Below are 72,089 nucleotides of genomic sequence, written 5' to 3'. Positions count from 1 at the left end.
GGGGTTGCACAGAGTCGGACACGACTGAAGCGACTTAGCATGCATGCATGCGTGCATGTCCCACGGCTTCTTGTGTCTTTTGGCGTTTGACAAATGACCTCTGGTTGAGATGCAAAGCAAAAGCCTCATAAAAGTGAGCTCCAGGGAGCCTCACTGTCTACAAATATCCTTTCTCATGGATAAAAGTCAGGGACATCCTTTTAATTAACTACTTCTGCTGCTGCTGCTAAGTCGCTTCAGTCGTGTCCGACTCTGTGCGACCCCATACACGGCAGTCCACCAGGCTCCCCGTCCCTGGGATTCTCCAGGCAAGAGGACTGGAGTGGGTTACCATTTCCTTCTCCAATGCATGAAAGTGAAAAGTGAAAGTGAAGTCGCTCAGTCATGTCCAACTCCTAGCGACCCCATGGACTGCAGCCCACCAGGCTCCGCCGTCCATGGGATTGTCCAGGCAAGAGTACTGGAGTGGGGTGTCATACCTACTTCTGGGGCCACCTTAAATCATGATCTGTTGAAGATGTGATTTGAGAAACAAGTTGCTTCTTGTAGTGCCAGAGAGTAGAAAAGTGCTTAAAGCCAAACAGAACCAAGCCCCGCATCAACTGGGGGTGTGTCAGAGGGAGCCTGGAGCCCACTGAAAGAGCTTCCATGACAAAAACTGAAAGTGTTTGAGTGACAAAATAAAGTAGTGTTGGATTATAATCCGAAGTATAAAATTAGTATCCAACAGTCCAGACTGATATAAATAAAGGATTGGGTAGATAAACAAATGGAGGGAAAGACACAAGTGTCCTATGCAGAATAATTCCAAATAATCTATGTAGGTTCCTCAACCTCAAGGATGTGGCTTTGGCTCCTCCCTTCTTAACTCTGGGCTGTGTGCAGTGACTGCTTTCCAAAGAGCACAGGGTGGGAAGGGGTCAGAGACAGTAACTTCATAGTGGAAAATCTGACATACCACCTCTGCCAGATGATCAAGGTCAACATCAACAGTGTAAATCACGTGGTTTGTACACACTCTTGGAATCATGGTCTTTCTCCCAAACCTGCATAATCCTGATAGAAGAGCATTCTACAAAATAACTTCCCAGAACTCCTTGAAACTGTGGAAGTCCTCAAAAACAAAGAAAGTCTGAAAAACCGTCAAAGCCAAGAGGAGCCTAAGGAGACCCCACATTAAATGTGATGGTGGGCTGCCGTCTATGGGGTTGCACATGTGGGGTCCTGGGTGGAATCCTGCAACAGAAAAAGGACGTTTGGTTAAAACTAAGGAACTCAGAATAAAAATATGGACTTTAGTTAAAAATGACATATCAATACTGGTTCTTAAATTGTTATGAATGTACCGTGTTAGTGTAAGATGTTAATAATAGGGAAAACCTATTATAGGGTATATAACTCTATAACTCCATAACTCTATAACTCTTTTACTTTTCTATAAATCTGAAACTGTTCTCAAAAGTAAAGTAAAGTCTATTTTAAAACCAGGTGATTACATTCTGTTATCAAGATATTTTGAGTAAGAATTTACAGTGCCTCATGTGGACAGGAAATATTGTCTCTGTGATGTTGTTTATTGCATCTCCAGTCCTGTTCCTGACCTTGAGTGCAAGCCAAGGTTTGGTGAAGGGAGCTGCGTCCTAGGAAGTAAGTGGGCCCAGGAAACTAAGCCTCATTCCTTCTTCTTCTTTTTTAAAAATTATTTATTTGTTTTTGGCTATGCTGGGTTTTTGTTGCTGCGTGCAGCCTTTCTCTAGTTGTGGAGAGCCGGGCTATTGTCTAGCTATAGGACACGGGCTTCTCACTGCAGTGGCTTCTCTTGTTGCAGGGCACGGGCTCTAGGCGCACAGGCTCAGTAGTTGTGTCTGTCAGGCTTAGTTGCTCCATGGCATGTGGGATCTTCCTGGACCAGGGATTCAACGTGTGTCCCCTTCATTGGCAGGTGGATTCTTTACCACTGGACCACCAGGGAAGTCCCCTCATTCCTTCTTTATCTCTAAGACTCTTGCAGCTGAGTAGCATGTGCTGTCTCTAGAGGAGATCAGGTTGAGGTCTTGAAGCTGCATTGTCTGGGGGTAGGGCTGGGCTGGACAGGATAGTGAGAGCAGCCTCAGAAGCCAGGCGGGTTTCCTGCCTTTCTCCCCACCACACTCATGGGCTCACTTTTATGCCTGCATGGCCCCTTCCCAGAAGGCCCTTGTGCAATTGTGTAAACCCTAAACCTATCTTCTGTTCTTCCTTCTATTTATTTAAACACGTCTTCATTGCGCACTAATGATGTGCCTTGCATTGTGCTAGGTGTGGGTCTAGAACACCTTATATCTGTAAGAAAGACGGATGATTAAGGCAAATGGATGATTACAGGTTATAAGCCCCTTGAAGGAAACAGAGCACTTAAATAGACCATAAGGGAAGGGGTTCCAATTGAGATGGGATAGTTGGCAGAGGCCTTACTGAAAGGAGGACACTTCAGCTGGGCCCTGAAGGATGTCAGAGAGAAGTCACGCACAGCTCTTACAGAGGGAACCGCATGTGAGAGGCCTCAGAGGCAAGAAGGGATTTTGTGTGTTGGAGGAACTGAAAGATTTCCAGAGAGGATGAATGTGGGGAGGGAAGGCGAGGGGCACGGAGGGGGCTGTAGAAATGAATCCAGCCATTACTTGATGGCCAAACAGACACCTCACACGTAACCCACCTACACAGACCTGCTAGTTCTTTCCCCCAGACATGGCCCATCTTGCTAAGTGGCACTGCCCTCCACAAATCAAGGGGTTATCTTTGCTTCTGCACTTTCTCTGGTCTCCACATCTGCTCCTGTGGTCGTTCCTGTCAGCTCCACTCCAGAGTGCGTCTTTCTCGCTATGTCCACTGCCGCAGTCATCCATGGCCCAAGCTGCCATCTTAGAGGGCCTTCTCTCCTGCCTGCTCCTGTTGGCTCCAAGTCTCCTCTGGCCTCAAAGGTGCTCAGCTGGTTTCCGTGTCAGGCGTTTGCAGTTCTTCTTCCCCTGATGGTTCCACAGCTGACTCCCTCATCACTCAGGTCTCACCTCAGTTCTCGCTTCTTCTGAGAGATTTCTTCCTCTCAGCTCCAATCCCAGTTATTAATATTTTCTGCTGCATTAGCTTATTTACCCCTTAGAGTGCTTGTCAGAAATGGATATCATCTGACTTCTTTACCAGTTTATTTTCTGTCTTTCACATGACATTTGCTTGAGGGCAGACACTGGTTTGGCCCCCATGGGTGCCGTCACGTCTCTCTCAGATCCTAACAAACACCCAGCCCGGGTGGGCAGCAGCTCCGAGGAGAGCCAGCTCCTACCAGTTAGTGACAGGCCTGAGGCTGAAGACCCGATGACCATGACGGTCTCTGTAAAACGATGAGTTTGAACTTGATGACTTCCAAGTGCAACGATTCTATGATTGATTATCACATGTGAACATCAGCTCCAAAAAAGATTTGATAGAGGAGTTTTTTAAACTACTAAAGAAACCTCACCTGAATTGGGTTGCTTTTTGTTTGTTTATGCCTGTGGCTGGTGTGAGAGAAAAAGTATCGAAGAGTATTTACTTCTCTAGGCTAAATAAAGGCTTTCCCATTGAGTCCATCCCTCTGGGAAACTCCAAGACTGGAAGGCTCTGAATTGAATTCTTGCTCAGTTAAAGACCTGCCTATAGATTATATGCAAGTCTTCTAAAATCAGGTTTATCTTAAATTTAGAAATTTTAAGGAATTTAGCCTCTGAATAAATGCACAGGCTTGACAACTGTTTTTTCCTCACTTAGTCTGATTGAGTGGCTTGCTGGCTTTTTCTTGGGGGCCCCCCAAATGTAGGATTAGAGAATAAATTTTCACATTTTATATTTGCCCCCAACATTTCCAGTTGTCTTAATGGTAAATGATATTAATACTTATATTCTATTCTACCAGTGCCCAGATTAATGGAAATATAAACTATAGTTTATATTTTACTGCTAAGTCACCTCAGTCATGTCCAACTCTATGCGACCCCATATATGGCAGCCCACCAGGCTCCCCCATCCCTGGGATTCTCCAGGCAAGAACACCAGCACCTCAAATTGGAATCTCACTGTCTTTGGCTCTTTAACCCCTCCAGGAGAGAAAAAAATGGTGTATATGTTCATATGGTATTTGTCTTTCTCTTTATGACTTACCTCACTTGATATGATAATCTCTGGGCCCCTCTGTGTGGCTATAAATGGCACTGTTTCATTCTTTTTTGTGCCTGGGTAGTATCCTATTCTACCTATGTACCACGGCTTCTTTATCCATTCATCTCCATTGGTTTGTTCTGTTCCCTGTTTCTGCTGGAGGCTGCACATCCCTGGAGGCTCTCTGGTGATCCCTGGTTTTCCATTTATAGTTGAAGGTGAGGCACTAACAAGCCGATCAGAACCTCTGAGTAAATGCACATGCTCGACAGCCGTTTTTTCCCCTTTTTCTCACTGTAGAGTCACTGGGTGGCTTAGCTGGTTTATTTTGTTGGGGGACCCCCAAATGTAGGATTACTCTTTGAAGCTGTTCACTTTCTCTAAAAAGGAGTCCTTCAGTCTTTTGGTGGATTGGGGTTGGATGGAGGATGGTGGAAATATGTGGCTGGCCACCAGCGTCTGGAAGCAGGACAGGGGCATGAGCCAGGGGTCTCCCCATTCAGCAGGCAGAAACTCATGGAATTCCCATTTCTGGTTCTAGAGCTTGCTCCACCCTCCTTCATGCCTCTCTGCCTTCCTTTTCCCAGGGAGTACACAGGTTTGATCTGGAGAATGGTAGGTGATTGCTGCATGGGGTCAGCGGGGAGTCTGGGGATCTACCCTACTGTGCTGCAGCCTTCCGCTCAGTTCCGTGTCCCCCGCTCATGTCTCACCCACACCACCCCAGGCCCTGGGGCTCAGCCTCTGTGTCTTCCTGGGGCTTTGCGGGAGCATCAGTTTGCTTCTCTTCGTCTGTCATCCCTCTCTGAAGGAACTCTGCTGAGTCAGGTAAAATTCCTCCATCCACTTTCTATCTCCTGAATCTTGTTGACATTTTTTGGATACATTACTATCTCCTTGCTCATACTCCTTGTCCTCATGAGTTTTTGTTTATTTCATTTCTTTTAGAAGGGAAATGAGATAAATACATGTGTTCAAGCTGATTATCTCTTGAGGATCCCTAAGCATTAGCTCCAAGAATCTCTTTTATTTCTCATAGCGATATTACTAGGTAGACCCCATTTCAGGAGGGGTATCTAAGGAGGAAGAGGAACAAGTCTAAGGTCTGACATCTAGGAGGGAACTAGGGTCTAGGCAGGGTTTTCTGACTCCAAAGCCCAGGTCCTTGAATTTTGTGCTGGATCGCCTTCTATTAAAATGGAGTCCAGTTTGCTTTCGGCTTAGCTGGATATCTTATGTTCTTACATAGAAAACAGTATTCTTCTTTTCCCAGGCAGATTAATGGTGATGAACTTTGTTGGTGACTGGGGACAGAAAGAGAGTCAACCTCAAAAGTTATTTTCTGTAGGACACACAAAGCTGTTTATTTTATTTTTTTTTCTATTTGAACCACACTATTAATATGGAAACCTATGTAAAAATACATTTGCCATTGAAGAACTTTTCTGGATAGAGTCAGCACAGAACTGTTTTCCTTTTTCCCAAGAGGGTATTTACTGCCCAGGTGATGCTTTTCCTTGGTCCAGAGTCAGCAGTCAATGTTGGTTGATTTGTTGTTTTGCTTTGTGTGAACCTGAATCTCATAGCTCTCATGCTAAGTTTTATAGCTAGACCTTTGGTTGGTTCAGGGAAGGCTTATTCAACTCTCATCGAAATCTGCATTTCTTCTGATGTGTCAGTATTTCATTAGGGTATTGGTCTCAAGCACATCACTGTTAATACAGAGTAGCAGGCAATGTTTTCTAAATGTTTCTGTTGCACTAGAGCATTTTGGAAATGTGAAGTGACTTAAAGTCATCCATTAAACAGTTTTAGGACTGGTATTTCTTACATAAAAACAATCACTTTATGTGCTAAACAAGTCACACCGTATTTTATGTTTTACTTCTTGTGGTCCTTTTCTTTATACCTCATTCCAGAAATAAGAATGTGTAGCTTTGGCATAATTGTCATTCTTTGTAAAGGATTGCTGTTTTTTGTTTTTTTTTCTTGACCACACCACATAGCTTACAGGATCTAGTTCCCCAGACTAGAGATTGATCCCAGGCCCACAGCAATGAAAGAGCTGAGTCCTAACTACTGAACTGCCAGGGAACTCCCTGTAAGACATTATTTTTGATCTTGGCTAAATAAGTGGAAGACTAATGGCTGACTTCTATGCCTGGTTTGGGTGCAGCAAAACGTGTTTCTTTTCTCTTTTTTCCTTTCTGTTGTTTGGGATCTTCCTCATTCGGTGGGAGCAGAGACTTCACAATGAGCACTGCTGCCAGGCTGGGAGAGGTGATTGATACAGCAAGACGATTTGTCTGGTTGCTCCCTCCACTCTGACAGTCATGACTGTTCAGGCCTGCATCCGCTGAGGACTGCAGGATAGCCAGGTGGGGTTCTAACCATAACCTTCAAGGTCTGAAACTGGGTTGCTCCATCCAATCTTCCCAGCTTTTCCTTAGCCTACAGATTCCCTGGGGTGTCACCAGGGAGGTTGGCCATGTGACGTAGGCCGATGGGTCTGCACAAAGCCTTGAGCACCAAGTCCTCCTGATGAAGGATCAGAAGGTGGTGGGTTGTCTGCTGATCAGGTACATGTTCTCCATGCGTTGAAGGAGAACTTGCTGGCAGGGGCGCTGGATGCCAGCGAGGAGGCTCTTGCCCTGCCCGGAGGTGGTCAGCATGACCTGCTCTCTGCAGGCTCCCTTCATGCATAGCCCTTCCAGGGTCGGCGTCTAGAGTCCCAGACCATCCCCTCATTTTTACCAGGCCCCAGTTCTGACCTCCTCTTAGTCTTGAGGAGACCCAGAGGTTCTTCTTTCCTTCACATCTCCTTCACAGGATAGAGGTGGAGAGAGGATGGAGGCTAATCAGAGGGTGACACTGTGTTGAAAACAAATTGACTTGGTGGCGGAAGCAGAGTGTAGACCCTGCCTGGGCTCCCGGGTGCTTGCAGTCAGCCAGAAGTGCTCCATGACTGTCTCCTCTCTGACTCTAAGCTTTATCTGCAGACCCTTCAGGGCCTTGTAGATGTCACCTAGGGGTTAGACCATGAGCCCAAGAACACAAGCCCTCCTCCTAGCCACCCCATGTCCACCTCAGCAGCCTCAGTGGCCGCCACATGTTTCATTCTTTTATCTGATGAGCCCTTGGGATTTGGTCCACTTGTCTCTCATTTCTAAATTCTTGCTCCCCTGGACCTGTCTTCACAGAAAGCTGCATCTTTTCCATCAGCCCTCTTTCCTTGCTCTCATTGAAATACAAGCACAATATCTTTCATTTTTAAGGGCTTTTTTACTGTTAGTCTCTCCAGGGAGCTGATACAAGTAACACATATTTGGATAGAAATGTAGGTTGTGAAGTAGCAGTCATGTATTGTTCTGGGTTTTACCCCGAGTTGTAAATGGTCTAGGCTTCTTCCTGTCCCCTTCTCTGCACCCTCCTGGGCGTCATTGTGATAATCCTCTGGGTATTGTCTGTAGTGACTCTTCTGTCCAGCCTTCTCTGGGTTGGATGCTGAGCTGAACTTCTTAGAGTTTAGGTGCTTTTAGGTTGGTGTCATTTCCAGGATCAAGAGCCACATTTCCTGGAAAGCCTTTCTTTTTATTTTATTTTACTTCTTTTTAATTTTTTGGCTGTATTGCATGGCATGTGGTATCTTAGTTCCCCAGCCAGGGACCAAACCTGCATACCTGCATCCTTGCATTGGAAGTGTGGAATCTCATACACTGGACCACCAGGGAAGCCCTAGAGGCCCTTCTTAACCTGGATCTTGGCTCTCTTCAGGCATTCTTATTTGGGGCCCCGCTGGTGTCTCTCAGTGAGCCCTGTGGCCCAGCTGCTGGACATTGTCCCCCGGGTCCCTGTCCTCTCCTCTCTTCCCAGTTTGGTTTGGGTCTAACTGAGCCATGCAGAAGTTTTCCTGCTTGTTCTAGCCTTAAGTGGATAGAGCCTGTTCCTTCAGCTATTGTTTATAACATTTGGCGGGGTCGGGGACAGAGGATATTATGAATAATCATTGTTGTAACATGACCCCAAAGTGGAAGTAAGAGAGCCTAATGGTTAAAGCAGCAGGCTCTGGAGTCTGATGACCTGGCTTGTAGCCGGGCTCCACCACGGAGTATTTGTGTGATCTTTAGACATTGACTTGGCCCTCAAAGTGGGGAGGGTATATCGACAGATAGTTATTGAATATACAGATGGTTGTTGGGAAGATTACATATCAAGCTCTCAGGATAGGACCTGGCTGGTGGAAGGTGCTAGATCACCTTCTTTAGAGGTGGGGGAACTGAGACATGGAGAAGCGGGGTTACTTCCTCAAGGTCACCCAGCTGGAAATGGAGGAATCGAGGCCCAAGCCCAACCTAGGCTGGCTCCAGAGTCTCCCCTCTTAGCCACCAAGTGGTATCAGCTCACCTCCCAGGCCTGACCTACTTCAGCCCTCTGTAACAGCTCCTACATGGCTGTCTAGCTTTTGGGCACGTCCCCTGGCTCTGTTACTGGTGTGCTGACCAGGTTTTAGGGAGGCTGAGTGGCTGTGCCCACTGAACCCACCAGTTTCTACTGGCCCATCACTCCCTCCACATGCTTGCTTTGTTCTCTGGGCTCCATCACCCAGATGCATCTCTTGTCCTCAGGGGAGCACTCTGTAATCATCCCCAAAGCCTAAAACACTCAGCACCACAACTGACATTATTTCCACCCAAGGAAGAAAGGGGTCCCTTGCACAAGTCTGGACAAACCAGCTCAGGTACAAAAGAACATCATGTTGGGCTTTCGTCCAGAACTCAAAACACACAAGCACACAATTATTTTTCAGGTTTAAAATTGTTCAGGAAACAATGTTCCAGTTTTCCAAGGCCTTGATTGTTCAGGTTTTGTCCAGGTTCATAAGGAGCTGTTTTGAAACACCACAAGAAAGTCTGAGGCTGGGGGAGAGAGAGCTTTTCTTCAGATCGGGAAGACTGGAAGAGCCTGGACCCTAGCCGGGCTTTGCCATGATTCTGGCCCCACTGCGAAGCCGGAGGCGGTTTGGCCAAACATCAGAACGAGGTGGGTGTTGCTTTGAATCGAGCTTTGTTGCAAAGGGAACATACAGGAGGAACTCCAGCTTGATAAATTGCAAAAGTGTGCTTTTTTCCTTTTCTTTTTGGTTTGAAAGTTTTAGCATTTTGCTAGACAGGGAATGTGGAAACAAGTCGGAGCAGTGACTGTGGAGGCAGGAAGCCTGGGTTCCTGTGCGGGCAAGTCTCTGGGACTCCCCAGACCTGGGGATATTTCCCCGGGTGGGATGGCCGGGTCATGTACCCCATAAGCCCGCACAGCAGCCACATCCAAAGTAGCAGCTTCTTATCTCTTTCCAGGGACACACACCGATGTCAGCAACCAGAGTCAGGTATAATTTCATTACTTGGAATCCCTTACTGATGCTTCATGAGACGTCCATTCAGAATGGAAACCGACACTCCTCGCTTCAGGCACAGTTTTAGTTACATGAATTTGATGAGTGAGCCCAGTCACTACCTTGATCTTTTAAATGGGGACCCATTATTCTAGTGCACATCAGGACTAAAATATTTGTTGCTTTATGAAAAGCTTTTTAATGCAATATCTTATCATATTTACAAAATAGAAATTAGGAGAAAGCTTTAAAAAGGATACCTACATAATGCAATATTATTTTTTTCACTTCTAAAAATTTCCAATTATGGAAATTGTACACATATACACAAAAGTAGATAGAATAGTAAAATGAACTCCTGCTGTGGACTAATTATTGTTTGTGTCTCCTTCTAAATTCATAAGCTGAAAGTGTAATCCCCAGTGATGGCATTTGGAGGTGGGGCCTTTGGAAGGTGACTAGGTCACAAGGGTGGAGCCTCACAGGGGATTAGTGCCCTTAGAGAAAGAGCAGGAGAGAATTTGCTTCCTCTTTGAGAAGACAGAGTGTACAAACCGGAGGGAGGATGGCTCTCCCCAGACACTGAATCTGTCAGCCCCTCAGTTTTGGACTTCCCATCCTGTGGAACTGTTGGGGAGTAAAGGTTTGTTGTTTAAGCTACCCTGTGTGTGTGTTAGTCGCTCTCAGTCATGTCCGACTTGCTGTGAACCCATGGACTGTAGCCCAGCAGGCTATACTGTCCATGCAATTCTCCTGGCAAGAAAACTGGAGAGGGTTGCCATTCCCTTTCCCAGGGTATCTTCCCGACCCAGGGATTGACCCTGGGTCTCCTGCACTGCAGGCGGATTCTTCACCATCTGAGCCACCAGGGAAGCCCTTAAGCCACCTTGTCTGTGGGATTTTGTTGCAGCAGCTTGAACTGAGACCACTCCATGTACCCACTATTGTTCAGTTGCTAAGTCACGTCCGACTCTTTGCGACTCTATGGACTGTAGCGCACCAGGCTTCCCTGTCCTCCACTATTTCCTGGAGTTTGCCCAAACTCATGTCCCTTGAGTTGGTGATGCCATCCAACCATCTCATTCCTCTATTGCCCCCACTACCAGTTTCAACAGTTAGGATCTCTTGGCCTATCTTATTTCCTCTATGCTCTCTCACCCTGGTTCCTCCACATCGTTTTGAAGCAAATCAGACATTATATGACTTTATCCATAAGTGTTTAATACGTTTGTCTAAAAGATAAGCACTGTTTCACTCTGACATTTTGTTAGGAAAAATTTCAAGCATACAACACAATTAAAACTGTATGCACAACCATCTTGATTCTACTGTTCACATTTCACAGTTTCCCATTCAGGCACATTCCTGTCCACCTAACTATGCCTGTATCCATCCATCAAGCCATCTTGTTTTGTTTTTGATTTATTGTAAAATAATTTGCAGTCATCTGTACATTTCCACTTAAATGCTTCAACATGCATATCATTAGAGTTCAGTATTTGTTTACATTTTTTTTTACCATTGTATATAACATTTACATCAATGAAATACACAAATCTGAAATACACATTTGTTGCATTTGACAAATGTAACTCAGCCTCCCAACAAAATATAAAAAGAAGTAATACCCAGAATGTTCCCTCATGCTTCTTTCCTAGTCAATCCCAACCCAATCTGATGTTTTCCCATTTAGAGTAGTCAAAATAATATTTTAGAAAATTTTTCTTATCTGTTGTAACAGAAAATTAACATAATATAAACTTCTTCTGGAAAGATTGATTTTCCCTCTAAATGTCTGGGATTTTTAAAACGTGTTTCCCAGGTTTTGGTTGTGGGGGCATGGAAGGGGCGCATTGGTTTCCAGCCTCATTGCCTTGCACTGTGTGTGTAAAACTTTGAGGAAAATGATTTATTGCTAGCGGAAATTTAAAAAATAATGCTCTAGTCCTTTCAGCTCCGAGTTTATGTACATTTGTAAACATTTTTGGCCACAAGGGTTCCTGGGAAGTTGTATACTTAATAGTGTCCAGAGTTACTTGGTCATGAGAGCCATCTGCCTAATCTTTCCTTGCAAAGAAGTCCAAGGGCTTTCAAGATTTCTTGAAGTGTAGCCAGGAGGTATTCTGTTCAAATTATCTTCTCATCCCCATCTCCAATCAATAAAACTCCAAACTGAAAACCTCCCCCAAGTTAACAATGAGACACGGGTTTTAGACCCTATCTTTCCTCGAGTACCAGATTGTTTTGTAATTCCTTGTCCCCTGAAATTCAAATGAAGTTAGAGTGAATGCCATCCTGAGAACAGGCAGTGCCTCTGCCTCCAAGGAGCTCTCTGGGCACCCTGGGGCGTGACTTGTTTTCCTTGTCACTCTGGCCTGGCTCCAACATCTGCTGAACTCTTCAGTGTCTGGGTCACCTCACTCTCCTCTGTGAGCTTTCTTCTGAGCCCTTGTAAAGGTTTAGGAATTTAGAGGTTTACATCAAAGAAATGAAAAACTTTAACAATTTTAATCCCAGAGATTCCCATTTCTAAAGAACCTCTTATCTGCTTAGTCATATTGTTCAGCTGTGCAGTCTCCCCTCTCCTCTTCCTGAAACTCCTATTTTTTTCCCATGTAGAATTTTTTTTTTCCTTTCTTTTTCCTTGCCTTTTTTCCCAAGATGCCCTCACCCTGCAGGCGTCTTGAGACTATTTTTCTTGTTACCACTATAAGAGAAAGTGGAGTACCAACATGAAGATTATATATATATGTATAAAATCTTGGCTTTAAGTTTAGAGAAACCCACTTAACTGCCTGACTCTATATTCTCATTTGTAAAATGGAAATGGAGGCAATGCCAGCCTTCGTGAAGATCAGTTGTGACAACATATTTGAAAGCATTTTGTAAACTGAAAAGTGTTTGTGCAAACAACCTAAAAGTCCATCAGTGGATGAATGGAAAAGAAATGTGGTGTATATGTGTGTGTGTGTGTATATATATATATATATAATGGAGTATTATTCAGCCATAAGAAAGAAAAGGGTTTTGCCAATATCTTAAAATATGCCTGGTAGTTGCCAGATGCCCAAGGGTTGTCTTCTGAATCATCTTCGCTTAATAGACTGATCGACAAGCATGTATTGACTTATAAATCCATCCATTAGATTTCTAGTTCAGGTTCAACTGATATTCTCTATATAGCTGAGCAAGTTAAATTAGGAAGTTATAGGAAATAACCTTGTTATTAATATGAGTTCTAAGCAAAAATCTGTGGTGATGACAGTAATAATAGCAATGACCACTTCTTGAATGTTTGCCAGCTGCCTGGTATTGCGCCCTTGTGGGTAACCTGCGATGCTGAGCACAGCCACAGTGAAAGTACAGGGAGGGTGAGAAGGGAGGTCGGGGAACTGCTGCCACAGGTGTGGCCCAGACCAGGTCTCACAGGAGATGCAGTGGGCCCCTACTTCGCTCAACCGGAAGACTCTAGCTGAAACAAAGGAGAGTCTACTAGTAAAGGATAGGCACAGAGGGGTGGGGTCTTGTAGCAAGTGCTCAGTCCGTTAGGTATATTCTCTTGCCTCCTTCCAGGTTTTCCTTTGATTCCTGCCTGTCAGGATAGAGCTGGGGGCCCGAGGAGTACAAGGGGAAATAAAGCACGCAGACATAGATGAGCTGCTAGGGGAGGAGCAAGGACGAACTAGGGCGGGGGCCCCTCCCTTCTCTATCTCCTCTCTCTCACTGTCCCTCCCATTTCCTTCGGTCCCCCTCTTCTTGAAAATCGAATACCTAAATATGTGCCCAGCTTAGACGATGGAGATACACTGCTGGGTAAGACAGATAAGATCTACGGTCTTCAATTTCTAAAGGGAAAGACAAATGGTAAGTAAGTAAACAAAGAAAAGTCAAAGTGAAGTCACTCAGTCGTACCGACTCTTAGCGACCCGATGGACTGCAGCCTACCAGGCTTCTCCGTCCATGGGATTTTCCAGGCAAGAGTACTGGAGTGGGTTTCTTCTCTAAACAAAGAAATACACATAAAGAAATTTGAAAAAAAAAAAAAAAAGAAGAAGGTGATGTGACAGAGACGGACTAAACCAGGCTTGTGATTGCCACACCCCTGCATAGCTTTCTCTGAGGTTGACCACACGGGGCACTGCCAGTGGTTTAATGCTCTACATTAAAGTCACCATCTTGCAATTCTTAATGTTTCTAACAAGGGGCCTTGTATTTTCCTTTCGCCTTGTCCTGGGCCCAGCCTGAGGGCAGAGGGAGTAGTGAGGCAGAGCAACGTGGGCACGTCTTGTTGAAGCAGGAATCGTCTGTGCACAGAATCATTTTCTCATACAGCCGTTGGAGGAGGCTGTAGAATCCCCTTTCTCTGAAGAGTCTTAAAAACGGCACAAAGCCTCACGCTCCTGCCACGTGTAAACGTGTGCGGCTCTGCTTAATGGCAGGCAACATGGGCATTATTCTGGAGGAACCTGCCTCCCTGTCTACAAATGCTTTGTGAGAACAGAGAACTTCAAGGAGGGTCAGGGCATCCACGTGGCATTGAGTTTTTCTTTTCTAGTTGTTACATAAAAGTTTTGTGAAGAAACCATTTCCCCCTTTTTAAAGGCTGCATTGAACTTCACAAAAACTTGAGTGAGAGAGCCTGAAACGATCCAGGAGATGCAAGGGAGTGTTCCCACCCGGCACACTGTGCCAGTTTGTTCAGGGCATGTGAAATGCTGGCCAGGGCTGCTGTAAACCGTTGTCTGGGAAAAGCTGAGAGCATTTTGATGACAGGCCCCACTGCATATTTAAAAAGGAAGTTATAATGACTGCCCTTTGACATGTGTCCCGGTAAATACAGAAAACCATCTAGTTTTCCAAAAATATTTGAAATAATTTTTTTTTTTTGTTTTCCACAATAAGGGGAGAGATAATATGTTCCTTCTAGAAACAGGGCTTCCCTTGTGGCTCAGCTGGTAAAAAATCTGCCTGCAATGCAGGAGACCTGGGTTTGATCCCTGGGTTGGGAAGATCCCCTGGAGAAGGGAAAGGCCACCCACTCCAGTATTCTGGCCTGGAGAATTCCATGGACTGTATAGTCGATGGGGTCGCAAAGAGTCAGACATGACTGAGCGACTTTCACTTTCACTTTCTAGAAACTGAAGGCCTAGTTGTTTCTGCAGATTGCATTTGAAGCAATCAGTTCTGGGAATCATGGGTGTGGGTTGTCTGATGCTAACTTTAATCCAGAGGTGGATTTGAATTATTGGCATTATTTTAGAAACTTTCCTCTCCCTGTTGAAAAGGATAGGAGGACAACAGCCGAGCAAAGAGACTTTTGTCGAGCGTGTGCTCATGCTCTGTGTGTTAGCTGCTCAGTCGTGTCTGACTCCTTGTGACCCATGGACTGTAGCCCGCCAGGCTCCTCTGTCCATGGGATTTTCCAGGCAAGAATACTGGTGTGGGTAGCCACTCCCTTCTCCTGAGGATCTTCCTGACCTGGAGATGGAACTCAGGTCTCCTGCATTGCAGCCAGATTCTTTATCGTCTGAGCCACCAGGGAAGCCTGTGCTCATACTATGCTAGGTATTTTGATGGCCAATGAGAGAAGTGTTGATTGAATTTCTTAACCTTTAGTGATACTCTCTTCCATATATCCTGTTGCTTGGTATGTATTATGTGTGTGCAGGTACTTCGTATCTTTTTATTAGTTGCTTTTTTTTCCTGAGGGAAGATGGTCAATGTTTTTATTTCCCCTCATCTAGGTAGATTTGAAGTACATATCATGATGGGAGAAAAATTACTAGACAGAGATTTAAGGGAAGTAGCTGCAGGCAATTATAGAAATCATGTTAGGAAAGAAATATGCCTTCAAGAAACTCCACCTCTTATCTGGGTGGAGAAACAATTAGCGAACAATACGAGACAGTATATAATCAAGTGCTAAATTGTGTGGTAGGGATAATGAGTGCTATAGGAATTCAGAGAAAAGGAGCAGAAGACTATGGAACAATTCACAGCATTTTGTGCCGACAATCCCACTTCCAGGGAGCGATGTCTGCATTTTCTCTGAGAGTTGATTGTGAGGCTCACCTGGCCCGCTTTGTGAATCTATCATTAATGGGCAAGATTGGGTCTTTTGTATGTTCTATTGCATATCAGTTCTGACGGAGCCACGATAAATGGGATGTAGAAACCAGTAACTTAGAGCGAGTCCTCCGTCCGGGTGAGTATGCTGACAAGACCGTCTCTGCATGACAAGCGCCAGTTTCAGTCTCCCTGACAACAATTTCTGAAGAGTTGAAAGCCATTAAGGGGTGGATCTCTACAGTGATAGCCTACATTTTCCAAGGGATAAATCTTTTCTGCTACAGAGGTTGGCAGCTGAATTTCGGTTCCCCTTGCCCGTGCCCTTACCCCCCACCCCCAACACACACACACACTCTTCACAGAGCAGCTCAAAGGCTAGCAGCAGCTGATGGGGATGGTAAATATTTTTTGCAGAGTTCGAGATGGTAGGGGGAAAATCTCTCCTGATTTATAACGAGACATCACCTTCTCAGTGTGAAGGGTTAAAGTCAGTCAGGCTGTGAATGTTTGTAGCTTTCAGCTCTTCCCCAGGAAGTGCAATACTTAGAGATTTTGAAAGATCCTGACATACCTGAAGTTTTGACACACTTATGTCCTAAAAGAGAAATTCTCCACCAGGTATATGTGGTCCATTTTCTCTGACAGATGTGAGAACAAAAAGCTTCAAGAGAGCTGAACCAGCTTGAGCAATCAGTTTGAATCTATATTCAAGTCAAGCTCCAATCAAAGAATGCTGATTAATTAAGACCCATTTAGCCTGCCTATAGCAGGATGGTTAACTATACCCCATTGCTTGTCGGAGACACCAGTTTGGTTGAACTAATTTGTCTGTCATGGTTTGTAGTGGACACAAACCCAGAAGAGGCCCCTTCCCACCCCATTTTATTGCTTTGGTTTTGTTTTGTTTTTTTTCTGTACTACAGAAATGGTATGGACCTAACAGAAGCAGGAGATATTAAGAAGAAGTGGCAAGAATATACAGAAAAACTATTCAAAAAAAGATCTTCATGACCAGGATAACCATGAGAGTGAGATCACTCTCCTAGAGCCAGACATCCTAGAATGTGAAGTCAAGTAAGCCTTAGCAAGCATCACTATGAACAAAGCTAGTAGAGGTGATGGAGTTCCAGTTGAGCTGTTTCAAATCCTAAAAGATGATGCTGTGAAAGTGCTGTACTCAATATGCCAGCAAATTTGGAAAACTCAGCAGTGGCCACAGGCCTGGAAAAGGTCAGTTTTCATTCCAATCCCAAAGAAAGGCAATGCCAAAGAATGTTCAAACTACTGCACAATTGCACTCATCTCACATGCTAGCAAAGTAATGCTGAAAATTCTCCAAGCCGGGCTTCAACAGTACATGAACCAAGAACTTCCAGATGTTCAGGCTGGATTTAGAAAAGGCAGAGGAACCAGAGATCAAATTGCCAACATCTATTGGATCATCAAAAAAGCAAAAGAGTTCCAGAAAACATCTACCTCTGCTTTATTGACTCTGTCAAAGCCTTTGACTGTGTGGATCACAACAAACTGTGGAAAATTCTTCAAGAGATGGGAATACCACCTGCCCTGCCTCCTGAGAAATCTGTATGCAGGTCAGGATGCAACAGTTAGAACTGGACATGGAACAACAGACTGGTTCCAAATAGGAAAAGGAGTACATCAAGGCTGTATATTGTCACCCTGCTTATTTAACTTATATGCAGAGTACATCATGAGAGACGCTGGGCTGGATGAAGCACAAGCTGGAATCAAATTTACCAGGAGAAATATCAATAACCTCAGATATGCAGATGATACCACCCTTATGACAGAAAACAAAGAACTAAAGAGCCTCTTGATGAAAGTGAAAGAGGAGAGTGAAAAAGTTGGCTTAAAACTCAACATTCAGAAAACTAAGATCATGGCATCCAGGCCCATCACTTCATGGCAAATAGATGGGGAAACAGTGACAGACTTTATTTTTTTAAGCTCCAAAATCACTGTAGACAGTGACTGCAGCCATGAAATTAAAAGACACTTGCTTCTTGGAAGAAAAGCTATGACAAACGTAGGCAGCTTGTTAACAAGCAGAGACATTACTTTACCAACAAAGGTCCGTCTAGTCAAGGCTATGGTTTTTCCAGTAGTCATGTATGGATGTGAGAGTTGGACTGTGAAGAAAGCTGAGCGCCGAAGTATTGATGCTTTTGAACTGTGGTGTTGGAGAAGACTCTTGAGAATCTCTTGGACTGCAAGGACATCCAATCAGTCCATCCTAAAGGAAATCAGTCCTGAATATTCATTGGAAGGACTGACTGATGCTGAAGCTGAAACTCCAGTACTTTGGCCACCTGATGCAAAGAACTGAGTCATTGGAAAAGACCCTGATGCTGGGAAAGATTGAAGGCAGGAGGAGAAGAGAATGATAGAGGATGAGATGCTTGGATGGCATCACTGACTTGATGGACATGAGTTTTAGCAAGTTCTGGGAGTTGGTGATGGACAGGGAGGCCTGGCATGCTGCAGTCCATGGGGTCGCAAAGAGTCAGACATGACTGAGCGACTGAACTGAACTGAACTGAAGTATGGGAATAGGAGCAAGCCCATGGATGCTCAGCAGGTATTACTATGTTTAGATTTTAATATGCTTTTAAAAATTAAGTTATTTTTGCAAGGTATTATTTTCTGTCTCAGTGGGTAAAAAAATTGTGATTGCAAAAAAGAATATTTCATGTTTTTTGTCTACAGAACATTGCTGTTTTTATATCAAGGCCTGAATTCAGTCACTGAGTGGAACTAGACTATGAAAGAGCATCTTTTTAAAATAAATTTATTTATTTGTTTTATTTGGCTGCAGTGGGTCTTAGTTGCAGTGTGGAATCTAGTTCCCTGAAAGTGAAGTCAGTCAGTCGTGCCTGACTCTTTGCGACCCCATCGATAGTAGCCTGCACCAAGCTCCTCTGTCCATGGGATTTTCAAGGCAAGGGTACTGGAGTGGGTTGCCATTTCCTTCTCCAGGGAACCTTCCCAACCCAGGGATCAAACCCAGGTCTCTCACATTGTAGACAGACGCTTTACCGTCTGAGCCACCACCAAGGGTTAAACCCAAGCCTCCAGCATTTCGAGCATGGAGTCTTAGCCACTGGACCGCTAGGGAAGTCCCTGTGAAAGAGCGTCTTGCAATCAGGACCTCCCTGCCCTACCCCTTTTGGCAACCATAGTAAAGAACATTATCTGGCAGTTGATAATAATAATAATGATAGAGGGGAGGAGAGGGCGAGATGTATGAAAAGAGTAACGTGGAAACTTACATTACCACATGTAAAATAGATACCAACGGGAATTTGCTGTATGGCTCAGGAAACTCAAACAGGGGCTCTGTATCAACCTAGAGCGGTGGGATAGGGAGGGAGATGGGAGGGAGGTTCAACAGGGAGTGGATATATGTACACCTATGGCTGATTGATGTTGAGGTTTGACAGAAAACAGTAAAATTATGTAAAGCAATTATCCTTCAATAAAAAATAATTTAAAAAAAAGCCACTATGGAGAACAGTGTGGAGATTCCTTAAAAAACTGGAAATAGAACTGCCTTATGATCCAGCAATCCCACTGCTGGGCATACACACTGAGGAAACCAGAAGGGAAAGAGACACATGTACCCCAATGTTCATCGCAGCACTATTTATAATAGCCAGGACATGGAAGCAACCTAGATGTCCATCAGCAGATGAATGAATAAGAAAGCTGTGGTACATATACACAATGGAGTATTACTCAGCCATTAAAAAGAATACATTTGAATCAGTTCTAATGAGGTGGATGAAACTGGAGCCTATTATACAGAGTGAAGTAAGCCAGGAGGAAAAACATAAATACAGTATACTAACGCATATATATGGAATTTAGAAAGATGGTAACAATAACCCGGTGTATGAGACAGCAAAAGAGACACTGATGTATAGAACAGTCTTATGGACTCTGTTGGAGAGGGAGAGGGTGGAAAGATTTGGGAGAATGACATTGAAACATGTAAAATATCATGTAAGAAACGAGATGCCAGTCCAGGTTCGATGCACGATACTGGATGCTTGGGGCTAGTGCACTGGGACGACCCAGAGGGATGGTATGGGGAGGGAGGAGGGAGGAGGGTTCAGGATGGGGAACACATGTATACCTGTGGCGGATTCGTTTTGATATTTGGCAAAACTAATACAATTATGTAAAGTTTAAAAAAAAAAAAAAAAAAAAGAAAACTAAAAAAATAAAATAATAATAATGATAGGTTATATTTCTTCAGCCCTTACCATGGGCAGATATATGGTTTCTTATCATCTTCATAACAATTATGTGGTTCATTGTACAGATGAGGAAGCATCTTAAAAGACAGTATCTTGCCCCAAGTTACAGTAGCTAGAGAGTAGTAGAACTGGGCTCCATCCCATACAGTTTCATGCCAAATCCATGCACTTGACTGTTATTCAATTGTGACCAACATGGTCTGGTTTGACAGGTTTTGATGCACTGTGGAAAAACCTCTTGTAAATCTGGATGCAATTGAGAGCAAGGACAACCAGGTCAAGAAATCCAAGGGCAATGGGAGAGCTGCTTTAGTGAGACTGAGATTGATGGAGCAATGCCTTCTTTTTCTTGAGATGGATGTATTAGGCAGTCTGCTTGCCTTGCTAGTAAAGAGTGCTTGTCTGAGTTCTCCATCCCTCAAGATTTTGAGCAGCTTCTAGCTAGCTTAGGTGACAGTCTCCTAAAGTTTTTTACTTCCCATTGAACAAAATTTGAGTCAAGAAACATCTCTATGAGTGAGAAAGGATGAAGTTGGAGTTTTTCCCAAAGGAATTGATTACACATAGGTGTAGGTTGGATATCACCCTGGTGGCTCAGACAGTAAAGAATCTGCTGCAATGCAGGAGACCTGAGGTTGATCCCTGGGTTGGGAAGATCCCTTGGAGGAGGAAATGGCACCCCACTCCAATATTCTTGCCTGGAGAATTCCATGAACAGAAGAGACTGGTGGGCTACAGTGCATGAAATTGCAAAAGAGTTGGACATGACTAGGCTGGATAACTACTTCTATCATTTATTCAGGGCCAGTGAAGTCACTTGATTGATCCTGTTTACACAGTCAAAGAAGGTTATTCCCAGATCAGCCAGTCAAGGCTCTCACGTGCTTAAACAATATGGCCATTATGGTAGAAGTTGGATTTGCCCAGTTATTATCTGACTTGCTAAATTTGCATCGGTCCTTCTCCCATGTGCTTGTAACACCTCATCATCCCTGTAAACAAATGCAGCAATTTTTCATGCCTTTCATTCTCACTAAGCAAAAACCATTAGGTATTGATTCTCTTTTAGTGAATGTACCATAGAGATTTCCCTTCAGTGAAAACAGCAGAAACATTATTCAATATATCATATTTCTGGAAAGATTACTACTGATTTTTATTAGATCAAAGGTTGAATTCCTTTAAGCCCATTTTTAGTCTTCTTACAGGATTGGATCTGTTTAGCTTTTGCTTTCATGGCCTTTACAGGACTTGTATGGCATGTCAAGAACAGAAGTGAAACTTACTTCTGAAGAACTTGTCTTAACAGTAGTGTGGTCAAGTCACACCCTAGAAAGATTTATGGTCTAGGAAGTCTGGTAATAGCTGGAGTTTAAAACTAGTTTAAAACAAAGCCCAAGCTCCCTTACAAATGAAGTGGCCAATTAACTGGGGCTGAAAAGGAAAAGTCTTTCTAAGTGCTTATTTCACTAACGTATCATTTTCAAGTTGTTATTGGGACAAGCAAGACTTACTCCAGTCTGACTTTGATGAATGGGAGTTGTCATTGCAATTACTTGTTTTTTTGTGGGTTGTCAAGAACGCTTGAGGGTTTGTATCAGTATCATTAGAACCAGCATCGGATGGTTCTAACTTCAAGATCAACTCTAAATCCATTCCTTTATTTGAGGCACCCCTTTCCTGAATGACAATGAGATAATTTTCCAAACTTGTTGGAACCATGCTGTTAATAAAAGTGTCACTAACAGAAAAGAAACCCTCATCAAGACTTCAGTGTTGCCTCACTTGCAAAGGGAGTTACTAAACACCCTGGAAAAGACACCTCTCAGCTACTGCTTTTGAGCTCTCCCTGGGGCATTTTCCAGCAACTGTCTTTTACCTCCATCATCCAAAACTTGCCAAGGAAGCTTACAGTTAGGGAATAACTCACTCTTGTCTGCCTTTGTTTCCTTGTCTCTAGGACTGAAGGGAGTAATCTTGGGGAAATTCCCAGTTAATACCAAAAAGCAATCAACCAACTCAAACTGTTGGTGAAGTACAGGGAATGAGGAAGAGTTTTCTTCCCTCATGTTTTGGATAAACTCCACTCTAATTTGCCTAACACAGAATCAGATTGTGTGCCCCCCAATCCATGTTCATTTTTGAAATCCTTCTCCTCCACTCAGTATCTCTTCCTGTTATTTTTTTCAGAGTCTAGAACTGAATCAAACCTGTGAACCACTCAATAAAAAATATTGGGTATTGATTAAATGAAGGGACTATGGAAGATTAAAAATGGCTGCAAATACCATTAAAAAGTGGGGTCTTTCCCCACTCCCCTTGACTCTGCACAGGCTTTGAGACTACTTTGACCAATAGAATATGGCAGAAGGGTTTCTGTGGCAGTTTCGGGGCCCAGCTCTCAAGAAAGATGCAACTTCCACTTCCTGTCTCTTGGAGCACTCTCTCTTGGAGCTCAGAACTTCCAACAGAACCCAGAAGTTCTGTTGCTCTGACGCTGCTATTCTGGAGAGACCACTCTCTGGTCCACAGTCTCAGCTAACTGCTGGTTGGAGACTGTGAGAATAGTCTCTAGAGCCTTCTAAATGAGACTGCCTGTCTCAGCCCATATTTCTAATCCACAAAATCATGAGATTTCATGATTACTGTTTTAAGTCATTCAATAACCTCAAATTAGGATAAATGTTTTGCTAAAATCTGAACTCTAATGCCGCTTTGAAAAACCGCAGTGGCAATGAGCTAATGTGAGTAAAGGGCTTATCACAGTGGCTAGAACCCAGTAAACACTCAGTGAAGGCTCGCTTTTGTAACTATTACTGTAATATTATCCCAACTGTTCTCCTTGTTCTTAGCTTTTGCCTCTAGGTTCCATGTTTAACATCACTGTCAGAATAAACTTCCCAAATCATAGTCATATGTTTAGTATAGCAATTGTCTCTCCATTAAGAAATCTTGTCTTTCTTCTCAGTAACAGAACCTTTGTATGCTGCTTAGGTATATGGAGGCCCAAACTAAAGATTACATTTCCCAGTCTCCCTTGTGGCTGGGCAGAGCCATACAACTAAATTTTGTCTAATGGTGAAAGTCGCTCAGTTGTGTCCAGCTCTTTGGGATCACAAAGACTGTAGTCTGCCAGGCTCCTCTGTCCATGGGATTTTCCAGGCAAGAATACTGAAGTAGGTTGCCATTCCCTTCTCCAGGAGATCTTCCCAACCCAGGGATTGAACCTGGGACTCCTGGATTGCAGGCAGATTCTTTGCAGCCTGAACCACCAGGGAATCTGAGTCAATGGTAGTTAAGCAAAAGTGGTTGTGCAACTTTCAGGAAGTGTCTGTCAAGGGAGAGACATGGCTTTCTCCTCCTCTGTGCTGCTTGGAGTTTAAGTATGTTACCTAGAGCCCATTTACCATCTTAGACAAGGTTAGCAAGGGTCTCATCCTTAGGGTGGCCTTCCCTGGTGGTTCAGTGGCAAAGAATCTGCCTGCCAAGCAGAAGATGTGGGTTTGATCCCTGGAGGAAGAAATGGCAACCCAGTCCAGTATTCTTGCCTGGAGAATCCCATTAACAAAGGAGCCTTGGACAGAGGAGCCTGGCGGGCTATAGTCCATGGGGTCCCAAGAGATGGACATGACTTAGGGACTAAGCAATAACAACATCCTTTGAGTGGTGGGGGATAAAACTGGAAGGACTGTGGGATCCTGACCCATTTGTGGAATTGCCTTAGTAGCTCTGGATTCTCATCTCTGGATTTTCACTTAAGAGAAAAAAATCTTGTGGATTTAAGCTTTTTTTGTGGGGGGGTGGTTACAGGGTGTCAAATAAAAGTAGCTCTATCTAATTTTAACTAAAAGACCTACTACTTATTAGATGTAGACTATGAAGGTGAATAAAAAAATGAGGCTTCTGCTCTTCTGGATGTCCATCTTCTTGGGAAGGTATAAATGAATAGAATAGTAAAGGGCTATAGAATAGATGAAACATTTAATTTCACATTTTATGTGTACCAAGGACAACTTTCCATTTATTCTCTCCCCTTGTCTTCACAATGGTCCTGTGAAATAACAGTTGTTAAATCTATTTTAGAGAGGAGGAAAAAGACTCAGAAAGTTTGGGTCGTTTGCTTAGGGTCATGTTTGTAAGAGGTAAACCCCGAATCTACATCCTTCTCTTCTGGCTCCAGTCTGTCACTATTTCTGTCATATCACATTGCAATAAGGAGGATATTATTGAATTCAATCAATGAGATAACTTTTACAAAAATAAGTACATATTTAGAAGACACAGATGGATGGGAAGGGGGTTCCAGAAGGGACAGAAAAGCTTAAGTGGTGCAGCACGGACAGGGCATGCTGGGAACATGGCAAGTCTGGGCTGCTGGAAAACTGAGGGCGGTCTGATTATGAAGGGCTCTGAGGCTGTGCTTTCTTTGCCTTCATACCATGCTTTTCTGCTTTCTTATAGTCTTAGGCAGGCTCTCCCCTCCGTGAGTCTAGCTTTCTCTCCCTTATAAAATGAAGTTAGTAGGGACTCCCCAGTGATCCAGTGGCTAATATTCCTCACTCCCAATGCAGGGAGCCTGGGTTCAATCCCTGGGCAGGGAACTAGATTCCACATGCCGTAACTAAGAGTTCACATGTCCTGTGTGTGAGCTAATGATTCCGCATACCATCACTAAGACCTGGTGCAGCTGAATAAATAAATAATAATTAAAAAATAAAATGTAGTAATAACTTTTATATCAATCAGGACACCTAATGCTGGTTGCTACAACAAGAAGTCGACAAATCCTGATTGCGTGTCACCATAAAGGTTTATTACCTGCTCCTTGTGGCTCAGATGGTAAAGCATCTGCCTACAATGTGGGAGACCCAGGTTCGATCCCTCGGTCGGGAAGATCTCCTGGAGAAGGAAATGGCACCCCACTCCAGTACTCTTGCTTGGAAAATCCCATGGACGGAGGAGCCCGGTAAGCTACAGTCCATGGGGTCTCAAGGAGTCAGACATGGCTGAGCGACTTCACTTACTTCACTTATAAATTCTAAGGCAGTTGTCAAGGGGAGCAAGGTTATGTGTATGTGTGTGTGTGGTAAGGAGTAGAATTCTAGAATAAACAATGACTCAGGTTTCCTTGAGGGCATTTTTTTGTAGTGCTGTCATATTCTGAGACTTCCTTGGAGTTCTTTGCTGAATTCTGTGCATTCAGCTGGCTGCTAAGTAGTAAGGAAGTGTGGAGTATTACATAGGTTTGATGATCAGGCTCGAAAGTGGCATCCTTCTTGTCTGTCCGTAGTTCATTGACCAGACTGAGTAACATGATTCCAACCTAACTGCAAGGGGGAAAATGTGATTAGGCACCGCTAGCAAGTATCAGCCACAAAACTCCAACTTCTTCATGGAGGCAAGCTAAGAGTTTAATGAAATCATATGTGTGCAAGTACTCTATAAAATTCCTGGAGTGTAATTTGCATCAGGTTTCATTTCTTCATGTTTGCATGTCCAAATCTTACCTATTTTTCCAGTGTCACCTTCCCTGTGGAGTCATCGTGAATCCCACTCTTTCTCTCTTTGAGCATCTCGATAGTTAAAGGTTATCTTTGTCTTTCAACACTTTATTGCACTATTTGAATCTTTATAATTTTCTTTATACATCTTTTGTCTGTTTATACATCTTTTTATCCTAAGGACATGTGACCGTGGTTGGCACAGTGTCTTGCATATATAGTGTGCAAGTTTTGATAAATGATTGATATTTTGCATTCCAAAAGATTCACTTTCTAGGGTAACCAGCATATTCACCTAAACATATTTGAGTCTCTCATCACTTTCTCCTACCAAGTTGCTGTGTAAAGAGGACATAATGTTGAATCAAGCATGAAAATGAAAACCAAGATTATATAAAATTGACCATAAACATTAGTTGGTTTAGTGCATATTTAACCAAGAGAGAAAGTAAGGACTATAAGGCAAAGAGACCCATGTTCAACAGTGGACAATCACCTCTCCCTTGACTTCATTGTTCTCATACCTGTCTCCTGGCTGCTGGGAAGGAGGGTCTGGGTTGCTTACAGCAAGACAGAGGGGCTTTGGACAGTCACAACTGAGACTCTCGCCCAGCTCTCACTAGAGGGAAGCTTTCCCTTGTCTGTCTACCACGCCATTGATATCTAATTATCATGGTTTATGAATGTTTACAGGATTCCCTGGTGGCTCAGATGGTAAAGCATCTGCCTGCAATGCAAGAGACCCGGGTTCGATCCTGGGTCAGGAAGATCCCCTGGAGAAGGAAATGGCAACCCACTCCAGTACTCTTGTCTAGAAAATTCCACGGATGGAGGAACCTGGTGGGCTACAGTCCATGGGGTTGCAAAGAGTAATAAAGGCCCTTCCCACTTATGCAGAGACTTAGTTGCACATTTTTCTGGTCTAAATAAAACCCACATAGGTTCTGGTATACCTGTAGTATTCTATTTCCATGTGAAAGCTACATTAAGTGGGTCATTTTCCTCCTTCCAAAAGAATTCTCTACAAAATGGAGGGAACACATGTGTACCTATGGCTGATTCATATTGATGTATGGCAGAAACCATGATAATATTGTAAAGTAATTATTCTCTAAAATAAATAATTAAAAAACAAAAGAATTCTCTACCAAATAACTTACTATGTACTCCCTTAAATAACAAGATTCTTTGTTATATTGAGAGCGTGATTCTCTTTACCAAAATGCAATTACATACAGCATTTTGAGAACTCATGTAGCATGAACTCTTGTACTTACTTGGTGGGGTATTGGCTGGGCTTTGGATAGTAGCGAGTCTGTCTTCTGGTCTATCTCTAATTTTTCCTAGTTTTAAATGAAATCTTTGGCCTCATTTACTTTTTTTTTCAATTTTATTTTCCCATTAGGGAAGCACATGGCTCTCAGATGAATGTGCTGAAGGAAATGCACCAGGAAATCCCAAGCAGGGTGCAATCAGTCACTATTAATGCTCACAAGTATCAAAGCTGCTTAAAGAAATACGACTGCTTATGAGATGGGTGATAAAATTAAATTCATGAAGCAGTTCCTTCTCCATGGGTGATTTCTTGGTGCTGAAGAACTAGAATTTCATGCACACTGTGAGTACCAGAACTCCACACTGCAGTTAGCACACTTTAAAGAACAGGTATTGAATTTTAGCTGAGTCTAGCATCATCTTTTTCAATTCCAAGGACAGCTGTTAAATTATGAAATATTTTGAGATTATAAAGCTCTTGCCTCTGAGAGATCTTCTCTTTTTTCTTTAAGATCAGCATCTATGAAATTTTATGTGAAGGAGTTGACAACTTTGAAAATCAGCAGATATTTAGCGACTATCTTTAAGTTGGTATTAAACCTTTTAAAAATCAATGACAAAGTTATAAAAATGGGTTTGATGTTTCAGGCACATCTGCTTAACCATGTAACCTGAAGATAGAGTAATTTGAATCTGGTTGATTGTGAAAGGAAATTAAAATAACACATATCATTTGATGAAACCATCTTCATAGAATTCTAATTTAACTCAAATAATAAGTATTTCAATGGTTCTCCTATGTGCTTATTTTTAGTCTCGTATTCTGTAAGTTACAAGAGAGTTGCATTCATGCATGTGAAATGTAATTCTCTTCTTGTAAAAACTTGACACAATGCTTATCCGTTTGATTTGATTGCATTTGTGTGTTCATTAATATAATTGAAACATGTAGCTTCCCCCAAGTTTTCACAGGTTCATTCCTAACTAGCTGTTGGCATTTCTCACATTACATGTTAGTATAACAGAGTTAGGCCAATTTATTCATGAAATAGGAAAAAGTTGATCAGAGGAAGGGAGGGGTGGGTTCAGACCACTCAGTACTGATTAGGGGGCTGTGGGCAGCCCTTGAAATCTCTACTGTTTTAACTTCTGAATTAAAGCTTCCAGGGAGACCTACATGGGCTCATGTGATATGGACTCAGGAAAGGACTATCTTCGGGAGAAAATCTTCACCAACTGGGCCCCAAACTGAAAGTCAATTTCCTAAGTATGTTCTATGTATTGGGCCTCCCAGAGGTAAAGAACCTACCTGCCAATGCAGGAGACGTAAGAGACATTGGTTTGATCCCTCAGTGGGGAAGATCCCCTGGAGGAGGGCATGACAACCCACTCTAGTATTCTTGCCTGGAAAATCCCACGGACAGAGGAACCTGGCGGGCTACAGTGCATGGGATCACATGGAGTTGGACACGACTGAAGCAATATATCAGGCATGCATGTTCTATGTATTTTCAGAGTAGTTTGAAGATAGATCGTGATAGTGGTGATGTAGAACTAGGATCTATGAGTTTGGAAGGAGAAAATGGAGGTTCTAATTCTTGCTTGGATACTTTTGAGCTCTGTGACATTACATGAGTGAGCTAATCTGAGTGTATTTCATCACAGGGCTATAATAGGGGTTTAAATATAATAATTATGCAATCAGTATATGCTCTTCTAAACACCTGGCTTTTTTTTTTTTGGGAGAGGAAAATATATATATATATATTCTACATATAAAGGTAGAAAATAAAAGGCATAAAGGAGGTGGTCAATAAAACAGACAAAGGAGTTTTAAATAGGGATAACTTTTCAAATCAAATATTTAAAACCCTATTTTTTGTCATTTACAGAGTAATGTGAGGATACCTGACTAAAAAGAATGAAAGAACTCCCTCTCTTATTTTAGTGTCTCATATGGTAACGAACCTGCCTGTAGCACAGGAGACCTGGGTTCGATTCTTGTGTCAGGAAGTTCCCCTGGAAAAGGGAATGGCTACCCACTCCATTATTCTTGCCTGGAGAATTCCATGGACAGAGGAGCCTGGTGGGCTACAGTCCATGGTGTCATAAAGAGTTGGACATGACTGAAGCGACTTAGCACGCATGCACTCTTATTTTTGCTTAAGTATTATACTTGTTTCACCACATAATAGAATTAGATTGGTTACTTAAGCAAAACTAATGCGATAAATTCATAGCAATCAGGGAATATTTCATTTGAAAAGCTCCACTTTTTGTTTTAATGACATGAAAAGAATTTGCTAGGCACCTTCTTTCTAATAATAGCTGTATTACTTTTTATCTTATATTGCTGTCCCATTATTTGCTTATATTCTTTTGGAAGGGGTCAATGTAAGTAATAAAACCAAAGATCTCTCAGCTCTTGTCCATACAGAAGGGGAGATCTATCAGGGTTGCTGTTTAAGCAGGTGTAATCAGAGGAGCAGTAGGTTCCAGGGATTCTCAAGTCAGGGAGGAAGTGATGCCTCAGGACTGGGCCTGTTGAAGAACACCATCAGCATCATAAAGACAGTTTCAGTTCAGTTCAGTTGGTCAGTCATGTCTCACTCTTTGTGACCCCATGGACTGCAGCATGCCAGGCTTCCCTGTCCATCACCAACTCCCAGAGCTTGCTCAAACTCATGTCCATCAAGTCAGTAATGCCATCCAACCATCTCATCCTCTGTTGTCCCCTTCTCCTCCTGCCTTCAATCTTTCCCAACATCACAGTCTACTCTTTGAAAACTGGTTTGTCCATGACACTGAATAACCACATTCCTCTGTATATCTGAAGTGGTCAAAAATCTGTATTGGAATTAGCAGGTATCTTTGGAAGAGGGATTGCTGCCCCTTGTGAAATGAAAAGGCTAAAAGAACTGAGCTTCCTGTCCCGTGGTTTCAGCCCCTACCCTGGCAAGATTCATTAGACTAGTGTCTTTTCCATACAGGTAAAGTTTTGAATAAGAAAGGAAGTGTTGAATTTAGATGGGTAATCTTTTTTTTATGTCTAAAATACTAAAAGATCTGTTTTGGTATCTTGCAGTCAAATTCGGCAATTTCTCACTCTGTGTATATCACAAACAACAAGGAAATCACTCCTTATGTTAAGATCAATTAGAATATATGATTTAAAAATGTTTGTGAGACCTGCATCTGAATTGTGCCTAGATGATTTGAAGGAGGTTTGAGATGGATTTTGTTAAGAGCTGTATGGGAAACTGTGATATTTACACAGTAGCTTTAAAAATCTAATTGCAATTTAAAATTAATTAATTTAATTTAATATGATTGATAATTAATTAATTGTTGTTAATAGTTAACAAAACATTCACTTCACATTGCTGGTCCTTCTACCATCACATTTTTCTAACTTCATTTGTTTCAAATAACTGTTCTATGTGTATTACATTGAATTAGATATTTATCCTGAAGAAACATGCCCTAAGTTAGAGGTTCATAGTTAACAAAGAATGGTAAGCCAAGTTGCCAGAATGTCATGGATTATTCAGGAATTCAAACTCAGTTCGTGAATCCAGAAATTGTTTGTAGGAGCTGGTTTTTTTTTTTTTTTTCTTTCACTTCTGGTTTTGAAAATTTTTTTATTGGCTGAGTTTGTTTGCCTCAGAGTCACAGAAGCACAAGCTGTGGACTTATAAAACCCTAAAGTTGGTTGTTCTCTTATTGTTTCACATGAGATGAGAAATATTAGTGAGTTTGGATCACCAAAAAATGGGACTATGGTAAAGACTTAGAGAAAAGGAGAAAATGAAAGCCATGGGCCTTTGAATACCAGGGATTTTATTTGTATCATTTCTTTTTAGATTCCAGATATAAGGGATGTCATGGTATTTCTCCTTCTCTGTCTGGCTTACTTTACTCAGTATGACACTCCCTAAATACCAAGGATTTCAAAAAAGCTAATGGAAAACACAGAGGAAAGCATGAGAAAGAAAAGGATTTAAAAGGCTAGTATAAAAATGAAAAAGAAGATGGCCCATTCAAGAAGAAGTTGTGCAGGTTCCTTCGAGGAATCACAGGGTGGGAACTTGCATGGAAGAAGACATTGCCAGAGCAACATAGAAGGTAAACGGAGTGCAGTTACCTCCGCTGCAAATCTCAGTCTCACTACAGGGTCCTCAGCCTCCTGTGGGTATGGGGGAAAGAGGGGTGTGGGGGGCTCCCCTTGGTTCTAAGATGAAACTGTGCATTCAAATGGGAGCTGCAGCTGAGTCAATTTGGAGTTAACTGGAACACTTCTTAGTCGAGTTGTATTAGTTAGGGTTCTCCAAAGAAACAAAATCAATAGGATAAAAAATTATTTAGGAATTGGAGTAGGAATTGGCTCCCACAGTTATGGAGGCTGAGAGGCCCCACGATTTGCTGTCTGCAAGCTGGAGACCCAGGAAGGGCCTGGTATTGGTCCTAGAGTCTGAAGGTGGATGTCCTAGTTCAACAGACAAGAGAAGAAAATACTCTTCCTTTTTGTTCTGCTGGGTTCTCAACTATTGGATGACACCCATCCACCCTGGTGAGGGGGAAGCTTCTTTATTCAGCCTACTATTTCAATACTAATCTATTCCAGGAACACCCTCATAGACACACCCAGAAATAATGTCTTACTGGCTATACAGGCATCCCTTGTCCCAGTCAAGTGACACATAAAATTAACTACCAAACCTGTATGAAGGCTTGGAAGGTTGGAGGAATCAATGTAAAATACTTTGAAAAATAAGAGAACTGGTGGATGTAAGAAGAGGGAAGGCCAAGAACAGAACCCAAATGCAGCGAAATAATTTTTCCATGAGCCCAACCGACTGGCATTCCAACCATTTGTTTTTGAAGGGTTAGAAAAAAAAAGCACTGTTTTGGGAGTATAGATGCTGGAGTTGGAAAGATCTGATATTAAACCTTGGTTAACTCTAACCTTGAGTAAGTTTCCATCTCTGAGTCTTGCTTTCTGTTTGGGAAAGTAGGAGCACTAATAACTTCATTGCGGGGTTGCGAGTGACTTAAAAGGAAAAAATGAACGGAAAGCACATAGCTAGTGCTTAATTGTAGTAGCTATTAGTAAACTAGTAAAATTTTCTTGCTCTAGCACGACTCTGCTAACCACCTGTTGTGGGGTCCTAGGCCAGTGAGCTCATCTCTCTGGGTCTTGGTTTTCTCATCTAGAAAGTAGACCAGGTTGGTCTACTCTAGACTTTCTGAGGGTCTCCAACTTGCAAGCGTGGAGGAATCTTCTGGGGATCTTGTTTAAAGGCAAATCCTGATTCAGTGGGTCTGCAGGACGGTGGGTGGGTGGGGCCGGGGTGGGGGTGGGGGGGTGGGCCGTCAGTGAGTCTGCGGTGGGTGAGGCCAGGGAGTCTGCGGTGGGTGGGGCCGGGGAGTCTGCGGGGGGTGGGGCCAGGGAGTCTGCAGGTCCAAAGAGCTCTGAGGTGCGGCCAATGCTGCAGATCATGCTGCTGGCGATGCTGCTGGCACATGGGCCTTGCTTTCCCCGACCAAGGTCATCATCTAAGGTTGAACCTGCTAGGATACTATGAAAAGACAAACTGAAGTTGAACCCCTGAGCCTCTGAGGAAATGAGATGTTGTATTTTTCAATGAATAGAGAACATGGCAGAAGCAGGACATCTGGGAGCTGGGGGATCGGGCCTGGGGGAACTGGAGTAAGTGACTGACTAGCTGCAGTGGTAGGTATGGAGGTAGGGGTGGAGAAAACCAAAGAGGCTTGTATGTGGCAAATCTAACTTCCTATTTTGATTAGTCTCTAACTGGGACTTCACAGAACAATACAAACCCCATATTCTTTAATACCTTTCAAGGGGAACCACTGTAAAACTTCACTTTTTCTGAATTTAATCCATTACAGGCTCCTATACTTAGTGAAATTGCAACAATTCAACAAATGATATAATTGCCCTAAATACTGCTTTAATATAATTATGTGTAACTCACTGGAATATGCTATTGCATACTATAATATATTATGACATATAATGTTATCATAAAATTCCTTATCAAATGCAAGCCAATAATGCACTTCATGTGTTACTCAGGTGTTGGTGTTTTCATCTGATGCCATACAGATTTTTTAAAAATAATAGGAATGTAAATATATTTTTCAGTCAGCTAGGAGTAATGAAGGGGACTGAAATGAAAGGGAAGATCAAGGTTGTCATTTCTCAAAAGTGTGATCTGCAGATCACCTGCATCAATATTCCCTGGGCCCTAGATAAAATGCAGAATCCTGGGTTCCCTGCAGCTCTTACCAAATCAGAATCAACAGGGCAGGAAATCTGGGATATTCTTAGATATCCCGAAGCTTGAGACTTTTTGATCTGGATTTTGCCCCTCTTCAGTATCATCTGGAACCCAGGCATTGGTAAGTCTGGTTGGGCAGAGGGGACACTTGTGACCTCTATCCCCAGCTGTCTAGAAGATGCCTGCATATGTAGTCCTGCCAGGGTGCCTCATGCAGGATGTTCCCTGCCTCAAGCCTACTTCACTGCCTTTCTCCCTTGCTCAGTTTATGGCACCACCAAGCCATCCAGGTGCCCAGGTGAGATAGCTGGGAGTTGTCCTGACTCCTCCTTTTAAGCATTTCACCAGCTACTGAATCTGGTCAATTTCACCTCCAAAGTCATCCTCAAAAATGTCTTCTTTCCACTGTTTCTGTCTTCTACCACTTAGATCATGACTTTCACCTTTTAATCATTCCTTTAACAAGTATTTATCTGCTGGTTACGTACTGTAGCCACCTACTGTGTTGTTTGAAGGTGAACTGAAGAAAAAGAAGCAAGGGAAAGAGAAAGGAGTGTTGGGGAGTTTTTGGGTAGAGGAATGACATGATTCCCTGGTTCTAAAAGGGTCCCTCTGGCTGCTATATTGAAGGAGGCCCGGAGAGGGGAGAAGCAGGGGCAGGGAGGATGGTTAGGGTTCTAACGCAGTATTCCACACAAGAGATGATATTGGCTTTTATCAACCAGAGTGCTAACAGTGGAAATGGCGAGAAATCACTGGATTCTGGCTATAACCTAGAGGTGGGACCAACGAGAGCATTTGCTGACAGAAAGGACATGGGATGTGATAGAGAGTATATAGTCACGGAGTGGCTGAAAGAGTCACTGCCACTAACCACTAACCAAGCTGGGGAAGCTGCTGGGTCTGTGGTGGGAATGAGTAGGGGAGAGATGGGACATACTTGATCATTATCTCTCACTGGACCATCAAATGTCCTCTGACTTGATTTCTGTCCCTAGAGCCTTATTCTTCAAAGGACTGCCAGGGTGTTTATATCAAATTTAAAAAAAAAAAAAGGTTTCCACAGTCCTGCATAAAATCTTTCAGTGGTTCTCTGTTATGTGTAGGGTCAAGTTTAACGGTATGGGATCTATCCGTCTGTCTCCTCCCTGCCTCTCTAGTGTTCTAACTCTCTGGTACCCTGTGATACTGATGTGCTAGCAATTGTCTGCCGTGCAGGGATATCACTTGTCTTGCCTTTGCTTATGTCTCAACCTCTGCTTAGAATGCTCTTCTCATGTCTGTTCCTTGAGAGCAGGGCTGGTGTCTTACTCATTAGTCTATCCCCAGAAACTGGTACACTGTGTGCGTGCATGCTAATTAGCTTCAGTTGTGTCCAACTCTTTGCGACCCTGTGGACTGTAGCCACCAGGCTCCTCTGTCCATGGGATTCTCCAGGCAAGAATACTGGAGGGGGTAGCCATTTTCTTCTCCAAGCGATCTTCCCGACTCAGGGATTGAATCCACGTCTCCTGTGGCTCTTGCATTGCAGGAGGATTTTTTATTGCACCGGGGAAGCCCCATGAGTACAGTAAATAAACCAAACTAAAAGTCTCACTAGTGTTTCTAAGGTAGGATAATTATAATTACCAACACTTCACAGATGAAGAAATGGAGGTTCAGATCAGTTAAGCAACTTGAGCTTAAATTGATTGTTCCAAGGTCACAGAATTGAAAACACATCTGTAATATCTCAAAGTCATTTTTTTTCTCTATACCATGCAAAACTACCTCCATTTTTGTCCAGAACCAGATCTGCCAGGCTCCCCTTTCTTGGGATGCCATTTAACAGCCACATTTGCAGTTACAAATATCTTACAAATGAATGGTCTTCCCAGATTTCTCTTTGGTTACCAGGCAAACTCTGGCATGATAGCCACTCCCTTACTCACCCATGATAAAGCAAAAATGTCCATGAAACAATAACATACACATCATGTAAGTGCTTGCACACAACTTTCTTTACTACAGAAAAGATCCTTTCTTTTGAAGCTATCTGGGAAGCCAGTTTAAAAAAAAGTAATAAGAAAACATTATAGAAAGTCTGGAAACTAAGAGAAAAAATAATCTACTCTATTAATGTAATATAGCTTTCACTTGCTCATATTACATATATTTTTACAAAATTAGATTATATGTGTAATAAGTCAAAGTTTTTAAACTTAATGTGCTCAGTTGCTCAGTCGAGTTGTTTAGTTGCTCAGTCATGTCCAACTCCTCGTGACCCCATGGACTGTAGCTCGCCAGGCTCCTTTGTCCAAGGGGATTCTCCCTGCAAGAATACTAGAGTGGATTGCCATGCCCTCCTCCAGGGGAATCTTCCCAACCTAGGGGTTGAACCCAGGTCTCCCGCATTGCAGGAGGATTCTTTACCATCTAAGCCACCCAGTAACATTTAACTAGAAGCTAGTTAGTTAGATCTAGCTAGCTAGTTAGTTGGATCTCCCCAAGTAAAACTCAAGGTTGAGTTTTCACCTCCATCACTGAGTCTGAGGCAGAGCAGAAGCTGCAGTGCTCATGTCAGGAATCTGCTGTTTTCTCAAGTTTAGCTTCTGAGAAATTTGCAGACCTGTAAGAGATGAAAACCAGGGACCTTTCAAAGTATGATTGCTTACTTTTCAATTTCCATCTTTCAAGTAGTCTAATACTTCCTGGGACAAATAGAGTTTACTATGGAAATGTCTTCTTTGAGGATGCAATTTAAAGACATTTCTTGTACCCTTATTTACGAAGACACTGTCAACAAATTGCGTGTATTTATTCAACTTGTCCAAATAAAAGCCAAATAAGGCTCAGAAATTGATTTCTTGGCAATTTGGCTTTCTGAGGCAGGGAGTATAGGAAAGACCTTGTGGATATATTCTCTTTGGTTAAAAATTGAGTCAAACAAAAGAACATGAGGAAATCTGGGAGAGTGATAGACATGTTTATTGTCTTGATTGTGGTGATAGTTTCATGGATATGTACATCAATTAAAATTTATTAAATTGCACATTTAAATAGGTTCAGTTTATTGTATGTCAATTATACTTCAATAATGCTATAAAACCAATAAATAAAAATTGAATCAAGCTATGTGTCTTTTCATCAAACTTGTTCAATACATTGACCTTTTCCCCTGCTGATTTATATGAAGTTCATCCACAATGGCCCAAAGATGACTCTAGTTAAAAATTATATGTGTGTGTGTGCTGAGTTCCTCAGTCGTGTCTGACTCTTTGCGACCCCATGAACTGTAGCCTGCCAGGATCCTCTGTCCAAGGGATTTCCAGGCAAGAATACTGGAATGGATTGCCATTTCCATTGAACCCATGTCTCTTGTGTCTCCTGCATTGGCAGGCTGATTTTTTTTTAAATCACTAGCACCACCTGGGAAGCCCCAGTTGAAAACCATAACTCACTATAAATGAAACTAGGCAACGGTGAATACTGTATGGGGCTTCCACAGTGGCTCAGCAGTAAAGAATCTGCCTGTAACGCAGAAGATGCAGGTTTGATTCCTGGGTTGGGAAGATCCCCTGGAGGACAGCATGGCACCCCACTCCAGTATTCTTATCTGGAGTATCCCATGGACAGAGGAGCCTGGTGGGCTCCAGTCCATGGGGTTGCAAAGAGTTGGACATGACTGAAGTGACTTAGTATGCAAATACTGTGTAGAACTTGAGAAACATATAAAATTGTGTTGAAACTGAGAGAATGTACAGGGAGATAGAACATAGAGTTATGCTTCCAGATCTGAGGCCTTGTTTCTAGAAAATCTTGTGTCTGGCTACTGTTGGCTCACGTCTGACTTTGTATTAGCTGTGTAAAATCAAAATTAAGCAAAGATGTTATAGAATCAGCAATAGGGTCACTCATCCCTCACTGGAGAAAGAAGGAATATTGGAAGTTCATTTCCCTTATGTCCCTATCTTTGGGAAGGTGTATATCTTCTGTGGCTGAACATTATATTTCCATTCTCAAAGCTAAGTATTACAGTCCTTGATCTTAAAGTTGCCTTCTTCTGTATTAACTGTTCACTCTGATTCTCAGTACCTTTTTGCTTTCGAATGGACTGACCCAGACACTAATGAAACCCAACAATATACCTCTACTATCATTCCTCAGGGATCCTGGGACAGCCCACACCTGTTTGGTAATGTAAAATTAAAACAGGGGCAGTGTTATGATATGTAGATGACATATCCTTATCTGCAGCCTGTCAAAGGAAGCTTCACCAAAACACTTTAAGGTCCTTAATTTCCTGGGCTCTGGGAGATATAAAGTGTCTCAGATATAAAGTGGCTGTTACTTTCTCAGTTGTGTTCGACTCTTTGCAACCCCATGGACTGTAGCCATGGAGTTCTCCAGGCAAGAGTACTGGAGTGGGCTGCCATGCCCTCTAGCAGGGGATCTTCCCAATCCAGGGATCAAACCCAGGTCTCCTGCATTGCAGGCAGATTCTTTACCTGCTGAGCCACCAGGGAAGCCTAAAAAAGTATCCCCACAGAAGTCCAAATTTCCTCCCAGAGAGTCATCTACCTGGGACGTGTTCTAAGCCCAGGGAAGCACATCCTTATGACCCAGCATAAGGAGGCAATCCTCCACTTAAAACCACCACAAAGAAACCACTCAGAACCTTCTAAGGAATGGCTAAATTTTGTAGGGTTTTGATCCCTGAGTTTGGTCTCATACAAAACCATTGTACGAGGCCTTGAAGGGACTGCACACAGAACCTCTAGATTGGACAGGGAATTTACAAAGAGTATTTGGTCAGATTAAGACTGCCCCAGTCTTAGTGCCCCAGTCCTAGGAACCCCAAATCTTAATAAGCCCTTTATTTACCTCAGAAAAACAGAGATTACCCTGAAAATTCGCACCCAAAAAGTGGGGCCAGTTCCATAACCAGGGACATATCTCTCCAAGAAACTGGGCTCAGTGGCCTCAGGATGGCCAGGCTGTCTGAGAGCCTGGTACAGTCAGGTATAATCAAAGGAAGCAAGAATGGACTGAGACCATTAAGGGGTGGGTCTTCGGTTCTCCCATTTCTAGGTTCCATAGCCACTATTTCTCATCCTTCTCTTTAGTCCTTGTATTTTTAACTACCTAGTTGAATTCTCTTGTCTAGAACACAGCAGTTGCTACTTCAAATGATGCTACACCAGGGATTCAATCCATCCTACCTGAAGAAGGGGACCCTCAACACCCACGGACAAGGCTGTTGCCTCCTCCTACTCCCCACTCTCCACCTCTGCAATCCTGAGACTCCTACCCCTAGCAGATAGCAAGGAGATTTGGACCTGCACACTCAGTGTGAAGCAGTTACACAAGATGGACTGTTGGCCCTCTGCCTCTGAAAAGATTGAAAGGGTCCAGACTCCTCGAGGGGTTGGGATGTTACAGCAGGCAGGTAGCTGGATATGAGCAGAGAAAGTGGGGTGGGGGCCAGATGGCAGGAAAGCATGCAACTTGTAAACTTGAGGGGCAGTCCATGGGCAGATAAAGAGAAGCAGGAGCCTCCAGACTGACGGGAAACCACACATCTTAGGGCGATCAGTATCCTGGAGCCAGACAAAGAAAGGTGGGGAAAGGCAGGAATCGCAGAGAAGGAATGTAACCTTTTACTCCTTTGTACTCTCATTATAGTAAAATTAGCCTTGCAGATAAGAAGTACCCATTGTGTACTGATGCCATGATGCTTTTGATCAAAGCTAAAAAAGGACAAAAATCCCTGCTTCCCTTGGGAAGATGGAGCTGGGATGAAAATCAGGAAATATAACCCCCAAACCTCTCCCTCCCCAGTGAATATCCCATCCCTTCATTTATATGCCGCACATAACCAGTTTCCCAAAGAAACTCAGGGGAGCTACTCACCTGAGAGTGCCTGGTCTGCTCTCACCTTGGGCGGGTGCTGCCGCTTAGTAAATTCTCCTCTTTACTTCCCTTCCTGGCCTCCCCATCTCCTTTCTAAGGCTTTCTGCAATGAGACACTGAGAACAAGCGCAGTTCGGCTACAAACGAGAATGGTGGAAGGACTCGCAACGCCGAGGTTGTACGTGTGTGTACACACTCTTGCACTTGTATGCATGCACACACACGGGTATGCACAAGCGTGTGCGTGGTCATGCGGGTGTGAGTGAGTGTGCATGGCCTGTGGGTTGTTTAATTAAAGTTGGAGGCAGGCTTGGCAGGAGCCCCGTGGGTAAACAATGCCAACTTGTAGCCTCCTCAGGAATTACCTAGGAAGTGGAAGGACCTGAAAAGATTGTGCATGAAGTACCTCTTGGCAATCCAATGAAGTGTCTGTTATCAGAAGGAAATGTCTACTTTTTGAGGTGAGATCAGTTGTGTGCCCTGAACCGAATGATTTTTCGTTTTTTGTTCTGATAACAAGCTGGTGGTAAGCTTCACTGAACTGAGAAATTGTAAACTCTTAGAAAAGGCTGTCTAAAGATAACAATTCAATGTTTCTCGGTAATGTATTCTGGATGAATCTGATAATTTAAAGCCCACTTCACCAAAATGGGAGTGGTGCTTGCGTCCTCTTTATCTTCAATTATGTCTAATCTGTTTCTAATTCAAACACTGTGCTGCTGTTGTCAGATCAAATATAGATTTTAAATGTTTTATGCTTCTCCGTTGGGAAGCTTTAAAATGAATGCGGGCTGTCTGTCAGGATGGTGCCAGTGGAATCTAATAAAGTTTTAGATAAATTTAAAGGAAATAAAAGAGTACTTAAAAATGAAGTGATTCATGGTTCATGAGATGGAACATGTTTAATGAATGGCAGTTGGGGAAAAGTTATGGTAGAGTCTCTGAGGATCATCTGCCTCACCTCTACAGAACTCTCCTTGAATAAATACATTGTCTTTCAGCTCACAAGGCAGGTTAAAAATCAAGTCATCTTTAAATTTGATGCAAACAGGGCCTCAGAAGTGTGTGGACACGGGGACTATAATCCAAGGGCTTTCATTCCACATCATGACACTCTACCATTGCAAACAGATTGGAAAACATAGTTGCAGTTTTCAATCACTACATAGGATGTGGTTGTTACTGTTACCAGAATTCTTTTTTCCCCGTGTTGATTTATGTAGATGCACTCCAGGTAGCTCAGTGCTGTGGAATATCAAAGCAGAAACATGTTCCGGGCATCGGCAACACTGGGCATCGTCAGATCTGGGACCTGGGGACGTTACCAGGGTTGTATTTGTAGAAATACTACCCTGATAAAACTTTCGAGATCTCTTCTTGGATTTATTAATTTAGGGAAAGCAGGGCAGAAATGTTTCATTAGAGCTCAGACAATGTTTCTGTCTTACAAAACTGCCATTTCCTAGTCAGGAGTGTTTCAGAGAAGGCAATGGCACCCCACTCCAGTACTCTTGCCTGGACAATCCCATGGACGGAGGAGCCTGGTAGGCTGCAGTCTATGGGGTCGCTGAGGGTCGGACACAACTGAGCGACTTCACTTTCACTTTTCACTTTCCTGCATTGGAGAAGGAAATGGCTACCCACTCCAGTGTTCTTGCCTGGAGAATCCCAGGGACGGGGGAGCCTCATAGGCTGCCGCCTATGGGGTCGCACAGAGTCGGACAGGCCTGAAGCGACTTAGCACAGCAGCAGCAGCCGCAGCAGTCAGAAGTGTTTAACTGGGGCTTAAAGGTGAAGACCCTGGATCAGTTTATTGCCATGTAGATTTTTCTTGGGGTTGCTTCTAATCTTTCTTGGACTGTCAATGGGACTATCTTTTGCTGCCTTGGATGTCTCTCCTGCTTTGGTTTTGGAAGGGTTGGTCCAGAGTATCCTTTATTTAAAGGATTTAAAGGGTAATTAGAATTTGTGCTTAAAAGCAAAAGCTTTGAAGTTTTAACACCATAATCCTTTCTCTCCCTTAAGTTTATTTTCAGAACAACAATATTTTTATCTAGGGTAAGACCCTAGCTTGATAAAGAATTGTGGGACTAAGCTGATTCCTAGGAGGAAAAAAAAAATCAATTTACTGATCTCTTAGCTCACTTTGGCTTGACCCATTTACAAAACTGACATTAAAAATCTAAGGAAAAGGCTTTGCCTTCAAATTGCATCTTTCTTTGCTTTGAGGTTTTTAAGGTCAAATTCCTATAAACAAGCAATTTTTTTTCCTCACACAAACTCTGTAGGGATGCAACAAAAATCTCCCCATTTCTTTGTAGGGGCATTTCTCTTTGGTTTCTTTCTGTCTGGTTTATGTTTTCCATCCATCTCAAGATGTGTAGGGTCTCGCAGTGAGGAAACAATTCTATGTTCTGAAAGAGTGTGTTAGATTTTCCCACTGAGCATCAGTCATGCTTTTGTGACTGAAGTTACCTCTGACATTCCAACTAGGAAGAAAAAGAAAGGATGCAGGCATCGGGGGCAGAGTACTTGAGTATCTACACACAGGTAGCTGTCTCCAAGGGGTTTCCAGAATGCCAGTGGCAGGTGGGGCCTTTAGAATAGGAAATGCCACCCGAGGTCCCATGTGAACCCAGGTTATATAATTCCCCTCTAACTCATCTCTGAATTCCTCTCTGCTTCCATCCCAGCACAATTTCTGTCTATGATTATAAGAAAGGGAATCACGCTTATTTCCTGAGGGGTCAACCTTATTCTGTCTAACTGACTCAGGGTGGGTCTGCCTTAGTCTTACTTCCCGTTCTTGGAGAGTGTCCCATGTATATCCTTTGAAAATGGAAGTCTCTTTTGTTCCATATAATGTCTATTAAAAAAAGAAAAAGAACTAAGTAAATCCTGGCCTCTTATTCTGAAGTTGTCAGTTTTGGAAGCTTTGTGGTTGAAGACTTTCTTTAAAAACGTAATCACGGAACAACTAAGAGAATATAAAAAGGGCTGAAATAGGAGTGTTTTTCTATTTTTCAAGTTTGAGTAGGTTTCTTATGGGAGAAGAAGAGAGAAAAAAAGACAGAAACAGAGAAAGAAATACCATGTGGTGTATAGTCTGTGAAGAAACTACTTTTGTTACACTCTTTGTCCCCAGAAGGAGAAGGGACTAGGAAGTAAGTACAAGAATGTCATGGAAATGAAGGGCGAGAGGAGTGAGCCACGTGTAGAAAACATTGCCCACATGTCAGGAAGTGTCACACCAGCATCAGTAGTCAAAGGGATGTGTTCAGGGGATTGTCAGGCGAGTGACATTAATTGATGCCCCAGAGCACAACAAGGAGGAAATATACATTACAGTAAGGATTTTTTTTTTTGACGAAGTACATTATGTGTTGATAAGCCATTTACACTTCCCGCCAGACAAGAGTTAATTTGGGGATACAGGACGGTTGCTTTCGAACTGTAATGAAATGACACTCAAAAGTGAAAACACTGTCGTTTCACTGAGAAATGGCAAAACGGGAGAGAAAGGCTAAATTGGCCAGAAGATTGAGAGCAGGCGGGAGAAAGAGAATTAGAAGCCTGGGTAGAGCAATTAATTGTTTCAGTGTTTTCCCATGAAAGCCAGGGGAAGACAGACACACACATATACACACAAACACACACACAAATGCGTACACGTACATACAGAAACATACAGTCACCGCAAAAGGATGATGAGATGTATTACCAGTACAAAGGTACAGAAAGTGATTTTTCAGAGCATTTAAACGACCCTAGACTAAAAGACAACATCCGTATTCTTTGGCATTGCTAGAAAGACATTTCAGAACGTTAGTGTGGAAGCATACGGATGGAACAGCTGGAGTGCTGGTTGTCATACAAGAGGCTGTTTGATGACTGCACACCAGACCAGAAGGTTCACGCAAAGGGGAAATTTAATGACGCAACATCAATTTCTTGTGTGGTGTTTCTGCGAATGTCACCCCTAAGCCAGCATTTCTCAGACTGTTTCCAGGGAAAGAATTCATCCAGTCTCTGGGTCTGCAGTTACCCACTGGGCATCAGGTATGAATTTAGTACTGGAGTCTGTGACAGATACAGAAAATGTTTGTAATGTAATCCTTCTCTTTAAAGAATGGCCAATCAAGGGTAACTACTAAATGGATACACACAAAATAAGTAGATCCATGAGGCAAGTTACCATTCTACCCTTAGACAAGGACAATTGGCCCTCTGCCCCGTGCCCCACACTTAGGGAGCTTAGGGTCTTGGGTGCCCTCCTCAAAAATTTCAGAGTCCCCCTGTGGTGTCTGAGGCCAGCAGGCTGACAGCATTGTTCCGGCCGGGCTGCCGTGACTCAGGGCGAGGGCGTTGGGGGACCTCTGCTTCTCTCTGATCCTCCGCCCTTTCCGTGGCCCTGAGGAAGTCCGGGCCTTGCATCTGTGGGTCCTGTGACTCAGCTGTGGTTCCTCGAGGGTGTCCTGGCCGCAGTCTGCTCCTGCTGGTTACTGCAGCATTTCTTTCATCGGATTCTCTGAGATTGGCTGCCAGAATGGTGCTGAACTGGGGCTGGTCTGGGGCGCTGAGTGAGAATGAGGTTGGGGCTCTGGATCTCTGGTGGTCCACTGCTGACCCTCTGGACTTGAGCTGTGTGAGTTGCCTCCAGCCATGGTACTACTTCTGGCCCATGGCACCTGAGGGCAGCGGGGGTAGTGGCAGGCATCCATTAGTCTATGTGATCCCACTGCTGGCCCCCAGGGTGGGCACCCTGCATGTGGCACAGAGCCACATGTCAGACAGTGCTCAGGGGGACTCAGTTTATCTCCAAGGATTTTGAGTCTACTGTTGCCTAGTACCAATGGGCCCTTCCAAACTAGTTCTCTGCCTTGGATGGGTGTGGCAATGCCACGCTTTCCTGAGTCCATCTTGAGTCATGCTGGCCAGGGGATGGACCTTCCTTGAATGAATCAGTTCCTGAGTGATGCTGTAACCAGAATTAAATAAATGATATTCAGTTCAGTTTGGTTCAGTCGCTCAGTCATGTCCAACTCTTTGCGACCCCATGAATTGCAGCACGCCAGGCCTCCCTGTCCATCAACTCCCGGAGTTCACTCAAACTCATGTCCATTGAGTTGGTGATGCCATCCAGCCATCTCATCCTCTGTTGTCCCCTTCTCCTCCTGCCCCCAATCCCTCCCAGCATCACAGTCTTTTCCAGTGAGTCAACTCTTTGCATGAGGTGGCCAAAGTACTGGAGTTTCAGCTTCAGCATCAGTCCTTCCAAAAGAGCACCTGGGACTGATCTTCTTTAGAATGGACTGGTTGGACCTCCTTGCAGTCCAAGGGACTCTCAAGAGTCTTCTCCAACACCACAGTTCAAAAGCATCAATTCTTTGGTGCTCAGCTTTCTTCACAGTCTAACTGTCACATCCATACATGACCACTGGAAAAACCATAGCCTTGACTAGACAGACCTTTGTTGGCAAAGTAACGTCTCTGCTTTTGAATATGCTATCTAGGTTGGTCATAACTTTCCTGCCAAGGAGTAAGCGTCTTTTAACTTCATGGCTTCATTCACCATCTGCAGTGATTTTGGAGCCCCCAAAAATAAAGTCTGACACTGTTTCCACTGTTTCCCCATCTATTTGCCATGAAGTGATGGGACCAGATGCCATAATCTTAGTTTTCTGAATGTTGAGCTTTAAGCCAACTTTTTCACTCTCCTTTTTCACTTTTATCAAGAGGCTTTTCAGTTCCTCTTTACTTTCTGCCATAAGGGTGGTGTCATCTGCATATCTGAGGTTATTGATATTTCTTCCGGCTATCTTGATTCCAGCTTGTGCTTCCTCCAGCCCAGCGTTTCTCATGATGTACTATGCACAGAAGTTAAATAAGCAGGGTGACAATATACAGCCTTGACGTACTCCTTTTCCCATTTGGAACCAGTCTGTTGTTCCATGTCCAGTTCTAACTGTTGCTTCCTGACCTGCATACAAATTTCTCAAGAGGCCGGTCAGGTGGTCTGGTATGCCCATCTCTTTCAGAATTTTCCACAGTTTATTGTGATCCACACAGTCAAAGGCTTTGGCATGGTCAGTAAAGCAGAAATAGATGTTTTTCTGGAACTCTCTTGCTTTTTCCATGATCCAGCGGATGTTGGCAATTTGATCTCTGGTTCCTCTGCCTTTTCTAAAACCAGCTCGAACATCTGGAAGTTCACGGTTCACGTATTGCTGAAGCCTGACTTGGAGAATTTTGAGCATTACTTTACTAGCATGTGAGATGAGTGCAATTGTGTGGTAGTTTGAGCATTCTTTGGCATTGTCTTTCTTTGGGATTGGAATAAAAACTGACCTTTTCCAGTCCTGTGGCCACTGCTGAGTTTTCCAAATTTGCTGGCATAAATGATATTAGGGAACTTCAAACCACAAGCAGGTTCTAAAGAGCTATGCATCGTAATAGCATCATTTCTACCTTTCTTCATGCATGGACAACACAAAATTATCCAGGTACAAGTGTAATTAACAATAAAGAGCACAACGAGATGGTGCCTGTATCTAACAGGATTAGATAGTGCCTGACTCAATGATGAATCAAATCTTCTCATGCACTGACAGATGATGACAAATGCATAAATAGCTCCTCTCTATCTATTATTCTAAATCATCATTGAGAAAATCACCTTTCTCTTCACATGGGCCCATGGGTTTTATAATATATTTTTAATCAAAATAAATTATTTTATTTATTTAAAAATAGAAAAAATATTTGCCTGGGACCTCAAACAATCTAAAGGTGACCCTGGCAAAGTCTAACTAAATGTAGAACTAGTGTACTAACAGTTTATCATGGATTTAGTAAGCATTTACTTTATTATAATTTTTTTATTTTTAACTATGAAATGTTTAAAGCCTAGGACATATATAAAATAAAATAAGACTTATGAATCCATTACCCTAACATTTTGCTAATATTTGCTTCAGATTTTTTAAATAAGTAGAATATGATGGATGCAATGAAAATGTACTCCCAGTCTCTTCCCACTTCTTCCTTTTGCAGAGGTAGCCCCTCTCCTGATCGGGGTAAGCATCTTAGTATGAGATCCTCCAGAGGCTAATCCAGAGGAAAGGAACTTAATGCAAGCAGAGACATCACTGTGCTGACAAAGGTCAGTATAGTCAAAGCTATGGTTTTTCCAGTAGGCATATATGAAAGAGAGTTGGACTGTAAAGAAGGCTGAGTGCTGAAGAACTGATGTTTTTGAATTGTGGTGCTGAAGGCTCTTGAGAGTCCCTTGGACAGCAAGAAGATCAAACCAGTCACTCCTAAAGGAAATCATTCCTGAATGTTCTTTGGATGGACCAGTGCTGAAGCTTAAGCTTCAACACTTCGGCCACCTCATGCAAAGAGCCCACTCATTGGAAAAGCCCCTAATACTGGGAAAGATTGAAGGCAAAAGGAGAGGGAGGCAGCAGAGCATGAGATGGTTAGGCAGTATCACCAACTCAATGGACATGAATTTGATCAAACTCCAGGAAACAGCAGAAGACAGAGGAGGCTGGTGTGCTGCAGTCCATGAGGTTGCAAAGAGTTAGACAGAACTTAGCGACTGAACAACAACAAGTTAATTTGAGAATTGTGGGCTGAGAAAGTGATGCTAGGATGGAAAGAAGCTAATGCAGTGTGCTGATGAGCAGGCTCTTCTTGTGGGCAAGTGAGGCTCAATCCCACCAGGCACTTTGAAGGCCTCAGAGTTGCTCTGCCTGAGGGCTAAGGAAGCTGGAGTATTTACCCATCAACTCCCTATGTCGTTGGTAGTAGACTCTGGGCATTCAGGCCTGTCCCAAAAGGAGTTGAGCATTATCCTCCAGCCTTCAGGTAGAGTGGGCAGGATTTGCACTGAGAAACTGAAGGATTCCGTAACAATAAGCTTGGAGGGAATATGCATGGGGCCCTGCCAGCATCTGCTATAGCCAGTATTAGTCTCCAACCTGGTATACTTTCTACATCTGTTTATATCAGAAAGCCAACATATTGTCCTATGGGATTTTAAATTTTTAAATAAATAGCAACATACTGAATACGTTTGTTTGACTTGCCTTTTTCTTAACTAAAAATTATATACTTGAGATTTATCCATGTTGAAATATATAGATGCAAATCATTTATTTTAGCAGCTCTTTGTGTTCAGGTATTTGAATAAACCACTTTTTTTGGTCCACTTACCCAAATTGATAGCTTGTTTCCATTCGTTTCTGTATAATAGACATGGTCACATTCACGTGAGCTCATGTTTTCTCTATGAGATTCCTGAAGAGTAGATTGCTGGTCACAGGGTAGTAACAACTCCAGCTTTGCTGGGTATTGCCAAATTGTTCTACCAAATACATAGGCCAATTTATACTATCAAAAGCAGTGTGAAGAACTTCTTTGTTTCCCCATCTGTGCCAACATACTGGATATGATGTTGTTAATTTTTGTCAATCTGATGGATTGAAATGGTAGTTTGTTATTATGACATTTTAAATTTGCATGTACCTTACTTCAGGAGAGGCTGAGTATATTTTCTTATGTTTATTGGGCATTTGAACATTCTCTTTTGTGCATTTCTTGTTCATCTTCTGTGTCTGTGGGGAGAGGGTTCTTCATATTTTTCTTAGCTATTTGTAGACATTCTGTACATATCCTGGACATTGATACTTTGGGAAACAAACCTCTTTTTCTGTCCTGTGGCTTATCTTTCATGGCACTTTTCAGTCATAAAAGTTTTAAATTTTAATGTAGTAAAATCTAACAGTATCTCCCTTTATGTATCGTTTGGCTTTACATTTAAGGCTGCGATCCAAAAGTCTACAAGCAATAAATGCTGGAGAGGGTGTGGAGAAAAGGGAACCCTCTTACACTGTTGGTGGGAATGCAAACTAGTACAGCCACTATGGAGAACAGTGTGGAGATTCCTTAAAAAACTGGAAATAGAACTGCCTTATGATCCAGCAATCCCACTGCTGGGCATACACACTGAGGAAACCAGAAGGGAAAGAGACACGTGTACCCCAATGTTCATCGCAGCACTGTGTATAATAGCCAGGACATGGAAGCAACCTAGATGTCCATCAGCAGATGAATGGATAAGAAAGCTGTGGTACATATACACAATGGAGTATTACTCAGCCATTAAAAAGAATACATTTGAATCAATTCTAATGAGGTGGATGAAACTGGAGCCTATTATACAGAGTGAAGTAAGCCAGAAAGAAAAACACCAATACAGTATACTAACGCATAGATATGGAATTTAGAAAGATGGTAACAATAACCCGGTGTATGAGACAGCAAAAGAGACACTGATGTATAGAACAGTCTTATGGACTCTGTGGGAGAGGGAGAGGGTGGGAAGATTTGGGAGAATGGCATTGAAACATGTATAATATCATACACGAAATGAGTTGCCAGTCCAGGTTCGATGCACGATACTGGATGCTTGGGGCTGGTGCACTGGGACGACCCAGAGGGATGGTATTGGGAGGGAGGAGGGAGGAGGGTTCAGGATGGGGAACAAATGTATACCTGTGGCGGATTCATTTCAATATTTGGCAAAACTAATACAATATTGTAAAGTTTAAAAATAAAATAAAAAAAAAAAAGAAATGTCCCCTTATCCTTAGGTTTTTTGTTTTTTTTTTCTCCTAATTTATTGATTTAGATTCTTAGCTCAATAATTTTTAATCTTTCTTTTTGTCTAATATATTCATTTAATACTATAAAAGTGAAAGTGAAAGTCGCTCAGTTGTGTCTGACTCTTTGCGACCCTATGGACTATATAGTCCATGGAATTCTCTAGGTCCGAGTACTGGAGTGGGTAGCCTTTCCCTTCTCCAGGGCATCTTCCCAACCCAGGGGAAAAAAACATCATTTTTGACACATAGTTGTATTTTTTACACATAATTTTGTATAATTTTTATCTATTTTATTTACTTAGTTATTTTGGCCACTGAGCGACTTTCACTTTCACTTTGGTCTTTGTTGCTGTATGTGAGCTGTATGTTGCTGAATGTTGTGGTGAGTAGGGGCTACACTCTGGTTGCAGTGCATGGGCTCCTCATTGCGGTGGCTTCTCTTATTGTGGAGCACAGGTTTTAGGTCTGTGGGTTTCAGTAGTTGTGGCACACGAGCTTAGTTGCTCTGTAGCATATGGAATCTTCCAGGGCCAGCGATTGAACTGGTGTCCCCTGCATTGCAAGGTGAACTCTTAACCACTGGACCACCAGGGAAGCCTGATACATAATTTTTGATACACCGTGTTTTCATTATCTTTCAGTTCTAATTTCTGCTGTGCTATCTGTCTTTGGCCCATGAATTATTTTTAAATGTTTGAAAAAAAATTTAAATGTCTCAATATTTGGACATTATTTTTTATTTCCAACTTTATAGCATTATAGTCAGAATATTCTGTCAACAGGATAGAATCCTCACCTAGCCACCCAGCTACACAATTCTAGGAGTACTATTTCCAGCCTGGATCTCTCTTAAGCTTCAGTTCCACATATCCAGTCCCTCTCAGGTCACTTCCATGTGGATGTCTCACAGGCCCCTTTACACTCAGGAATACATAAGTCAATTTCTCATATCCTTTCCTTCCCTCCTGCCCCATACCAGGGACTGTTCCTTAATGTGGTGAAAGATACCACTATCTTTCTGGTCAGTGAAGCTGGAAACCTCGGACCTCCTGCCACGTGCATATCAGAACAGAATGCATGCTGTCAATTTCACCTCCTTGGTATTCCTTCATCCCTCTCCAGCCCCATTACTGCAGCTGTGATTCACACCCTGGCCATCCCTCTCCTGGGTTCTCATGCCCTTCCTTTGCTCTCCCAGTCTCTAGGGTGTGGTGTCCTCAATTCTGTTCGCCATGTAACACTACATGAATTGTACTGCAAGGGAAATTTATTTTGTTTCCCCCTGCTTTACACTCTTGGATGGCTCCTTGCAGGGGTCCCCAACATCTGGGACTTAATACCTGATGATTTGAGGTGGAGCTAATGTAATAATAACAGAAATAAAGTGCATAGCAAATGTAATACGCTTGAATCATCTCAAAACCACCCCCCACCACCCAGTCTGTGGAGAAACTGTCTTCCACAAAAACCAATCCCTGTTGCCAAAAAGGTTGGGGACCACTGGCAGGACAAAGTTGAAACCCTGTGTCCTGTGACCCCACCCACCTCTCTCTCAGCTCTGCCTCACTCTATGCCCAGTCATGGGAACAAGTTGCTGTTCCCAAACGGTGTCAGCATGTTACAGTTTCTGGGAGAGCTCTCAAGCTGTGCCCTCTCTCGTGAATGCATTTGCTTTACTTGGTCTACTGAGCAAATACTGAAAGATTCAGCCCAAGTTTCACCTCCCTCAAGAAGCCTGCTTGGTGACCTCCTTTAATACACCCTAGAGTTCCAAGCTGGAACTGACTAGACTGACTCGCCTGACTAGACTCAAAGCTCCTTGAGGGTGGGGACCATTTCCAAATTGTCACTCTGTCTTATTCATTGTATAAATGGAAAAAATGGGCACTGATTGTGAAGAAAAATACAGCTTCAGAGCCAGTTGGATGTTTGGGGTCTTAAGAATTATCCTCTCTTTCCAAAGTAAGTTAAGTTGCCTCTGGAATTTCAGAAGAGGTGTGGGCTGAGAAATGCAGAGTGTTAACCCTTGTCTATCATTAAGACTGTAGGAGGGCATGTGGAAATGCTGAAAGAAGAAGCACATGAAAGGGAAGCTTAAGTAAATTACGTCCTGAAAAAACTTCTAGGACATCTAGCTTTAAAAAAAGAAAAAAAGCTCATCACTTGTTCAAAATCCACTTAGTAATCTTTAGAATCATTTTATTATCATTTTTGCTAATAAGCTAGGCTCTAAGAGGGGGAAAGGACTTATAAAAAACATAAATAAAAAGTATTTGCTTATGATACTAGCCTAGTTTTCAACATCACTTTTCAAATCAAAGGAACTTTGTGGAAACATTTTCTCATACTCCCTTCCTTCTTTTCTCCCCCACATCCCTACCTCTGGTCATAGATTTAGTTCCAACAGATTTAATTAAAGAGCAGCACTTGGAAGAAGTATCCAGAGGCATGGTCAGGATGAGACTCCTACTGAATTCAGATCAGGCAAAGAAAACCAAAGAGAAAAATCTAAAAGCAATCTTTTTTCTCCTTTTCTAGTTTTAATACAATTCTAGTTTAGAGCACAAAGTGTCTCAAATAGGGATGAAAAGCATATGCCTGTGTGCTCAGTCGAGTCCGACTCTTTGCGACCCCATGGATTGCAGGCCAGTAGGCTTGTCAGTCCATGGAATTTTCCAGGCAAAAATACGAGAGTGGGTGTCCATGTCCTTCTCCATTGGATCCAGGGTCCAATCGGGGGATGGGACCTAAATCTCCTGCATTGGCCAGTGGATTCTTTACCACTGAGCCACGTGGTAAGCCCAAGGATGGGGTAGCTTTTCCTAAAATGTATTTCACTGAATAGTATTTAACAAGCTTTTAAATAGTATTTGAGGGGATAAAGATTCAGAAAGAGATTCCTTTCAAAGTACATAAAATGTTCCAAGATGTCCTGCAGTTGAAAACCTGTTTAATTGTATTTAACCCAGCCTTTCCCAACATTTATTTGATTATAAAATCTTTTTTGTGTGGAGCACCTATTAACATGCTGCAGAAACACATCATTTGGATAAAAATAGTCTGATTTGAGGGCAGATGTTTCACTTAGTAAAGATTATTCTGAAGTAGTAGAGAGTTAATGAACATCTTAAACAACCTGAAAAGCAGTGTCAGAAGATTTTAAAAATGCTGTCAAGAACTCATAAAATATACATTATATTGGTGGCAATATTGTAAAATGCTGTATGATACATTAAAATCATCAGATTATACACCATTACCCTACAATCTTCTAATCACATATTTATACATTTTACATTGTATCTGCAAAATGAACCCTGTTATAAATATTGTGCTTGAATTATAGAAGTATGCTATAACCCCAACTATGAAGGATTCCATGAACTCGGAAGTAGCAGCTTCAGATAATAAGAGTGTCAGGGCAAAAGAATGATTAAAAATTATAGCATCACAGAACTTTAGAGCTAAAAGGCAATCTAGAGATAATTTTAATCCAACCCCTTCACTTGAGACAAGAGGAAACTGGCTTCCCAGGTAGCGCTAGTGATGAAGAATCTGCCTGTCAGTGCAGGAGACGCAAGAGATGCGGGTTCGATCCCTGGGTCAGGAAGATGTCCTGGAGTAGGAAGTGGCTTCCACTTCAGTATTCTTGCCTGGAGAATCCCATAAACAGAGGGGAGCACTACAGTCCATGGGGTCGCAAAGAGGTGGACACGACTGAGTGACTAAGTGCACACCAGAAGAAGAACAGGCGGCAAAAGTGTAGAAAAGGTGAGTGACACCGAGGACAGCTTTTTTTCCCCCTTATGCATGAGGTAGCAAGAAAGAGTCAAGTGCTCTGGGAAGATGAGGTTAGATTGTTGTGAGAAGGAAGCCTGGATATATGATGGTTGACATGCTTATGTATGTCAGGAAGAGAGTGAGGAGCTACTGAGACAAGCAGTATGATCAGGGAGACAGTTAGCTAAGCAGACCCGTGGGCTGAGGTGGGGGGGAGGGTCCTGAAAAGAAGCATCAAGGCAGTGACCTACACTTAACCTGGTGCTCTCAATGACTACCTAAAGTAAGTAGACACACCCATCTTCTCTGAAAACAGCACTGCTCACCTAGAACCCTGCCAAGATCTACTTCAGTCATGTTAAAGCTCCACCGAGTGTATGCATTCTCCAGGGCTAGAGACAACTGGATCTGAAGTGGACACTGGCCCAGCTCTAACCACCTCCCCTCGGTGCGATATACCCAAGCTGCTGATGTGTCTAGAATGGCTACCCCCTGCCAGCTACCTTCTTCCTTCTCCACTTCCCTGCAGAGGAGGCTGCATTCTTCTAGGGACCTGGAAGACACAGTCCCAGGGGAAACGCTTTGCTCTCAGCCCTTGGGGTCAGGCTTCCGACAGACTGTGTGGCCGATTTGTCATTCATGGCAAGTATCTTGAGAGTCTCCATCAGAGAGCAAGCATTGCACATCTGTTGAATCCAGTGATTGCTTTATATTTAAAGGACAGTATTTGTGCTCTGAAGCTGTCAAGTGAGGAGGATGCTGCCACATCCTCTGAAGCAGCTCTTTCAGGACGATTTTCAAATGGTAAAGTGTTGGAGTTCTTAAGTGAGAGAAAATTCCAGAAGAGCTAATAAAAACAACCAATGAATAAATCTGTTCTCACACATGAGTTGAGCACTCAGGTGTGCCCAGGATATGGCCATCATAGTAAACATTTATGTACACTCATTATATTACATATATTATTCCTTTTAAATTTTTAAACATTTTAAAATAGTAGAAAAAAGTAAATCACTGGGAATTCCCTGGTGGTCCAGTGGTTACGACTCAGCACTTGCACTGCAGTGGCCTAGGTTGAATCCCTGGTTGGGGAATTAAGATCTCACAAGATGCTCAGTGCAGCCAAAACAAAGAAACGATAGACAAAAAAGGAAAGTAAATTGCTGAAAAGAGTGATATTTTTCTGATGAGATTTCTTAGTCATATATTTGTAAGTTGAGTTTGAGCACCTGAAGAAACAAATATTTAACATAGACAAAAAGTCTACATACATTTCTTGACTGCACAGTTACAACTAGGGGAAAACCAAACAGGCTTAAGGGAAGAGGACTGTGGAGGGCAGTGAGAGGCAGCCCCAGGTCCTCTTTCAGGGGACTTGTCTGGCTGCTGGGAGTGCTGCTGGCAGATAGCCTTAGCTGTCAGCCCCTGGGCGTTGCCCCAAGAGTAGAGAGCCCCCTCACTAAGGTCATGCCCCCTTCAAGGGCAGCCCACAGCCAGTGGCTGATTGATGCAAGAGTACGAGGCTATCCTCCACCAACACCAGCAGAACTCTCAGCTCCTGGGACTGGAGGGCAGAGAGGGACGTGCCCCACACCCAAGACATAATCACGGGAGTACTGAGCTCTGAAGACGAGATCTTCTGACCAAAGGAAGACTGCACTGACAAGGTCAGGGCTGCCATTAGGAAAGAATGGGACCCTGACTGCCAGGATGAAGCCAATGAAGCTGCCAACCTCCCAAATCTTGAATTTTTATGGATGCAATGATTGTCCTTTCAGTCAATGATAAGGTCAAAGTAGATAGGTAAGGGAATCGTGACTTGCAGAGAACGATGAGATGGCTACTGGAAGGTGATGGATGTGTTTGCCACCAGGCAGGCCACTGGGTGGCTCTGGGTACTCCTTTTCCCGTTTCAATGGTGAATGGGCAAGAATGGCAGCTCAGATTTGTCAGGCATGAGGGTCCTGGTCACACCACTTACCACTCAGGTGAACCACTGAGATCAGTGGCGATACAGGCTGAGGGTGAGTGGGATCTAAAATGGTAAGAAGAGGACGGTGAAGATGAGTGTCATCTGTGGGCCTGAGCCTAGCCACAGCACTGGAGGCTATGGTTTCCTGCAGAAAAGTGGTCCGGAGGAGCTCCTCTCAGGATGTACGCGCAATTGTGGATCCCAAAAGTACCAGGAATGGCTGAGGCGGACTTAGAGATGTGCTGTGCAGATCACCTCAGGCAGGACTTGCAAATTGGGCAGACAGCCTTTCCTGGAAACTGGAAATTAGATCTAAAGCTCTGATTGGACTGAAGTCCACCATTTTCGGCAGGAACACATTTGGAAAGAACTGCCTACTTCCCACTGTGTTCCCATTCTCTGAAGGTTGTCCCACTTGGATGCCAGGGTTAACTTTTTTTTTTTCCTGGCAAGACTACTTTGTAGACATTAGTGGGTTCCTCCCCGAGGAGGCTCATGGTGTATAACTGTCTTTCTGTGACTTGAGCACCAACCAATGGTTGCTGTGTTGATTCATTTATCTATTAGAAGCTACAAAGTAATGATTTTCTTATTCTACTGATATCCTTTATTTTTCAGCTGGAATGCTTCTAAAAAGAGAAAATTTCCCTTGTCTACTGTTTATCGTTTATATGGGGGAAATGGCAAAAGTGCTGTTTTTTCCCTTTGTTTATCAGTTTTCAAAATGATCAATTTGTTCCCTAGCCTCCTCCAGATGTCACTAAATCATGGTGATTTCTTTTACTATCATTATAATTTATGGATTATAAATAATTTCAATGCCCAGTTGCTCAGTTGTGTCCTACTCTTTGCAACACCATGGACTGTAGCCCACCAGGCTCCTTTGTCCATGGGATTATCCTGGCAAGAATACTGGAGTGGGTTGCCATTTCCTCCACCTTTTGACCTGCCCCTGCTGCCGCTGCTGCTGCTGCTAAGTCGCTTCGGTCGTGTCTGACTCTGTGCGACCCTATAGACGGCAGCCCATGAGGCTCCCCCGTCCCTGGGGTTCTCCAGGCAAGAACACTGGAGTGGGTTGCCATTTCCTTCTCCAGTGCATGAAAGTGAAAAGTCAAAGTGAAGTCGCTCAGTTATGTCTGACTCTTAGCAACCCCATGGATTGCAGCCCACCAGGCTCCTCCGTCCATGGGACTTTGCAGGCAAGAGTACTGGAGTGGGGTGCCACTGCCTTCTCCGTGACCTGCCCCTACTAGTCTTCAATAGGTATAATCAAATGTTTTATTTACCAAATGTGCAGGCCTGAACCATGTTTCACATTATCAGACACCTGGCTTATTCCTGGAAAGCATTATTTGAAAAAGCAAGTGGCTGGAACTTCTAGCTCAGCCTGTAAGAACTGTGGATTCAGCAGGATTTCCAATCGCTCTCCTCTTTGGTGAAGGGAAAACAAGTGCCCTCAATTAAGGAAAGTGAGATCACCCCATCACAGCCTTGAGCAGCACCGAGGCCATATAGTGCACAGCAAATCACACGTGTCGGGCAGGGGGTCATGTAGATTTATAAACGCAGGCCTGGAAGGCATTGATCATTGATATGAATGAAGCAGGCACTTCAGGTTTGCTTCACTCTCTGAAATCTGTAGGTTTAATTCTGAAGCAGTCCACGATACAATCATGGATTATTCCATCTCTGAACTGAACTGTTCATATCATAGAACTGTGATATTTCAAAGGAAGATTTTAGAATTGGTTTTGTCTTGACTTAAAGTGAGCACAGACTTATGATAATAACTGTGTTCAGGCTGTGTGTGGGCATGGCGTCTACAGGACCAGGGAGTGGATGGCGGGGGAGAGTGCGGTGTGCTGCCCAGAGCTGGTGCTGCTGCTCTGCTCTCTGGCTGTGTTGGGATCCTCTCTCTAAATCCAGAAAGCCACATTCCAGTGGTCTAGGCTCTTGAGCAGTTTTTCAGGGTAGCAAATATCTTTCATTCCTTCTTTATTTTGATAAAGGGATAAAAATGGCGGGTGCCACCACAATCCCATTTGCTCCCCTCCAAGCTTGTGCTTTTGTGGAGCATGTGAGGTTGGGCCTCTGCAATCCCACTTGCTGCTGCAGCCGGCTGTTGAAAACTGTCCCACAGGAAGTGTCACGTCTTTGATTTCTGAGCGGTGGCTCTGCTTCGAGCTGGTGCTCGTCTCAGAAAGGCACTCTTCCTGCCAGGGTTTGAAGAGCATCTCTTGTCATCTCAGCACGAGAGAAAGCACATCAGCAAAGAGATCAGCAACCCAGAGGGCTCACGTGAGAATGGCAGAACAACGGCCTCAGAGCGACAGCCAGCGCCTTGCCAAGCCCGTGGAGGGAAACAAAGGTCTCCACAGACAGCAAGGGCAAAAGACTTGGTACTTGATGTCTACTCCTTGAGAGACCACACAAGCGAAAACCAAGGCCTGGTGCAAGTTCCCTGACACGGGGAGTGAACGTGTGTGCACAGCTGGAGAGGAGCCAGAGCAAAGGGGATCTCACAGTAACAGGAACGCCTCTGCAGTTTTGGGCGAGGGCCACCACAGTTCCTCAGCCCTGTGAATGCTCTACAGGATGAAGCATGGATAATCTCCCAAGCTTTCTCTCAGTTTCCACCCCAGGATCTGTGGCAGGACTTGTCCCATAACTCCCGCTTTCTACCCTGAGGTTCTCCTCACCAACTAACCCTATTTATTTATTTTAAATATTTTGTTATGAATCGCTTTGAACATACACAAAAATAAAAAGAATAGTATAATGAGCCCCCTCCACCCTGTCCAAGGGCCCATAACTTAACTAGAACAACCGAGAATCCCCAGTCCGTCCTGACCCACCTACGCTCTTAGCCGTTCCCTCTCACCTGTATTATTATTATTATTATTTGGGTAAAGGTTTATTTATTTGGCTGTCCTGGCTCCTAGTTGCGGCATGCTGGACCTAGTTTCCTGATCAGGGATCGAACTTGGGTCCCAGCATTGGGAGCAGAGTCTTAGCCAGTGGACCACCAGGGGAATTCCTCATACGGTATTATTTTGAAGCAAATTCCAGATGACATATTTTTTTCATAGCAGTTAAGTTACTCTCCTTTTTTTTCATCTTTCTCTTCCCCATTTATTCTTGAAATCACAAAAGCCTCTAGCACACTTAAAAACATTGATTTAAAAATATCAAGTATTGAAAAAATTTAATATCAGATATTCCGTCAGCATTTAAATTTCCAATTAACCCTGGTTAAGTCACTCATACTGAGTCCTTGTAGATCTTACAACATGGGGCAAGTTTTAAGCTATAATTTTTTTCATAGTTGCCTCATGACACACGCACATTTCGAAAACTGGTCCATCCAAGTTCAAGAGGGTCCACACAGTAGGGGTATTTCAATCAGGATGATGTTTGTGTTTTCTGTCTTTGGAGGCAAGTCAGAACCCCCAGGAAGACTGTCATGGAAGGATATGTTGTGGATTGAGGGGACTGACAAAAATTCTGAATGAGAGTGGGAAGTGCAGAAGATGCCCAAAGAAGAGACAGCACGTGTCTCAGGGTAAGGTCAACAGAGGCTGAAGAGACATGGCAGTTTCAAGCAGGTGAGTTTTATGATTGGGAAAAACAGCCCTTGGCTACTAAACTGTTGTTGGTATGATTTGTTGCCATTTCTTATGGGCAGTTTCACTGGCTACAATCAGAACTTTCTGGATGCAACATGAATTTTCTGGATCATAATGTAGTATGCAAACAGAGCAGTGATTTTTGGTAGGAGATGCGGGTATTAGGAATGGTCTAGAAGCCTTATGAAAAGGGCTGAAATGGCCTCAATCAGTAAACAACTTCTGTAAAATTAGGGATAAGTTTAAGTTACCATGATAATGGAGAATAAAAGGAGAAATGACCAGGGATGGGACTCTTGGCTGCAGGCTCAGGGTCTTCGTTGGTGTTTAACTGATAATGCAGGTTTCTACTGGGATATCTTTAGAGCTGTTGGGAGCTCTTGAGTGACTTAACATCAAAACATACATAACCGGTTGTTAATTGGCATAATTCATCTTTCTTGATGTATTTGCCTTAAGTCAGCATTTCTCAGCCTGGGTTCTGAGCAACACTAGGTATCTGGTGGCTTTTCCAAAGTCAGATTAAGTTTGGGAAACACGGAACACCCCATTTCCCCTCTCAGAGAGTTACAGTGCCCACTGGTATATTTAAAGTTCTAAAAAATCTTCTGCTGAGCTTTGTGCCTGGCTCAAGCAGACACTAATTCTAATGTTTAATAAATTGATAGATGTTACCTAATATTTTGCAAACTTTATTATTTATGGAAACTATTTCTGTGGAATATCTAATACTAATATCACACATTAGATATTTCTATGGAATATCTAATGTCAATATTGAAAATTAATACCTAATATTAATTTCTATGAATAATAACATTAATATTAACATCCAGTATTAATAATGTCCTATATAGGATATACTTATACTAAAATTTTTTTGTTATTTATCTGATCTCAAATTTGACTGGGCATCCTGTACTATAATTTTCAATATCTGTCAATTCTACTCTGTCTTCATGTTCCTCCAACCCATTGCGTCAGTGGGAGCAGCCACATTTGAACAAAGGGCCCCTCCTCTTGGCCTTCATGGATTGTTTGAGTTGGGCACCTTATTCAAAGTAAGTCAATCAATCCCTGCCTTGGAAAAGCGGAATTAGAGGCAGAGTACATAGATCAGTCTGGATGCTGCCTTGAATGGAGGAGAGCGCATCAAAGAGGGAAGTGCTCGTGATGAACATTTTCTACCACCAAGACTGGGAAACAAAAGAAGGAGCCAATGCTAAGAGAAGGAAAGAAGACTTTAGGGTCCCCTAAAATGTTCTAATTCCTTCTTCTTGCCCTTTCTGAAGCTTGGTTATTTAACAACCCTTGAATTCCTTAAGATACCCAGGAGTTCTTATAATACACATTTCCTTTGCTTAAGCTAGTTCAAAGGGATTTCTATTCCTTGCAACCAGAAAATATCCTAATAAAGTGTGATTCTTCCTGGAGAGAAATTGATTAGCTCTGTCATTCATGATTTGCTGTAATAGGTACGGCATAGAGTGCTGACATGCATTTTGAGAATGAGGTAGCTTATCTTTAAGGAGACCATTTAGAAATTTAGGGTGAGGCCTGGGTAAATGATAACACAGAAGGCAGGGCCTCGTCGTTTTCCCAGCTAGCTCTATCTCTAGCCTGAAGCTCTCCAGCTTCTAGCAAAGAAAGGAAATCTTAGGAAAATTACAAAACCACCACACAGGCTTTTTCTCTGGGTAAACGGACAAGTTCACTCTGCATGCCAGATTAAGATAGTGTACTTGAAAATCCTGAAGTTCCCAAGACTGGAATCCTGAGTCGAAAATTGGACCCCCCAAGGCTCATGGCTGTTGGCCTTGAGTTAAGTGCCACCCTTTGTTCTTACCATGGGAAGTTCAATTTAGAGCAATTTGGAATGATTCCCTCCAGTCCCAGGGCATCATTAGGTATTTCAAGGCTGGTGGTTAGCTTGGTAAAAACCACTTCCCCATATTAGAAGATCACAGGGACTATTGAAAAGACATCACAGAGTGTATGATTTTAAGCAAGTCATAGTTTTCAGATTACCAGTATTTTCAGACAGTTTAAAAAGTGCTCGTACCTTATACATAAACACAATCTATGTAGTAAAGCTCAGATTGACCTTGGAAAAAGCCTCTTTAATGCAGCATGGAAGTGCTGCGGTCTCCTTGGGTATCATGAGGTATTCGGGAATGTTTTATCTTATTTTATATTAGTTTATTTTCCTTAAGGTCAAGACTGGAACAAATGACAGTGAACCTTGATGAACAGATACGGACCACAGATTAGGGGTTAGTAGCTCCTTAATCGATCTTCTATTAAATTGTGGGCCTGGTTTCTCTTGCTGTGAGTTTGTTATTTTTTAACATGAATTTATTGTTGGTTGGCTCTGGAGTATGATTCTCACTTTAATACTGTAGGATCAGTGTTTTTCAGCCAGACAACCTCGGTGTCTCTGGAGTTTTCAGCTGCTAAACCTTAATATGATGAATGGGGTATGATACTATACCCAGAAGATATTAATGGATTCATGCACATAATACAGTCATCACCACTGACAGGCCACATCGGCGCTGACATGTCAACCTGCACTGAAACTATAAGTTGAGAAGTACATTTATTTAGACATTTGTTACAAATGATTCCTTCTTTTGAGGATCCAAATGAGGTTTCCTTCCATTCCTCAAAGTGTAGCTTAAAGGCAAGAGATAGCTACTCTTGAATAGATATTCCACCTCTACATTGGAACCTGTGTTTGGGTGATGGAGGAGGGATATTATGGGAATGCTGTGGTGGCCTGAATCTTTAACATATCCTTCCAACGCTGATTTGTAAGTTTGGGTTTTATCAGTAAAAAGCAATTTCTAGGAAAGAATTACTCTCATAATGATACGATTTTAGATGAGGAGAAAAAGTCTGATATCTGAGATCATACACAACATTGATAAACAGCTATGTTTTTATATTTTCTTAGAATATTCTTGGCTTTGTACTTTATTTCTTCCTTTGCTTTATGTTGGAACTTATGTTCCTTGAAGAAGAAATACAGACAGGAGAGCCTTCTGTTTAACACTGGCAGTCAAAGATTCGCTGGTATCCTTAAGAGCTGTTTGTTGAACTCTAGTACTTCTGCAGAGAAGCAACACTGTAGTCTACTTTTATATACTTTGCTCTGTTTGCTTTGGACTTGGCATAAGCTTTGGAGGAGTTTAACTGGGTCTTTGTTTTCTTTTTTTTTTTTTTTTTCTCCCTGAGATACAGTGTTTGAGTCTATGTGTTCAGTTCAGTTCAGACGCTCAGTCATGTCCGACTCTTTGCAACCCCATGAGTCGCAGCACGCCAGGCCTCCCTGTCCATCACCAACTCCCGGAGTTCACTCAAACTCATGTCCATCGAGTCGGTGATGCCATCCAGCCATCTCATCCTCTGTCTCCTCCTGCCCTCAATCCCTCTCAGCATCAGGGTCTTCCAATAAGTCAACTCTTTGCACAAGATGGCCAAAGTATTGGAGTTTCAGCTTTAACATCAGTTCTTCCAATGAACACCCAGGACTGATCTCCTTTAGGAAGGACTGGTTGGATCTCCTTGCAGTCCAAGGGACTCTCAAGAGTCTTCTCCAACACTACAGTTCAAAACCATCAATTCTTTGGCGCTCAGCTTTCTTCACAGTCCAACTCTCATATCCATACATGACCACTGGAAAACCCATAGCCTTGACTAGACGGACCTTTGTTGGCAAAGTAATATCTCTGCTTTTGAATATGCTATCTAGGTTGGTCATAACTGTCCTTCCAAGGAGGAAGTGTCTTTTCATTTCATGGCTGCAGTCACCATCTGCAGTGACTTTGGAGCCCCCCAAAATAAAGTCTGACACGGTTTCCACTGTTTCCCCATCTAATTCCCATGAAGTGATGGGACCAGATGCCGCGATCTTAGTTTTCTGAATGTTGAGCTTTAAGCCAACTTGTTCACTCTCCACTTTCACTTTCATCAAGAGGCTTTTGAGTTCCTCTTGACTTTCTGCCATAAGGGTGGTGTCATCTGCATATCTGAGGTTATTGATATTTCTTCCAGCAATCTTGATTCCAGCTTGTGCTTCTTCCAGCCCAGCGTTTCTCATGATGTACTCTGCATATGTGCAGCCATATATAACTTGTTCTTTTCTTAAATTTTGTATTTTGAATTGGAGTATAGCGATGAACAGTGTTGTAATAGTTTCAGGTGGACAGCAAATGTCAGCCATATAAATATCTGTATCTGCATATATTCTCCCCAAAACCTCCTGACCATTCCGGCTGCTGCATAACGTTGACCAGAGTTCTCTGCACTATAGACAGTAGGTTTTTGTTGATTATTCATTTTAAGTTATATTATTGTCATCATTATTTTGTGAATAAAGATGCAGCTTTATGGAACGTATTACTATCATAACTAATTGTGTGGTCTTGGGTAATTTAAGCTTCTTGAGCTTCAGTTTCTTTGTTTGCAAGAGATAGATAATAATGGTTATTTCACAGTGTTGTTGTAAGTGTTACATGTGGAGATACATACAGAAATACTTTAAACAGTGTTTGGCATATAAATGTGTGCAGAATAAATGTTATTTTCTTTCCTTCAACTGAAACACCTGGAAGAGAGATTAAAAAATACTGTGACTAATAAGGCAAAAGAAATTGCACTGGAAACAGTCCATGAGGCCTCGGTACCATTTGTAATCTAGCTGGGGCCTTATTGTGTTATTTTAGGGGGCAATGGTTATGATAACTCTTTTTTAAAAAAATTCATAGGTTCTGATGAGAATAACACAAGCTAGAAGGTTCCTGAACTGTTCACACCAAAAATAACCCCAAATGGTTCTGAAACATCATCAGAGTCTGAGATTTGTAAAAATGGTTAGATTGTCATTATAGATAGAATCATATAAAGTCTATTTATCATTCAAAGCTTAGGAATTCATCTTTCTTCAGTAAGTTTGAAAACAAATTTGTAATGAATGCAGCTTTGTCATTTATAACAGAGAAAGTTCTCCCGTTTTGACTGGTTTGTGTTCCTTTTTTGCCCAGGCTCTCATGATTTAGAGAACCTGTCATCACCTGGCTGTATCCACCTTGTAAAGGAAACAAGCTGGTTGATTATTTAGGACTCCCATCCCTTTTGCACTTCATCTGTCTCCTGCATCTGTTTAATGAGATGCTTTGCTTTTTTCAGAACACACTGAAAGAGACGCTCTTTCACCTCTGTGCTATTTCTTTCACTTTGGCGTACAAAGAAGTCCCATTGAAAGCAACTTTTAAAGGGATTGGGTGGGGAAAATGAAGGCTTCCTAGAGAGTGACACCTGAGCTGAGGTCTTGAATGGTGAGCAGGAGTTAGTTAGTCCAAGAAATGAGGAGGAGGCATGGACAAAGGTCTAAGGGCATGGAGTGGCTTGGGAATGTGGAAATGTGTTACTGGAGTTGCTGGAGCTTAGAGGTAGGGAGATCAGGAGGAGAAGTTGGAGGTGCTGGCATGGGATAAAGTATGGAAGGCCTAGGTTGCCCGGTTAAGCAGCTTAGAACTTATTAAATAGGCAATGTGAGCCTTTGATGAGTTGTAAGGTGGTGGGGGTATGGTCTAATTTTTTTTCTAGGCAGATCAGTGGGCCGGGGGGAACAGTGTAGATAGAGGAGAAGATGGGCAATGTAGATTATGATTGGCCAAGGCTAGGAGCAGGAGACTAGGGAGTTGGCTGCTGCCAGGGTCTAGCTTAGAGATGATAAAGAGTCCGAGTCAGGCTAGTGGTTGAGTGAGAGGGTAATGTGTTGGTCTAGATGACTACCCTGCTGCTAAGCAGCTGCTAAGTCACTTCAGTCGTGTCCGACTCTGTGCGACCCCATAGATGGCAGCCCACCAGGCTTACCCTAACCTCGGCCAAATCTAGCTGGGGGCCTAAATTATGAATATTAGCTATTTCCTTTGATGACCTCACCATGTAATCGTCAACTCCTTCAGTCTGACTTGTATAGATCTTTGGTTCCTATTGTCTGCACGCTGTAGTCACCTGGAGACTGAGAAACTACTAATGCCTCGGTCCCGGCTCCAGAGATTCTGACTTAACTGGTGTAGGGTGCAGCCTGGGCATGGGGATCTTTGAACGTTCTCCAGCTGATTCTAGAATATGAAGCAAAGAGAAGCAGTGGTGCAGGTTTCACCAAAACAGCATTAAAAAAAATAGGCATTGTGACAATATTTTCTTTCTATCTTCTCAATCTTGTCTATGGGTTTAGGAACTCATAAGCAAAGAAAAAAAAGGTAAAAGGACACAAAAAATGTTCACAATTTTTAGTCAGCCAGGATTATTAAGAATGTTGTGAGTCTTACACAATAGTTGGCCAATACAATTTTGGGAGTTACAGACTGAGTCCAAACTGAATTGATTCCACTGAACCAATTGCTTGTGGTTACAGATGGAGGTTTGTACAAAGTCTCTGGCAGCACTCTCTTTGGATTAAAATGAATTTTCACTGCCAAGGATTTACTTTGCTTTTACTGTGGATTTATTTTTTTGAGTGTAAAGAAATTCATCCTAACTGGGTTATTTGCACTTATTTGTCTTGAGCTAAATTGTTATCTGGTATCATCACAGGCCTCCTCAATGATGGCCTAGCTCAGTCCTTCTCAAATTTTAATGTCTATGAGAATAACCTAAAAATACTATGAAATGCAGGTTCAGATTCAGTTGCTCAAGGGCAGGGCCTGAAATTCTGTACCTAATGAGCTTTCAGGTCCTGCTGAAGTTGCTGGCCTATTGACCTCACTTTGAGAGGATCAATGGGACCCAGGAAATATTCTAAAGACTTTGATTATTCTTCTTTCTCTTCAGTCATGGTCATATAAAGAGAAGTATAAAGAAAAGAAGTGATAATATTTAATTTGAAAAAAATCTCTAGGTGAAGACTTACTTGTGGAATACAATTAAATTATTAAATGTTTCCATCTGTGCATGACATTTCTACCAATTTTAAACCTCTTTATTATGCCTTTGAAGATACCAGGAGAAATTACTTCAGCCCATACAAATATAAGATGACACGTAATTAATAAAATAGTTGACATATTTAATGTATGGCAATAGCTGAAAAGTCATCCTTTCAAAATATCTGACAATGTTATTAAACTCAAATCTGGAAAATTTGAGAACATCAAAGTTAGACTATGGGTACTGGGAGAACTCACAGCTCAGTGTATAATCTTTGGAGAACCTTGAATCTAATGACACACAGGTAAGATTTAAGATTTTCCCCCTCAGAGTAAAAAGTTCAATAAACTTGATTCAAAATTCATAGGAACCAAAAATATTATATCTTTTGAACTTGGAAAATTTTATATTTCTAATATAGCTAAACAGAGAATATCTAGCAAGGTTTCCCCCCCAAGCCCTGTAGGCACAGTTCAAAAGGAATCTTGGTTATATTTTTAAAAGGAGGAAAATGGAAGTTTGAGTCTATAACTAGTATATGAACAATTGTGACCAGTAAGATGTAATGGAACGAAATGTAATTTTGACCTCCACTGCTTTTTAAAATTTATTTAATGGAGCGTTTTTTCTCTCGTGTTGGGTGAAAATTCTGACATCCTCCAGGAATGTTCTAGTCACATAAGGAATGGAAAGTCCTACATACTCTCAATCTTAGCCAAAAGACACCATCTTGATTTTGAAATAGAATTCCAGCTGGATGCATTAATTAGCATGTCAAGTGAAGTGAAGTGAAAGTCACTCAGTCATGTCTTACTCTTTGTGAATCCATGGACTATACAGTCCATGGAATTCTCCAGGCCAGAATACAGGAGTGGGTACCCTTTCCCTTCTCCAGGGAATCTTCCCAACCCAGGTATCAAACCCAGGTCTCCCACACTGCAGGCGGATTCTTTACCATCTGAGCCACAGAGGAAGCCCAGCACATCAATATACATTAAAAGGTAAGACTCCTGTTATCTCAGCCATAACCTGTTCTTCTTTTCCTAACCCGTTTTCCCTCTTTCTCTATCTTCTAAACTTCGGCTCCTCTGAGGTCAGAGCACAAGAAGGTTGGGAGCAAAAAGGTACAGAAAAGTTCTTACTTGAATGGTATGTTTGTGAGCTGGCTTTGCACAGGCTGGGCCTGGCAGATGCTCAGAGGTGAAGCTTTTTCTCGGGTCCCTCCAACAATAGTTCTAGGAGGTGGGCCATCCATACTATCTCCTAGTTGAGCTCTTCTTATTCCTTATTTTCTGGACTTTCCACTCCACTGAGACTTTGGAGCCTCATTTCCTCAGGAGGCTCTCTGGGAGCAGAATTAAAAATGATTCCAATCCAGCTCTTTCCCTGTGGGATGGGATTAAGAGTCACACAGGGTAGTGCTGTCTACAAAAAAATTCCTTTTGCAAATGCTCCCCCAGTATCCACAAATGCAACCCTTTTATGGCTTCCTTGCAGGTTTTAGGGCTGTTTATCCAGTTTTTAATAATGTTCTTTGAAATTTCCACAAGGTGATTCGGAACCTCATTTTGGAATTTCATATTTATGGAGTCTTTGGTGTCTCAGTTCAGTTCAGTTCAGTCACTCAGTCGTGTCCTACTCTTTGTGACCCCATGAATCGCAGCACACCAGGCCTCCCTGTCTATCACCAACTCCCAGAGTTCACCCAGACTCATTTCCATCTAGTCGGTGATGCCATCCATCCAGCCATCTCATCCTCTGTTGTCCCTTTTTCCTCCTGCCCCCAATCCCTCCCAGCAGCAGAGTCTTTTCCAATGAGTCAACTCTTCGCATGAGGTGGCCGAAGTACTGGAGTTTCAGCTTTAGCATCAGTCCTTCCAATGAACACCCAGGACTGGTCTCCTTTAGGATGGACTGGTTGGATCTCCTTGCAGTCCAAGGGACTCTCAATAGTCTTCTCCAACACCACAGTTCAAAAGCATCAATTCTTTGGCACTCAGCTTTCTTCACAGTCCAACTCTCACATCCATACATGACCACTGGAAAAACCATAGCCTTGACCAGACGGACCTTTGCTGGCAAAGTAATGTCTCTGCTTTTGAATATGCTATCTAGGTTGGTCATAACTTTCCTTCCAAGGAGTAAGTGTCTTTTAATTTCTTGGCTGCAATCACCATCTGCAGTGATTTTGGAGCCCCCAAAAATAAAGTCTGACACTGTTTCCCCATCTAATTCCCATGAAGTGATGGGACCAGATGCCATGATCTTAGTTTTCTGAATGTTGAGCTTTAAGCCAACTTTTTCACTCTCCTCTTTCACTTTCATCAAGAGGCTTTTTAGTTCCTCTTCACTTTCTGCCATAAGGGTGGTGTCATCTGCATATCTGAGGTTATTGATATTTGTCCCGAAAATCTTGATTCCAGCTTGTGCTTCTTCCAGCCCAGCGTTTCTCATAATGTACTCTGCATATAAGTTAAATAAGCGGGGTGACAATATACAGCCTTGATGTACTCCTTTTCCTATTTGGAACCAGTCTGTTGTTCCATATCCAGTTCTAACTGTTGCTTCTTGACCTGCATACAGGTTTCTTAAGAGGCAGGTCAGGTGGTCTGGTATGCCCATCTCTTTCAGAATTTTCCACAGTTTATTGTGATCCACACAGTCAAAGGCTTTGGCATAGTCAATAAAGCAGAAATAGATGTTTTTCTGGAACTCTCTTGCTTTTTCCATGATCCAGCGGATGTTGGCAATTTGATCTCTGGTTCCTCTGCCTTTCCTAAAACCAGCTTGAACATCTGGAAGTTCACAGTACACGTACTGCTGAAGCCTGGCTTGGAGAATTTTGAGCATTACTTTACTAGCGTGTGAGATGAGTGCAATCGTGCGGTAGTTTGAGCATTCTTTGGCATTGCCTTTCTTTGGGACTGGAATGAAAACTGACCTTTTCCAGTCCTGTGGCCACTGCTGAGTCTTCCAAATTTGCTGACATATTGAGTGCAGCACTTTCACAGCATCATCTTCCAGGATTGAAATAGCTTAACTGGAATTCCATCATCTCCACTAGCTTTGTTCATAGTGATGCTTTCTAAGGCCCATTTGACTTCACATTCCAGGATGTCTGGCTCTGGGTGAGTGATCACACCCTTGTGATTATCTTGGTCATGAAGCTCTTTTTTGTAGAGTTCTTCTGTGTATTCTTGCCACCTCTTCTTAATATCTTCTGCTTCTGTTAGGTCCATACCATTTCTGTCCTTTATCGAGCCCATCTTTGCATGAAATGTTCCCTTGGTATCTCTAATTTTCTTGAAGAGATCTCTAGTCTTTCCCATTCTGTTGTTTTCCTCTATTTCTTTGCATTGATCACTGAGGAAGGCTTTCTTATCTCTCCTTGCTATTCTTTGGAACTCTGCATTCAGATGCTTATATCTTTCCTTTTCTCCTTTGCTTTTCACTTCTCTTCTTTTCACAGCTATTTGTAAGGCCTCCAGGCAGCCATTTTGCTTTTTTGCATTTCTTTTCCATGGGGATGGTCTTGATCCCTGTCTCCTGTACAATGTCACTAATCTCCATCCATAGTTCATCAGGCACTCTGTCTATCAGATCTAGTCCCTTAAATCTATTTCTCACTTCCACTGTATAATCATAAGGAATTCGATTTAGGTCATACCTGAATGGTCTAGTGGTTTTCCCTACTTTCTTCAATTTAAGTCTGAATTTGGCAATAAGGAGTTCATGGTCTGAGCCACAGTCAGCTCCCGGTCTTGTTTTTGCTAACTGTATAGAGCTTCTCCATCTTTGGCTACAAAGAATATAATCAATCTGATTTCGGTGTTGACCATCTGGTGATGTCCATGGTGCCTAGTAGTAAGTTCCAATTTAATATACTATTATCCTATAATCTAAACTTCTATTCTTCTTCCAAAATAGAGCAGTTCCTAGACTACTGACCTATGTCAAGGTATCTTTCTATGTATTAGGGTTTTTCAACCCCAACACTATCATCATTTTGGGCCAGATAATTCTTTGGTGTAGAGGACTGTCCTGAACCTTGTAGAATGTTCAGCAGCATCCCTGGCCTGTTACCCACTAGATGACAGAATCACCCTCTGCCTCCCAGTCCTGACAATAAAAATGTGTCCAGACATTGCCAAGTTTCCTGGGAGACAAAACTGCCTTGGGGAAGAACCACTGCCATAAACTTGTGAGTACAGGTCAAAGGGCAAACATGTTAAAAACAAGGTTTGCATCATGAGGATGACCTAGAATGGTGGCTCTGGAACCAACCTTACACATCCACCTCATTGATTTCCACTTTATAAAGGAGTAAACAGTTCAGAGAGGCAAACAGATTACCTGGTTGCAAAATCCATATCACGGGTACAACTGGGAAGAACGTAGGTCTTCTGACCTTTGTACAGTGCTCATTGTGAGGTTGGGGATAAATAATTATTAAATCTTAACAGCACTGCTAATTTTAAGGTACCTATGCTTAGAATTTTCTGTGCCAAAAATAGAACATAGAAAACCCTTATCTAATTAGTTAGTGAATGGCACTGAATTAAAATTGGACACCATAATTAATCAATGCTAAATTGTAGTCAAATCCATTACCCTTGAATAGATTATCTCTGTGACCCACAGTCTCCTCCTGACACCACGCGTTGGGGGTCTGAAGGAGCTGATTGGAGGGCTTTGAGAAGGTGGGAGGCTGGGGGTCGAAGGGACCCTGTAAGTGGCAGTAAATCATTTTTGTGTTATCTGTAGCTTGTTTTTATCTGTGTCACTGCTCCTCTCCATTAACAAAGCTAATTGAGAATTGACTATTGCAAACTTTTATTTTAGAAGGCCAGAGATGCAGAAAAAATGGAAACTTTTCAATTGTCTATTCTAACTATGGTCAATTTCAGGACCACATGATCAAATTTCAGAAACTTTTCTTTCTCTGTTTTTTTTAACTAGAGTGCCCTTCAAGTTTCTTTTTTTTAATTGTTGTTTTCTGTTTCTTCCTTTTAATCACTGAACAAAATAAATGCTTTTCAAAGAATTGTTAGTTTTCTTTTTCTCAAAGTCTTACAAGAAACAGGCTTTGGAAGCAAAATTTAGCAATTTCCCTAGTATTTTATTTCCTGAAGAGTACCTTTCATTTCTGAATTTTACTTGTGTGCTTAGATAGGAAATGCAGTGTTTTTAATTGCATAGGAATCGCCACCTGAATGCTTGCCGTCCACCTGAATGCTTGCCGTCCACCTGAACTCCGCTTCAGTCTCAAGTTGTTGGGACTCAATGCCCGCCTCCCGAAGGAGCCCCTCTCTCTCAGTCTGGCTGCAGTACTACTCCATTAGAAATGTAGAAATTGGGACTTTCCTGGTGGGCCAGTGGTTAAGACTTTGCCTTCCAATGTAGGAGTGTGGTTTGTTTCCTGGTCAGGGAGCTAAGATTCCACATGTCTTGTAGGCAAAAAACCAAAACATAAAAGCAATATTGTAACAAATTCAATAAAGACTTCGAAAATGGTCCACATCAGAAAAATCTTTTTTAAAACGTGGAAATTATCAGTGAGTCTTCTCTCTTATGGAGCTTTCCTAGTGGCTCAGAGGTAAATACTCTGTCTGCAATGTAGGAGACGTGGGTTTGTTCCCTGGGTCAGGAAGACGCCCTGGAGGAGGAAATGGAAACTCACTCCAGTATTCTTGCCAGGAAAATCCCATGGACAGAGGAGCCTGGCCATAAGGTTGCAAAGAGTCAGACACAACTGAAACGGCTTAGCTCACACACATTGTCCATTTATTGGACACTTACTATGCCCCAGACACTATGCCAACATGTTTCCAGACTTTTAATCCTCACAACACTCCTTGGCAGGCAGGTATCACTGTCCCATGTCTCAGGTGAAGGAACTAATCAGCATGCCCAAGGTTGTTCAGACACAAGTGGTGGAGTTTCTGGAAATGCCTGCCCATGCTCTTTTTATTCCCCATAGTGCACAGCCTGTAAGATTTTCCCAACCAGGGATTGAACCTGGACCCTTACAGTGAAGGGCCCTTTTTCTCCCTTTTTCCCTTTTGGGTGTGACCCATGCTTTTAACCACCACATGGTACTGTCTCCCCATTCACTTAGAATCCTGGGCCAGTTGTCTCTTAAAAATGTCTCCAGGGGTTGTCCTTTCCTCTGTGGTCTATGCCTTATGCCTGGATTCTTCTCAGAGCCTCCTGTGCAATGGCACATGCCTCACACCATCTGTACCTAAATCTTGCTTTTAATAAGACATTCCTCCCATCTAAATCTGTCAAGTGCATCTGCATTCTTTATTTTTTTTTTTTTTTTTTTTTCAGGGTAAGTATTTATTCCTTTACAAGGGCATTTTGCGTAAGTAGTTTTTTTTTTTTTTTTTTTCCACAGTTTACTGTAATCCACACAGTCAAAGGCTTTGGCATAGTCAATAAAGCAGAAATAGATGTTTTTCTGGAACTCTTTTGCTTTTACGATGATCCAGCAGATGTTGACAATTTGATCTCTGGTTCCTCTGCCTTTTCTAAAACCAGCTTGAACATCTGGAAGTTCACGGTTCACGTTTTGCTGAAGCCTGGCTTGGAGAACTTGGAGCATTACTTTACTAGCTCCAAATTTACTCATCTCACTAGCTTTGTGAGGTGAGTGCAATTGTGCAGTAGTTTGAGCATTCTTTGGCATTGCCTTTCTTTGGGATTGGAATGAAAACTGACCTTTTCCAGTCCTGTGGCCACTGCTGCCTCTTCCACATTTGGTGACATATTGAGTGCAGCACTTTCACAGCATCATCTTTTAGGATTTGACATAGCTCAACTGGAATTCCATCACCTCCACTAGCTTTGTTCATAGTGATGCTTCTTAAGGCCCACTTGACTTCACATTCCAGGATGTCTGGCTGTAGGTGAGTGATCAAACCATCGTGATTATCTGGGTCGTGAAGATCTTTTTTGTACAGTTCTTCTGTGTATTCTTGCCACCTTTTCTTAATATCTTCTGCTTCTGTTAGGTGCATACCATTTCTGTCCTTTATTGAGCCCATCTTTGCATGAAATGTTCCCTTGGTATCTCTAATTTTCTTGAAGAGATGTCTAGTCTTTCCCATTCTATTGTTTTCCTCTATTTCTTTGCACTGATCACTGAGGAAGGCTTTCTTACCTCTCCTTGCTATTCTTTGGAACTCTGCATTCAGATGCTTATATCTTTCCTTTTC

Source organism: Bos mutus, chromosome 2 (assembly GCF_027580195.1).
Source record: "Bos mutus isolate GX-2022 chromosome 2, NWIPB_WYAK_1.1, whole genome shotgun sequence".
Lineage (NCBI taxonomy): Eukaryota > Metazoa > Chordata > Mammalia > Artiodactyla > Bovidae > Bos > Bos mutus.
Note: the sequence above shows the minus strand (reverse complement) of the source record.